Source organism: Helianthus annuus, chromosome 12 (genome assembly GCF_002127325.2).
Source record: "Helianthus annuus cultivar XRQ/B chromosome 12, HanXRQr2.0-SUNRISE, whole genome shotgun sequence".
Classification (NCBI taxonomy): Eukaryota; Viridiplantae; Streptophyta; class Magnoliopsida; order Asterales; family Asteraceae; genus Helianthus; species Helianthus annuus.
Genome location: NC_035444.2, coordinates 120,037,034 through 120,109,122, shown reverse-complemented (window position 1 = coordinate 120,109,122; position 72,089 = coordinate 120,037,034). Strand labels below are relative to the sequence as shown.

General features: G+C 37.9%; 1 protein-coding gene across 1 annotated transcript; it reads right to left on the bottom strand.

Moving 5' to 3' along the window:
* Nucleotides 1–35,317: 35,317 nt before the first annotated feature.
* LOC110895790 (protein CHROMATIN REMODELING 19) lies at nucleotides 35,318–45,157 on the bottom strand. The gene is made up of 11 exons (XM_022143144.2): nucleotides 44,539–45,157; nucleotides 44,340–44,457; nucleotides 43,013–43,053; nucleotides 42,682–42,932; nucleotides 41,667–41,847; nucleotides 41,398–41,583; nucleotides 40,211–40,357; nucleotides 39,969–40,127; nucleotides 36,519–36,593; nucleotides 36,083–36,438; nucleotides 35,318–35,660 (listed from the first exon to the last, which is right to left on the bottom strand). The coding sequence occupies exons 1-11, from the start codon at nucleotides 45,019–45,021 to the stop codon at nucleotides 35,498–35,500; spliced, it is 2,160 nt and encodes a 719-aa protein (XP_021998836.1). The 5' UTR covers nucleotides 45,022–45,157; the 3' UTR covers nucleotides 35,318–35,497.
* Nucleotides 45,158–72,089: the final 26,932 nt, after the last annotated feature.

Sequence of the window (72,089 nt, the reverse complement as noted above, 5' to 3'; positions counted from 1 at the left end):
ATTGACGTTGATCGACAGACTCTCCTTCTTCATCTTCAGTCAATAGTGGTCTCTCTGCCATAGGTGTTTCAGCAGGCTTTGCGTCCGTGAATTTGAATTTTGCCAGCACATCATCCACATACTTCCCTTGATGAATAAGAATTCCTTGCGAACTCTGCTTGACTTGTAGACCCAAAAACAGTGTCATCTCCCCCAGAGCACTCATTTCAAACTTTTTCTTCATAACTCTCTCGAACTCCTTGCAAAGATCCTCGCTTGTAGATCCGAAAATGATATCATCAACGTAGATTTGAACCAAGATTTGATCACGTCCTACTTTCTTGATGAAAAGAGTCTGGTCTATGGTGCCACGCGTATACCCATGAGCCAACAGATGCTCTGTGAGTGTGGCATACCAAGCTCGAGGAGCCTGGTGTAACCCGTACAGCGCCTTGTCTAGCTTGTAAGCGTACTCAGGATGGTCTGGATGCACAAACCCTGGCGGCTGCTCAACAAAAATTTCTTCCTTCACATCTCCATAGAGAAACGCGGTCTTGACATCCATCTGATAAACAGTGAATCCCATGTATGACGCGTAAGCCAAAAAGATCCGGATGGATTCAAGTCGTGCAACCGGAGCATATACTTCATCATAATCCAGTCCTTCAATTTGTCTAAATCCCTGAACCACCAGCCTTGCTTTGTTTCGAACGATGACTCCTGCAGAATCCTGCTTGTTTCGAAATACCCATCTAGTTCCAAGCTTACGTTTTCCTGCTGGCAACTTGACGAGCTTCCATACTCCAAGTTTTTCAAACTGGTTCAGCTCTTCGTGCATAGCATCTACCCAGCCAGGTTCCTGCAAAGCTATATCAATGGTTTTAGGTTCGATTTGAGAAAGATAACAAGAATATAAGCAAGTGTTAATGGTTCCTGATTGACTCCTGGTCAAAATTCCTGCATTTACAGGACCAATCACATTCTCGATTGGGTGATTGCGTTGAACGCTCGTAGGTATGGCCAAATCAGGTACAATCTCCTCTTCAGTGGTGGTGTTGCTAGACTCCCCCTCATTAGGTGCTGTAGTAGTGTGAACTACAGGAGAAGTGACAACACAATCCTCAGGAATTGGTTCAGGAAACAATGCAGAGTCACTCGTTGATGCACCCTCAGGGGATCGATTGACCGACGGAGTTGGTGTAGGATGTTGCGTAAACACCATTCCCGGTGGATCAATGGTATGATGCCTCACGTTGTCTTGCATCTGTTCTTCGTCTTCCGTATCTTCAAACGACAATGGTTGTTTGGGAATAGACACACCTGCAACTGAAACATCACTTGACAAAATGTTAAATGATTTAAACAGAGCAGAATAATCGTATAACCAATCTGGACCAACTCTAGCGTCCGTAGCATTCTCTTCAAGCCATTCAATGTTGCACGACTCGACAATCTTTTTAGTTACTTTGTTGTATACCCTATAAGCAGAGCCTTTAGCATATCCAACAAAGTAACATTCGTCACCTTTGACTTCAAACTTTCCATTGGAGTCCATTAGTAATAATACACATGGACAACCAAAGATAAGAAAGTGTGAAACCGAAGGTTTATATCCTTCCAGAATCTCATAAGGGGTTTTCATGTGACGTTTGTTTACTAAAGCATGATTCTGGATATAACAAGCCGTGCTAACAGCCTCGGCCCAAAAGAAGCTAGGAAGCTTTGAATCAGCCAGCATAGTACGTGCGGCCTCAATGAGAGTACGATTTCTTCTTTCAGCCACTCCATTTTGTTGTGGAGTTCGAGGTGCACTGAACTGACGATCGATTCCCTTATCCATGCAGAAAGTATCCAAAGTAACATTCTTGAATTCTGTCCCATTGTCTGATCGAATAACCTTCACTTTAGTACTCGCTTGATTTTCAGCCAAAGTAATGAATTGTTTTACCAAGACAGCAGTTTCATTTTTGTGGCTGAGAAAATACACCCAAGTATAGCGAGAGTAATCATCGACGATTACTAGACAGTAAGCTTTCTTCCCAATACTCAGCACATTTACTGGACCAAAAAGATCCATGTGAAGTAGTTCAAGCACAGCTTTCGTCGAGGGTACTGGTTTAGTCTTATGAGGTTTTCGATGAGCTTTCCCTTTCGCACAAGCAACACATTTTTCCACCAACATGAAATCCTTGATTGGAAGATCACGTACCAGTTGACCTTTAGCCAGACGGTTCAGATTTTTCATGTTCACATGCCCAAGTCGACGATGCCACAACAGACCATCATGCTCTGAAATCTTTGAAAATAGACAAGTGATCTCTTCACACGGTTGTTCATATCAATGACGTAAGCATTTCCCTTTCTTTCAGCTGTCATCAAGAACCAGTCTTCTGGAATAACAATCCCAGGCTTAAGAACATGACATCCCTTCTTTGTGAAATGAACTGAATTCCCTCGATCACAAATCTGCGAAATACTTAACAGATTGTGTTTCAGTTCTGGAACATAATTAACATTTTCAAAGCTGAGAACACCGTTTCGAACAGTTCCTTTCAATGTGATTCTGCCAGATTCACCTCCCGCAAATGAGACATATCCTCCATTAAATTCTTTGACGTTCACAAGTTGGGATAAGTCTCCTGTCATGTGCCTAGAACAGCCACTATCCATGTACCAGAGGCGCACGGTAGTCCTCCACAGCTGTTCCTGCACGAGTAGCGGGATTAGTTAGATTTAGGTACCCAGCCCATAGTGGATCTGGGTTTTCCATTTGCATCAATGTACGTTACTTTTTGCCAGATCAGATTATCTTTATTCAAAAATTTTGATTTATCTCTGTTGACAAAAGAGTTTGCATTCACGTTTGACTGGGCAGCCTTGACTTTTGGTCTCCAATGTTGATATGACCATCTAGAGCAATAATTATCAAAAACATTTTGTTGGTGTCTTTCAAAAAATTTTTGACTTTGTTGGTTTCTTCGTTTGGCTGCATTCCAGTCAAAATCAGAGGGCTTGGTCCTTCGACTGTTATTCTTCATTGCCTCAGTCTTTGTGACTTTCATGGGCTTTGAATAACTAGTTCGATTGGATTTATCCTTCTGATTTTTGAAGCCTTTGTGCTCAGATGACTTCCTTGGGAGATGGACACAATTTCGTGCAATGTGTCCCGCAATTCCACAATTGAAACAAGTTTGTCGTTTCAATGTGTGGAGAATCGAGGTTTTCTGAAAATTGTTCCTGTTTTGCTTTTCAGGTTTTGCGATTTTTGCTGGCTTTCGTTTAGAGCGATCTGGGTTCGGCTGATTTGACGTTTCACAAGCATGTGATGTATGTTGAGATTCAGTCGCAACTTTCTTACTGTGATTACCTTTTTCTTGAAAATCTGATGACTTGAGATCAGTTTTATTAGGTAAAACGTTTGTTGAAGATTTTACGTTCATGTTAACATTTAATTCTTTGTCGATGATTTTTGATTCAGTTTCAATTTCAGAAGCATTTGAAATTTCACAAACACATGCTTCTTCAACATGTGTATCAACAATTTCCAATGGGGTCCCACTAGATTCAACATTAGGGACTCCCACTGAGACCGATTCCAAAGAAGAATCAGGACATTCTTGATTTTCTTGAGAAGAAGTATCAGTGGTTTCACTGAATGTATCCTGAGGGACCTCACCTGCAACACTATCATCTGACATATTAGAACCATCACATTCACAATTATTAACCGAAGAAAATTCATCACCAGAATTAATGTTCACAGTTTCAACACAACCATCATCAGTCTTGCCCAAAACATCAGGCCCATTAGCAGCTAAAGAAAGAAACATGCTAAAAATATTTTGTCCCAAAATAACATCAGGATGATTTTCATCAAAACAAGGTTTTTGTGAATCAGAATTTAAAACGTGTTCCCCCCCAAGAGTATCTTCACATTTCAAATCAACTTTTTCTGCACATGCAAACGACTGGTTAGGATCAACATTTCCTTTTGAGACGAAATTCATTGAAGGAGCTGGTTGTTTGTTATCAACAGATTTGCTGTTGATTGATGACTTATCGGTTTTTGGACCGTAAGTCATCTTGCCCTCATTAATTAACTCCTCTTCCGTGAAAGGCATATAAGTGTAGTTATGATTGTATGGAGGAGGAGTTTTTGTGTATCCCAGACCATTTATACTCTAGTTGTATATCACAAATGTTCTTGACCAAATTACTAGAGGTGTCAAATTTTTTAATATTGATTTCATTTATCTGATATTTGACTTTCAAGTCCTCTAATTCTTTGGTCAGGTCACTAATTGTGGCTAGAGCATCTAAGAAATTACAGTTTTTAGCACTGAGGTCTTCTTTTAGCTGAACTATATCCTTTCTTTGGGCCTCAATTTTTTCTTTGTAAAGTTTTTCATTTTTGGCCAAAGTAAAGTTTTTATTCTTAAGATCTTGATAATCTTGAATAAGTTCAGCATTATGTATCCTATAAGCCTCAACTCTTTCTCTGCATTCAGTAGTACAGAAAATAGAACGTACCTCCTCAGCAGTGAGTCCATGAACAGGAGCTGACAGGATTTTGGTCATGAACGCAATGTTCTCAGCTTGAGGCTCAGCATCTGGCGAAGAATCCTTTTCATCAGAAGTCATGAAAGCTATGTTTTCAGCAGCACTCTGGATTTCTGGTTGAGAGATGTTCAGGCGTTGAATTTCATCATCCCAATTGAACTCTGCACTTGGTTGAACAACAAGGGCTGAACTCTGAGTTCCTTCACCAGCAGCAGTTGAATCGTTTGTCGTTACAAGAGCCCTTTCAGGATTTGGAGGGGCAGGATGTGCAGGTGTATAGTCTTTGTTGTTGTTGGACTTAGGACAATTTCGTGCCAAATGACCTGGTTCGTGACAGTTGTAGCAGCGTAACTTCAGTGGAACATTTGCAGAGTTTGAAAAAGAAGATCCCCATCTATTTTTGCCAGTTTTATTTGCGAATTTTTGTGCTCTGAATGCTGCCATTGCCATTTGCCAGGTGATGTCCATCTCCTCCACATCGTCAGGATGATACTGATATAGATCATTCAACGACCAGCTAGGAGGTTGTATTTTACCTGCGACAAAAGCATTTAAACAATTTATAACAGAAGCTGCGACCTCCAGATTCTCTTTAGATTGCTGAGTAAAGAAAGCAATGAGCTCGGATTTTGCTGAATGAGTTGTGGCAATCTTTGCTGCAGACGATGAGGGGCTTGAGCTAGAGTAATGCACAGTAGTGGTCGACCGAGAAGTAGCCTTTTTCGATCCATTCTGTGAAATCAGTGCAGCGTTGTCATTGCTTGAATTGGTAGAAGAAACAGAAATGCCTGCTGCTAACAAACTGGACTTGTGATTATTCTCCCGTTGCTTGTCATCAAGCTCACAAGCTTTGATATGAGAAATCATTTCAGTCAAGGTGCATCTTGCGAGATCTTTCGTCCGCTTGATCATAGCAACGTGGTTATCCCAACTCTTTGGCAAGGCATTCAGAAGTTGTCGATTCTGAGCAGCCTTTGAAGGAAGGATTTCTTCTAGGTCCATTTGAGTAATGATTTTTGAGAAACGCTGAATCTGATTCTCAATGGTTTCCCCATAGATGTAGTTGAAATTATTGAAATTTTGCCTTAACAGGTTCCTTCTGCTTTCCCTCATGTCTTCATTCCCTTCGTACACATCAATCAAAGCTTCCCACATTTCTTTAGCCGATTTGCAAGTGCGAAATCCCATAGCGATGTCTGACCCCAGTCCCATAGTCAAGTAAGACGTTGCTCGATTATCTTCTTCTTCAATAGCATAATCTTCATCAGTATACTCGGCACGAGGTTTCTTGACCTTGACTCCAGGGTTCGTTTCCTTCTCATACATGATTTCTCTAGGACCTCTTTCAATAACCCTCCAAAGTTTAGGCTCCTTAAACTTGATATGTTGCTCAAAACGCCACTTCCATTCAGGAAAATCATTTGCATCCAAAAGCCTTGGAATACGAGAGCTAGTTCCAATTTTGGAGTCCAACTCTTGCTGAGCATTTGTGACAGCTAGGTCATTAGCAGTTGACATGTTTTCTTAAATATAATTAATTAAATCAATTATTTAAAGTCCAACAGTCCAACAGTCCAAAGGTCCAAAAGTCCAACAGTCCGTAAATCAATGTCGTTGCGAGTCGTAACAGAGGTTGCGAGTCAAATCTACTGTGATTGCGAGTCGTAACTGCAGAGGTTGCGAGTCGTAACTAAAACAGAATGAGCCGAAACCAGTGAGGATTGCGAGTCGCAATTGACACAGAATGAACCGAAACCAGTGATGGTTGCGAGTCGTAACTGGAACGTGATGAGCCGCAACTGGATGGTTGCGAGTCGAAACGAGAGCAGAACAAGTCGAGACCACTAACGAGTCGAGACCTGCAAAACAGATAAGAGATAAGAACTGTTGACTCGTAATCCCGGATTTCCAGCACTTCCAAAATTCAAAGATTTGAGATCTTTGAATTTTCTTCAATCAGCTCCGAACAATCAGCAAACAGATTTTTGAAAATTATACGATCCAAATCAGTAACAATTTTTAACAAAATCACCAAGAACAGATCCAAAACAGATCGGTAAAACTAGTTCCTTTCACTGCAAAACAATCACCACAAACGAGATTAGTAATAACGGTTTAATCTTGAATCTGATTGATATCAAAACCGAACCAAGAATGGTTTCTTGGCTCTGATACCAATTGTAAAACCCTTGCAGGATCAATCAATGATATCAACAATATCTTGAGAAAGCGCGGAATTCAATCACAAGACGATTCAAGATTAAACAATGATAATAAAGAACAATAGTTGAGAGTAATAGAAATCACAAACCAATAGATTCTTGCATTCAACGATAAACGTAGACTGATACAAGATCTAGCAAAGGAACTCGCAACCTTCTATCCAACCAACAACCTCAACCCTAAGGTTGAGGTTTGTTTAAATACTAACTATCTAGACCGAAACCTAAGCCCACAAAACAACCCGGTTGCGACATAACCCAATCCACCTAATCGGCCCATACATAAATTAGAGAAATACACAAAACAACCCCTATACTATGCAAACCTACATGTATAAACCTTCAGGTTCCAACATTTATCGTGTAACATTGCCATCCTATTACATTAACTATATATTACATTAACAAGTTAACTCATGATATGAAAAAGTGTTGCATGAACAAAATATATTTTATCGTGTAACATTGTTTGATATTTAAAAAATGAGATATGAGATATTTTATGGTGTAACATTGTTTACATAAACCTTATGGGACTTTTTACTTGTACGTTGTTGTTTGTATGCTTTGGGGGATGTGTTTGATAGTTGAACAATAAATAAACATAGATGGTTGTGTCCTATTATAATGGGACCCACTAAGTACAACCATATCTTTTGAGGCCATACTTTGAGACATAAAATACATCGGGTAAAAGGAGGATGTCAACTATCTAAATATTTCACTGCACCCAACTTTTAATTTCCCTGATAGAAAAAGTTGATTTGACAATAGATTAACTTTTGGCATAATAACACTAATACATGATTATACATACTCTAAACACACAATCAACACATTGTGGATATAAATTAAAAAACACTAGACAAATGGATGGTGTAATTAATATATATAGTAAGAACTAAATTTCACTCATTAGTTTTATATGAACAAATATTATATAAGCTGTGTGTACTTGAACAAAGGTAAAAAGTACAACACTTTTTAATCTAAAAAGTCAACCCACCTATGGAGCTAAATAGTAAAACATGCACCTCACTTGGGAACATGTAACCTACAACAAATCCATCAAATCCATTCTCTTTCTTCATTTTCTCTCTCATCTTTCATCATTTTGGATATTAAAAATACTTTTATTTGATCGTGTAACATTGACTGTATGTTACATCTTTTTAGGTATTAAAAAAAACTGTAACAGTCTCTTTCTTGCAACTCCATCAAAAAACGTAAACATAAAAACTTGTAAATGTTACATAAATATGAAAATGTAACATAGAAATGTTATACACAAAAATGTAACATGGAAAACGTTACATAAGTATAAAAACATACCATGTGTAACAATAACAAAAACCACTTTATGTAACACATTGTTTCTGTAAACATCTGTAACAAATAACACTTTGTTTCTGTAACATGATAGGTAGATGTGTAACAACAAAGTGGTGTAACATGTATTCATTTGAGAAAAAAACATTGTAACAACTCTCCTTTTTTTAGCACAAGACTTGTTACAAAAAAATGAAGATATATTATGTTACAAATACACATTTTCTTTGACATTTTATCTAACTCCCATTTAATGAATGCACCGTTTCCCAATGTTCGATGCCTTAATAAGGAATTTTTTTTATATTTTTAATGACTGTATGAAAAAATCATTTTACATATTTTGTGTAAAAAACAAAAAGAAATGAATTAACACTTGTTTTTATAGTTTAAATAGTTGCAGAAATTTTGTTACTTATTATTGATAATGAATATAAAAATCTAATAGTTTTAATGTAACTGCAAAAATGTTACATTTTACTAGTAAAAAAAGTTACATTTTACTGATAAAAAGTGTAACTACCAAAATATGATACGTCTAACTAATAAAAAACTATACATGTAATTGTAAAAAGATGTGGGTCATCCGAATCACAACTACAAATCTCTACACGTTGAGCTAGCATTATCAAAAAAAAACGCATATAACATAAGAGTAAAAAATGTACGATTTCTAATACATCCTTCGATGTTTCGTATACACAACCAACAACAGGCCTTAAAACAGGAGGAACATTAGGACACCACATTCTAGTGCCATTAGGTGTGTGGTGAACATAAAATTCCTCGTCCGCCTGAATACCTACATAAAAAAAATAGTTTCAACGAGGCTAGGCTTGCATATGTATATCATAAAAGTGAAACTTTTAAAAGGTCACAAGTCTTTTACAAAACATTGCATTGTTACTAAATTTTGACAGGTATTAGTTAAAAAAAATATTTATAACATGAAACCTAACATACTGGTGCATTTTTTAAATGTGGCCAAAAGTGAAACCTCAAATATTTTAACCTTCCAAAAAAATATAAAAACTTATCTCATAAAAAAACTTTTTGGGACAGAATAAAAAAAAATTGTATTGTCAATACAAGTTTAACACGTTTTGCTCCGATGAAAACAAGCATGGTGGTGCATTTTTTTAGTGTGACCAAAAAGTGTATATGCTAGTGCAATTTTTTAATGTGACCCAAAAGTGTAACCTCAAATATTTTTACCTTCCAAACAATATAAAAACTTATTTTATAAAAAAAAAAAATTTAGGACAAACTAAAATAAATGACATTGTTAACCACATATGGTGGTACATTTTTTTGATGTCACCAAAAAGTGTAGATGCTGGTGCATTTTTTTTATGTGATCCAAAAGTGTAACCTCGAATGTTTTTCCCTTCCAAAAAATATAAAAACTTAGTACAAGTGTAACCACACATGTTTTTACCTTCTACAAAATATAAAAGCTTGTTTCATACAAAATAAAAAATAAAAATGGTATTGTTAATACAAGTTTAACACATTTTCAACCAAACTAACCACTACATCATCAGTTTTTTTTCCTCCTCTACCACAAAAAAAGTACTGTAGGATCGATTTCGACCTGAATGAGTCGTTCGGAAGAGCTCTAGTTCGTTTCAGAGGTGGAAACTAAGAAACGAATGTGAAAAACAGCTGGAATTACACTTTAAACCTCTTGTATATTGAAATGACAGTGTTTACAATAAGAGGAAATACCGGCAGCACCTCGGTATCACTTTGCCCGTCCGTTACAAATGATGACCGTTTGAGATCTATATATAGTACACGACCTATCCGTTTGAACATGCTCAAACGGTTAACAATTTCAAACGGTGTGACTTCAAACGGTCTTGTTCAAACGATCATTTCTTTCAAACGGTTGGGCCTTTAAACGGAAACATTGATTGGGCCTTCAAACGGAAATCTCTCATTGGACCATCACCATTTTGTCTTATATGAACATGCAATTCTGTTTCGTAAATTACTTTGACATTTTGTGATGTGATGCAGTGATGATGTCATTTCTATGATGTCATCATTGTATAAGATGACATCATGTTTGATCAAATCCGCAACGCGAGCTCAAGACTCGACATAAGACGAAGACGACAGATGACCGCACCAACAGACTCCCCCTCAGATGTTGACGAGTCTTAAGTGTCGAGTCTTCATAATCTTCAGTCTTGATCTTTCTCTAGGCTTCACTCTCAGTCTGTCTTCAGACTCCCCCTCTCGATTTGCTGGGGTTTCTTTGTTCTTCAGCAACATCTTTAGGATCGTTGTCTGGCATTCACATGATCAAGCTTGATGCCTGGCTTTAGCTATGTCCACTGAATCTGAAATCTGTTTACACCTACACATTCTTAACCCAGAAGTAAATTTTCTAATTTTAACAATTTGCATGCACCAACACTAACTCTCTCTCAGATCATATACACACGATGAACCAATTGTTGATTAAAAACATATATTGACAATTAAAAGCACTCCCCCTCACAACAATGTCATCATGTTTAGCACTCGGAATTTTGATAATCAGCTTTCCAACATCAGTTTATCGAAAATCTTTTTGAATTTTTCAAAATTTATGCTAAAACACACAAAATCTTTTTGGATTTTTCAATGTAAAGAAATGAAATGCAGACTATGAAATATTTACAAACATATTTTTGTGAATTCGTGTAAGAGGATCATATCAGTTTATGAGACATGTCACTAACACCGTTAAGCTGATTTCATTTTCAGTTCTAAACAATTTACCTAGATTGTCAGTATATCGGTCCACTGAAATTTTCACACAAAGTTCAACTGATCCGAGATACGATATTAATGTTTTAAGAACTTAAACTTATCCGTGTGTCCCATTACTTGAATATACTCCCGTATCCAGATCCCAATATTCAGTCTTACAGGTGAATATACCACAGATGATATCTGTATAGGGGTTAGATGCGAGGGCCGTGAGAGCTCAGGTCGATACTTCCGTATACGCAGAGAGATGACGGCTTCGACTTTTGGTGTGTCCCCTTTAGAGAATCTTTTAATTTCAACAGCAGCGACTATCAATTTTATTGTTTCATCAGCATGCTGAGGGTGAAGCTATGTTTCAAGCTTTTTGCAGAAAGCATTATCCGGGGACTAGGTCAGTACTTCCATACAGAAGAAGTCCCGGGATAATACCCCAGATATCACTGAGCATAAAGACCTAGTATCTCAGAATAAGGGACCTTTCAAACAAGATTTCAGGGGTTACCTATATATCCAAGTTTGTGTTAACCCACAGAACAAGCAAGTTTGAACTTTTAGATTTCTATCTCGTCACAGTTTACTAAATGTGTAAAAACCTACTGACATATCCACAGTAAGACTGTTTATCACCTATTAACGTTTCAAATCTTTAGCATGTTGTGACAGTCCACTGATGTACTATCATTTCCTCTTTTCACAACGAAACTCATTTTTTAAATTTTATCATGTTTTTGACTTTTTCAAATTTTCTAATGTTTTTGGATTTTCTGAAATTTTCTACTCCCCCTAAAATGCAAACACATTTCAAAGGAAATTTGAAAACTACTAGACTCTTGACCCACTTGAAAACATAGAAAAACAACACAAACTGTACAGAAACTTGACAACTGACATCGAATCACATCAAATCTCCATTCACTAGGCATAAACAATCTGAACTCCCCCTTTCAACAAACCATTTTCTCATTTAGATTTCAAAACACTTAAGTTTGTTTTAATCAAAATGATTTTTCCGGAAAATGAGTTTGTTTTTACCACTTTTAAGTTTACCACTTGTGAAGCATGGAGATATGGTTCATCATTTTGTTTATCAATCTCATATGAATAGTAAATCAAGTACAACTTAATGCCCTTGATTTACTAATTGCAGTTCAGAAACCTCTGCATCACTTGTAAACATAATCTCTTCAAAGTATAACTAACAACTACCACTTGTAAGTAAACCCAAAGAATATCACTTGTAGGTTTTCCTGTAGGAATGAGACATCTACAGAAACCTCTTTACCACTTGTAAGATTAGTCAGAAAGATGCCGATTCCTGCTTCTCAATTACCAATCTGGAAGCTCCGGCGTAATCCTTCAACCTGTAAAATTCAAACACTATTCAACATCTTTCAAACAAGCTTTTCAAACACTAGAATGATGCCGATTCCTGATCCACGATATAAACTTGGGATCTTCGGCGTAGTCCTAAGACTATCATGGAAAACAGACTTCCATCCAAGTCTTTTCAGACTTGATGGATTTCAACTCTTGTGCAGTGGGGTTGTATGTTGCCTTTTTAGTTGCATAAAAATCTTTAACCCCCTTTGCTCTCCCACTTAACATTTTCCCAAATATCTTTTTAACATTCCCGTTTAATGTTTTCTCGACATCAAAATCTTCTTTCTCATTGTAAAACTGATTTGAAATCTCAGTTTTTCCAACTTTCTTTTTAACTTCCTCAAACTTCAGTGATGGAAACTCTTCATCATTCACTGAAATTTTCTCCTCAACCTGTGGCTCTTCTGGCTTTGTGGAACCAGATTCATCGCCGACATTCACATCAACCTTCTTAACAACCCACATTTGGTTGTCCTTTTCTTTCTTTTTATAAAAATTCTTTTTAGAACATTCACCAACCTCATACGTTGAATTTTCAAAAACCTTAAATTTTTCTGTTGGTGGTTCAACAACAACAACTTTTTCTTTTAGTTTTTGAGAAACTCCCTGTTTTGTTTTTGCATTTGTCGAACAATTCCATGCAATGTGACCAGCTTCATTACACTTGTAACAGGTTTGAGTCTCTCTTTGATAAAACACTTCAGTTCCATTCTTCTTTCTTTCAGCAAGAAACTCTTGATTTGACCGTCTCCAGAATGGTTTCTTCTGTTCATCTTCCGAGCTTCCACCTGACACAAATTCTGTTTTTGTTTTAGAATTTTTATCATTTTTATAATTTTCTGGTGGAACAAAGTCTAATCCTTTCTTTTTGTAGCTACGATTTTGGTTAGGTTTCTTTTGAAAACCAGAACCAGAATTGTAACCCTTTTTCTTGTTTAGACGTTGTTGAACTCTTGAAGTGTACTTTTTAGGTTTTTCAGTAAGATTTAAATCGTTTATTTCATAAATATTGATTTCTATCATTTTGAAAACCTTTTTTATCATATCAAAACGAACACTTCTTATTGGAAATTCTTTGTTATAGTATAATTTGTCCGAATCATTTAAAGTGTATGCAACATCAAATGTTTCATCATCCAAATTTGCTTTCGATAACAAAAATTCTATACTGTAAGACCGTTTAACCGACGAATTTTGACTGTTGACTGATGAATTTGACCCTCCTGACTCAGATTTTGACTCAGACTCCTCATCAGTATCCAACACCTGATCGACCACCTTTTTAATTAACTCAGATTCATGATCGGTATCGGACGAGGTAAACGTGACATCAATGTTATCTGGTAAAACGTCAGTTGTGTCGGTTTTTAACTTTATATTGACTGCTTTCTCAAGTTGCTCCTCGTTTGGTTTCCTAGGAGAATACCCATCCCAAATTGGAGGCGGACACTTGTTATAGCTAACAGTCGATTTCTTACCACAATCTTTCTTCTTCTTTTGCTTCTCGTCTTGAAAAGCTTCCATTCCTGCAACAGTTGGGTAAATACGATCAATGAGATAATCAGAACTAGAATAGCTAAGCAATAAACGTCTAATCCTCTCATTTTCGATCTTCTCGGTCTCCAACTCTTGCTTCCACTTAGCACTCTCTTCTATGTAGAAGTTTATCGCCTTTTGCTTTGACATCATGACTGCATTCATCATCGTCAGTGCTTGTTCTCTTTCTGAGTTTGTCTTTTGGAGACCAGTTACTGTTTTGTTCAAGACATCGTACGATTCTTTCACATAATTGAGGTTGAACAGTAACTGCTCCTTCTTCTTCTCGTACTCAGCTATAATGTCTTCTTTTGCTGCACATTCCTTGCATGCTTCCAAACACTTCTCGCAAGGCTTTACAACCTCAACAATCTTCTCGAATTCAATTGTTTTCACAACTTCAATCACCTTTTCTTCATCTTTCACAATTTCGGTAATCTTTTCAGCAACGCTTTTGTCACACCCCCAAAATCCACCTGCGGATAGCACCCGCTTCGGGGGCGTGACTGACCAGGATCCAGCCACCAATTATACCGAATACTTAAGTTGATAACAAAAGTAATACTTACTATTCATAAGCCTAGCAAGTATTAAGTTCAGAGTTTAAAGTTTTAAGTTTCAAAACAGTCATAAGTAGCGGAAGCATAAGTACGGTAGTTTAAAACAAAGTTCATGATTCAAAGTAAGGTAACACCCAACACAAGGGTGAACAGACACTACACGTTCCCAAGCTGCAAGCTCCTTCGTCACTGGTTACCTGCAAAGCATGCAGTAAGGGGTCAACAATAATGCTGAGTGAGTTCACTAGTTGTCCAGTTTTAATTACCAAAAACTTTGTTTCACCGGTTAATTTATCCGTTTATACATGCCTTGGGGAGCTACCCCAAAAGTTAGCGACTAAACTGATTTTTCCAATACCGAACACTAGGTAACCGTTGCGTATCCGCAGGATGCCCCGATGTCAATGTTCTATCATCATTGACGGATTATCTGAGTACATTAGTTCACGACCGTCCCAAACCAGGGCACGGTGTGAGGCTGGTAAACACCTAAATAGCGCTATCAACTAATAACCCGCTCGCCTAACCCGGCGACTAATCGGTATTTGTAGTAGGGACTTGAGTGATAGAGTTCCGTTTAGTGCCGTTAGTTGCAATCCGTATAAACAGTAATTAACCAAAAGGTTTCCCAATACCCGGGAAGGAAAAGTAAGTTTTGTTCCCAATAACTAGGGAAGGTATGTAAATGGTATCCCCTTTTACCAGGGGATAGGATTGTTTTAGTCTCGTGTCCCAAACCACCGGGACGCATGCTTTTAAGTTGTGAACTCACCTTGGGTTGCTCGGTAGGTTTAGGTTACTTGTCAATCACGTTGGTCACCACGTCCTAACATGGTTACCGGTATAGGTCAGGTTCGGTGTACAAGCATTCACGTAAAACACATACAGGTACGTAACATGCATGCAAGTAAATAGTCATGGGTTATTGGGCCGGCCCTAACAGTAACGCAGTCAAACAGAACACAGCAACACGTAGTCCACTTAACAGATAGCCCAAGTTAACACAGAATGGCCCAATAACCAAAATGGACAGCCCACTCGCAACCAGCTGGTCTCGAGTCGCAACCAGGTGGTCTCGGCTTGTCACGCGGTGGTTGCGAGTCGCAACCGTGGTCTCGAGTTGTCACGTTTTGGTTGCGAGTCGCAACGGCGTGGTCTCGAGTCGCAATCTCGTGGTTTCGACTTGTCATGCTTTGGTTGCGAGTCGCAACGGTGCGGTTTCGAGTCGGAATGCTGTCGTTGCGAGTCGTAATCTGTCACTTTCATATACACGTGATGATGCAGATATGACAGTCCAAAATGTACCAAGAATTCAGGCCCATTTTAGGAAACAACCAATAATATTTCACTAACACTTTGCCTAATCTGAATGCTAGTAAAGATAGATCAAACTTTGCCATTTTTAAAACCTTCAAACCATATTCAAACAAGTTCTTCTTATGTTCATAGTTTTCTAGGGTTTTCATGCCAACATAAACACATATTTATGAACCGCAAATCACATATTTTGACAAGATCATGATGCTAAACAAGAAAACATACATTATATAGCCGAAAATCTTATGTTAAACATCAACATTTTGCAAGAAACAAAGAAGTATAGTTTGGTTGGCCATAATCATTCTTAATCTACCATTTCTAGTTACTTTAAGCATGTTTAGCAATTTTTCATACACAAGGTTTAACACACATAATCCAACTTCACAATCATCCAAAAATCATGTGTAACAATTTTTAACTAACCATCTTCTAGTTCATACAATATACATAAATCTTATGCACATAGTAACAACACTAACCGGTTGTGAAGAAGGAGGATGAGCCGAAAGAAAGGAAGAAAATGAGAGAAGATGAAGTGTCCGAGTGATGGTCTTGACCGAGTGTCTTGTCCGATATCCTTGCTTGAACCGAGATCAAGGAGAAGGAAAGTGGTGTTTGTAGAGGGTTTCTAGTGAGAGAGATTAGAAGAAGTGTTGGTGTGTAAAATGAAGCAAGTGGGGAAAAGGGTGGGATTTATACAAGGGGTCACGAGTTGGGCTTGGGGGTTTCGGCCCAACCGGTTTCGGCTCACTAGGCCCACTCGAGACCGAGTGGCCCACTCGCAACCGCCCGGTTGCGAGTCATGGTCTCGGGTCGTGGTCTCGACTCTTATATATACATATAATACATACATACATCACATGTCATGCAAAAATCACGTTTCCATTTAATAATATTTATATACACACAAAATATTACAAGGTGATCGTTCGGAAAAACCTCGAGTGTCACATTATCCCCAAGTTTTAAGAACTTTCGTCCCGAAAGTTGAAGCAGCCACTGCCAAGCTAGCGTGTTTTAACGGGGTGTCACATCATCCCCCCGTTAGTTTGGAATTTCGTCCCGAAATTCGGTTGTAGCTTCAGTGCTGGGGTTTTCGTTTGGGAATAACTGGGGATGCTTGGACTTCATCTGGTCCTCCCGCTCCCAGGTAAACTCTGGGCCGCGCCGTGAGTTCCAACGAACTCGCACAAGGGGTATCTGGCTACGTTTGAGGGTTTTGATCTCTCGATCCGTGATCTCAATCGGTTCCTCAGTAAAGTGTAGCTGTTCATCAATCGTCAGTTCCTTAAAAGGAATTACAAGTGTTTCATCCGACAAACACTTCTTCAGGTTAGATACGTGAAAAACGTTGTGCACTGCACTCAGCTCTGCAGGCAGGTTTAATCTATAAGCAACCTTACCGATTTTCTCGGTAATTTCGAATGGTCCAACATACCGTGGATTCAGCTTGCCCCGTTTACCGAAACGGACCACACCCTTCCAGGGTGAGACTTTTAGTAGAACCCGGTCCCCGACCTGGAATTCTAATGGTCTCTTACGCTTGTCAGCGTAGCTTTTCTGACGGTCACGAGCTGCCGCCATGCGTTGCCTGATCTGGGAAATCTTTTCTGTTGTGTCTACCACTAGTTCTGGGCCTGTGAGTTGACTATCACCGACTTCCGCCCAGCAAAGAGGTGATCGGCATTTACGACCGTACAATGCCTCAAAAGGTGCCGCCTGAATGCTAGTGTGGTAACTGTTATTGTAGGAGAATTCCACCAACGGTAGATGCTTCTCCCAGTTCTTGCCAAAATCGATCACACATGCTCTAAGCATGTCTTCCAGGGTTTGGATGGTGCGTTCAGACTGCCCATCCGTTTGCGGGTGATAAGCGGTGCTCATGTCCAAACGTGAGCCAAAGGATTTGTGCATAGCTTGCCACAATTCGGAAGTAAAACGAGTGTCTCGGTCGGAAATAATAGAAGTTGGCACCCCGTGCCTGGAGACTACTTCCTTTAAATAGATTTCTGCCAAGGTAGAAAACTTGTCTGTTTCCTTAATGGCCAGAAAGTGTGCAGACTTAGTCAATCGATCTACTATCACCCAAATAGTATCATTTCCGCGTTGAGATCTAGGTAGCCCTGTAACAAAATCCATGGAAATCTGTTCCCATTTCCATTTCGGGATTTCGGGTTGCTGTAGTAGGCCTGCTGGTTTCTGATATTCGATCTTGACTCTTGCGCAGGTCAAACATTTGCCAACATAGGCTGCTATGTGGGCTTTCATGCCAGGCCACCAGTATGTGGTTTTCAAGTCGTGGTACATCTTATCTGCACCAGGATGTACCGAATAACGGGACTTATGGGCTTCGTCCATCACAAGCTCTCGTAGATCTCCGTAAAGTGGGACCCAAATGCGCCCTGCCACATAGTAGGCGCCGTCCTCTTTCTGTTCTAGTTGCTGTCTCGATCCTCGCAGGGACTCAGCCCTGATGTTTTCCGGTTTCAGAGCTTCAATCTGAGCATTTCGGATCTGGGTAGGGAGACTAGACTGGATGGTAAGTTGCAATGCTCGCACGCGCTTTGGTACAGTGTCTTTCCGGCTGAGGGCGTCCGCCACAACATTGGCCTTGCCCGGATGATACTTGATGGCGCATTCATAATCATTCAGGAGTTCGACCCATCTACGTTGACGCATGTTTAATTCCTTCTGCTTGAAGATATGCTCGAGACTCCTGTGATCGGTGTAAATGGTGCACTTGGTACCGTACAGGTAATGTCTCCATATCTTAAGCGCAAATATCACTGCTCCCAGTTCCAAGTCGTGTGTTGTGTAGTTCCTTTCATGTGTCTTAAGTTGTCGAGAGGCGTAAGCAATAACTTTCTCGCGTTGCATCAACACGCAACCGAGCCCATGAATAGACGCATCGCAGTAAACCACAAAGTCGTCCGTTCCTTCAGGTAACGAGAGAATAGGAGCACTGCAGAGGTTATCTTTTAGTTTCTGAAAGGCAGATTCCTGTGCTTCATTCCACTTGTAGGTGACGCCTTTCTGAGTGAGTGTAGTGAGGGGTTGTGCAATCTTTGAGAATCCTTGAATGAATCTGCGGTAGTAACCTGCCAATCCCAAGAATTGGCGAACTTCAGTCGGAGTCTTAGGGGTAGGCCAATTCTTTATAGAGTCGATCTTAGCTGGGTCGACGTGGATTCCATCCTTGTTAACCACGTGCCCAAGGAAATGGACTTCTCGAAGCCAGAAGTCGCATTTCGAGAACTTGGCATACAGTTGCTCGTTGCGAAGGAGTTCGAGGATAAGGCGTAGGTGCTGTTCATGCTCTTCCTGACTTTTCGAGTAGATCAAGATGTCATCTATAAACACAATCACGAACTTGTCGAGGTAGGGTTTGCATACTCGGTTCATAAGATCCATGAACACTGCAGGGGCGTTGGTCATTCCGAAGGGCATAACGAGGAATTCATAATGACCATAACGAGTTCTGAATGCAGTTTTGGAAATATCTTCATTACGAACCCTTAACTGATGGTAGCCTGATCGCAGGTCAATCTTAGAGTAGTAGCTCGATCCTTGCAGTTGGTCAAACAAATCGTCGATTCGCGGGAGAGGGTAACGATTCTTGATGGTAACCTTGTTCAACTCACGGTAGTCAATGCACATTCGGAACGTGCCATCCTTCTTCTTAACAAAGAGTACCGGTGCTCCCCAGGGTGACGAACTAGGACGGATAAACCCTTTATCCAATAGTTCCTGTAGTTGAGTAGAGAGTTCCTTCAATTCTGCGGGGGCTAGTCGATAAGGTGCACGAGCTATAGGCGCTGCTCCGGGAGCTAGCTCGATTTGGAATTCGACCTGACGATGGGGAGGGAGTCCAGGTAATTCCTCAGGAAATACCTCGGGGTAGTCACGCACTACTGGAAAATCTTCAATCCTCTTTTCCTTTTCCTGCGTGTTGGTGACGAGTGCTAAGATAGCGGTGTGCCCTTTTCGTAGACACTTCTGGGCTTTCAAGAACGAGATAACGCCGGAGATTTCTCCACTTTTGCCACCTTGTACAATGAGGGGTTTGCCAGAACGGCGAGGAATACGAACCACTTTCTCTTGACAAAGGATCTCAGCACGATGCTTGGATAACCAATCCATACCAATAACGACGTCGAAGCTTCCAAGAGGAACAGGGAAAAGATCAATACTAAAGGTCTGACCAGACAACTCTAGTTTGCAGCCTTTGACAACATGTGAGGCCTCGATGTTTCTACCATTAGCTAACTCGACGATATGAGGAGAACTTAGTAACGAAAGCGGACGCTTAAGCTTCTTACTAATACGTAGGGATACATAACTAGCATCGGCACCAGAATCAAATAACACAGAAACATAACGATCATCGAGTAGGAACTTACCCGCCACGACATTGGGGTCATTCCTTGCTTCACCAGCTCCAATCACGAAAGCTCTTCCTCTAGCACCATTCCCAGCATTGTTGTTCTGATTGTTGTTCCCAGCTCCCTGATTATTGTTGCGGTTCTGATTCAGTTCAGGGCAATCCTTCTTAAAGTGCCCCTCAGCTCCACACTTAAAACATGCCCGGTTGTTTCCCTGCTGCTGTTGCTGTTGGGGTTGTTGCTGATTCTGTCTTGTTGGGAACTGGCTTCTACAATCCTTGGCTTCGTGCCCCATCTTGTGGCATCGCTGACACTGGCCCTTGTTACATGCCCCATTGTGGTGCTTGTTACACTTGTTGCACTTAGGGTAGCTTCCCCGGTAGCCACCCTGCTGCTGGGTGCCTTTGTTGTTTTCAGTTTTCCTTTGCTGTGCTGGGGCCTGAGTGGGGTTAGCATCCTTGCTTTGACTTCCTTCCCACTTACGCTTGCTGTCACTAGAAGTTCCGACAGTAGCACTGATCCTTTTGGGCAACCTGCCCTCTTCCACAGCCTGATCAGTGAGTTTGTGAGCAAGTCGAACAATCGGCTGAATGGTAGTGTGGTTGGCTGAAGTTACATGGCTTCGAATTTCCGGAGCTAGACCCTTGATGTACAGTTCGATTCTTCGGTACATTGGTCGAGACATGTTTGGGCAAAGAGCAGCATAGTCATTAGACAGCTTGGTGTAGGTTTCAATTTCCGACCCAACCATCTTGAGCTCATAGTACTCGTTTTCAAGCTTGTGGATGTCATCCCGATGACAGTATTCATCCTTAATCATATCCTTGAAATCCTCCCATGCCGTAGCATTTGCAGTCTCCAACCCAAACATCTGAATCTGCGCCTTCCACCAAGAAAGCGCGCTTCCTTCAAGCGTAGCAGTAGCAAATTTCACCCAATTTGCAGGGGGACACTCACAGACAGCAAAAACAGCTTCAATTTTCTCAATCCAATGCAGAAGACCTATGGCACCCTCAGTGCCGTCGAAAGGGAGAGGTTTGCAATCCATGAAAGTTTTGAAAGTACACACTGGTGGTTGCGCAGGTGCATGCTGACCTGTTCGTGAGAAGCGAAGCGTATAGGTTTAGAGGCGAAAAGTCGATGTGGCGGTAGGATCTATACATCCTAAAACAACGAGCTTACCTATAGGGTGAGCTGCAAAAGCCGCAGCCACTGTATTGAGCAGGTTGGTGAACTGAGCCTGCGTCATGTTAATGTTTCCTCTTCCGCGTCCACTCATTGTCTTCATAACCAGAAAACACAGTATGAGTGTGATGTCGTAGTGTAGCGAGAATGAGATAGAAGAGAGAGGTGTATCTATCTAGTTTAGGCACACTAGTCCGTATATCATAACAGGAAACATAAAGCAAACAAGTAATCACTGGTCCGAGCTATGAGGTCAAAAGTGTCGAGCCTTGCACTTGGAGTGTAGTGTCGTTACGAGTCACGGGTTATAGTCTGGTTTTCTCCAAAAAGATTTTCCCCTTTTTAAAACCAAGTTCACTATAACCAATGGCTCTGATACCAATCTGTCACACCCCCAAAATCCACCTGCGGATAGCACCCGCTTCGGGGGCGTGACTGACCAGGATCCAGCCACCAATTATACCGAATACTTAAGTTGATAACAAAAGTAATACTTACTATTCATAAGCCTAGCAAGTATTAAGTTCAGAGTTTAAAGTTTTAAGTTTCAAAACAGTCATAAGTAGCGGAAGCATAAGTACGGTAGTTTAAAACAAAGTTCATGATTCAAAGTAAGGTAACACCCAACACAAGGGTGAACAGACACTACACGTTCCCAAGCTGCAAGCTCCTTCGTCACTGGTTACCTGCAAAGCATGCAGTAAGGGGTCAACAATAATGCTGAGTGAGTTCACTAGTTGTCCAGTTTTAATTACCAAAAACTTTGTTTCACCGGTTAATTTATCCGTTTATACATGCCTTGGGGAGCTACCCCAAAAGTTAGCGACTAAACTGATTTTTCCAATACCGAACACTAGGTAACCGTTGCGTATCCGCAGGATGCCCCGATGTCAATGTTCTATCATCATTGACGGATTATCTGAGTACATTAGTTCACGACCGTCCCAAACCAGGGCACGGTGTGAGGCTGGTAAACACCTAAATAGCGCTATCAACTAATAACCCGCTCGCCTAACCCGGCGACTAATCGGTATTTGTAGTAGGGACTTGAGTGATAGAGTTCCGTTTAGTGCCGTTAGTTGCAATCCGTATAAACAGTAATTAACCAAAAGGTTTCCCAATACCCGGGAAGGAAAAGTAAGTTTTGTTCCCAATAACTAGGGAAGGTATGTAAATGGTATCCCCTTTTACCAGGGGATAGGATTGTTTTAGTCTCGTGTCCCAAACCACCGGGACGCATGCTTTTAAGTTGTGAACTCACCTTGGGTTGCTCGGTAGGTTTAGGTTACTTGTCAATCACGTTGGTCACCACGTCCTAACATGGTTACCGGTATAGGTCAGGTTCGGTGTACAAGCATTCACGTAAAACACATACAGGTACGTAACATGCATGCAAGTAAATAGTCATGGGTTATTGGGCCGGCCCTAACAGTAACGCAGTCAAACAGAACACAGCAACACGTAGTCCACTTAACAGATAGCCCAAGTTAACACAGAATGGCCCAATAACCAAAATGGACAGCCCACTCGCAACCAGCTGGTCTCGAGTCGCAACCAGGTGGTCTCGGCTTGTCACGCGGTGGTTGCGAGTCGCAACCGTGGTCTCGAGTTGTCACGTTTTGGTTGCGAGTCGCAACGGCGTGGTCTCGAGTCGCAATCTCGTGGTTTCGACTTGTCATGCTTTGGTTGCGAGTCGCAACGGTGCGGTTTCGAGTCGGAATGCTGTCGTTGCGAGTCGTAATCTGTCACTTTCATATACACGTGATGATGCAGATATGACAGTCCAAAATGTACCAAGAATTCAGGCCCATTTTAGGAAACAACCAATAATATTTCACTAACACTTTGCCTAATCTGAATGCTAGTAAAGATAGATCAAACTTTGCCATTTTTAAAACCTTCAAACCATATTCAAACAAGTTCTTCTTATGTTCATAGTTTTCTAGGGTTTTCATGCCAACATAAACACATATTTATGAACCGCAAATCACATATTTTGACAAGATCATGATGCTAAACAAGAAAACATACATTATATAGCCGAAAATCTTATGTTAAACATCAACATTTTGCAAGAAACAAAGAAGTATAGTTTGGTTGGCCATAATCATTCTTAATCTACCATTTCTAGTTACTTTAAGCATGTTTAGCAATTTTTCATACACAAGGTTTAACACACATAATCCAACTTCACAATCATCCAAAAATCATGTGTAACAATTTTTAACTAACCATCTTCTAGTTCATACAATATACATAAATCTTATGCACATAGTAACAACACTAACCGGTTGTGAAGAAGGAGGATGAGCCGAAAGAAAGGAAGAAAATGAGAGAAGATGAAGTGTCCGAGTGATGGTCTTGACCGAGTGTCTTGTCCGATATCCTTGCTTGAACCGAGATCAAGGAGAAGGAAAGTGGTGTTTGTAGAGGGTTTCTAGTGAGAGAGATTAGAAGAAGTGTTGGTGTGTAAAATGAAGCAAGTGGGGAAAAGGGTGGGATTTATACAAGGGGTCACGAGTTGGGCTTGGGGGTTTCGGCCCAACCGGTTTCGGCTCACTAGGCCCACTCGAGACCGAGTGGCCCACTCGCAACCGCCCGGTTGCGAGTCATGGTCTCGGGTCGTGGTCTCGACTCTTATATATACATATAATACATACATACATCACATGTCATGCAAAAATCACGTTTCCATTTAATAATATTTATATACACACAAAATATTACAAGGTGATCGTTCGGAAAAACCTCGAGTGTCACAGCTTTCAACATTTTGAACATCACCATCAGATTTCTTTTGTTGTTCTTTAGCAGCTCTTTTCTCCTTCAGTTTTTCCATGCGATCTGCAAAATAGAAATGAAAACTTTCAGGAGAAAGATGAGATTTAGCAACATTTATATGTTTCTCCTCCTCATCATCACTGCTACTGTGATCTGGTGATTGGTCAAATTGAACCGATTTTTCAGAATCAGCATCTGATACACCAGAGTCAGACGGTGTTTTATCAAAAACAACTTCTTTTTCTGAAACAATCTCATTCTGAACACTTTCATCTGAACTCCGTAAACTTTCATCTGAACCCTCTGAAATTTCTCCAGATCTTTCTGAAAGTTCATCAGTACTTTCTGAAATTTCATCAGATGTAACAGACTTTTCATCCTCACTTGCCACATTCACTCCGATAGACTTCATCCATGTAGCAAACAAATCTGGCTCTCTGACAATCTTGGCAATGAATGCTTTGAACTCTCCCTTCTCATCAACAAACATATCCTAACTAAAACCTTCAGCTAGTTTCTCATCATCTTAATCGATTATGCGTGCTGCTTTGCCATCAGATGATATGTAATCACTCCAGCTGAAATCTACCAAACATGCTCTCTTGGGGTCTTCAATCTTCCTACCATGAGCCGTCTGTGGTTCTTGAGATTGACCAACTTGCTGATAGATAGCTTTCCGGTAGTAGTCGTCTTTTCCGAATGGATTCTGAGCACCGCTAGCTTCTCTACCTTTGCACTCCCGTTTGAAATGGCCTTTCTCCCTGCATCGAAAACAAGTAACTTTAGATTTATCAAAACCTAAAGTAGATACATGAGCATCAAGAAAGTCATTTCTCCTGGTAATTGTTTTGAACTTCTCAGCACGTCGAAGAACACTTGCAAGACACCATTTGATATCCATGAGTTCCATCTCTTCGGCGTCTATCTGATCGTAATCCTCCTTTGTAAGCATAGGATTTCCGATCCGACCAGCAACAAGACCTTCATAGGATAACAATACAGAACCCAGAAGTACCATGTGATCTTTAGCAGTGTCTTCTGAAAATCTTTGACCTTCTGGAAGGTTGAGAGCTATGTTGCATTGAATCACGTATCCATTTCCTGTCTTGGTACTCTGAGACTGAAAGCTTGTATTTGTCTCTTAGGATTGACACTCGGAAATGATGAAAACCCGCTGCTACTCTTGTTTGAACCCTGATCAGCTTTATCTGATGAATCCCCAGCACTGAATGCAGTTTGGATTTTCGGACTTCTCTCAGACTCAATAACTGGAATACTACCCCTGTAATACATCTTTACATCCTGTTGACCACTCGGACTATTCATCCTCGCGATCTTTTGCTGTTCCAGATCCTGACTCTCGATTTTCTCAATAAACTGTGAAATTGTCAGCCCGTCATAAACACCCATATTCTTCAATATCATCAAATACGTTCCCCACTCCTTCTGAGGTAACGCATCAGCCAGCTTATCCACCCACTCTTCACGATCTTTATCAACACCCAACATCGACAATGATCGCACTAAGTGACAGTATCTCTCAATCAGCTTCTTAGTATCCTCTCCTGGTAAGCTGCTGAACAGATCAAATTCTTTCTTTAGCAACGCCTTCTTGCTCTTTATCATGTTCTCGCTTCCCTCAAATTTAACTTTAAGAGCATCCCATATCGACTTTGCAGTTTTGTCGTGCTGTAGCAGAATGAATATATCTTCTTTGATCGCTTGCTGCAACAAACTGATCATCATCTTCTCGGCTTTGTACATCACCCGTTCCTGATCCGTGAATTCGGATAACTGTTTGATAACTTGCAATTCTGTTCGAGGCAACACATACTTCTTCAATACACACTCCCATGATCTAAGATGATTTGCCTGAACCCAGTTCTCGAATCGATCTTTCCACCCATAATATTCTTCGATACTCATCAATCTTGGGGGCTTTTGGGTGGTTCCCGTCTCGTTCTCTAAATTCATGGCCTGAGCAATCGCAGCTGGACTAGACGGTGTTGCAAATGCGTTGTAAAACTCGGTATCCATGTTTGGGAATTGAAGAATTTCTCAAACAAACTTTCAAACGAACTGGTTCACCTCGTAAAATATAATACTTGAAACAGACAAACAAACAATCAGTTTAAAAACTTATTGATTAACAGAATAAAACTGACACTTGAATTGACGATAATTCTTTGCGGACTGAAGGTTGACACACTCTGCGGACTGAAATGACCCGGAGCAAATTCAATCGACCTAATTCACAAAGACACAGCCTGACCTTATTTCCACATGAACCGAACTCGTATCAAATGACCTGAAGACCTTGAATAGAATGGTGATTTGTTCTGCCCACCACTTGATTAAAGATACAACACAACAGAATTTAATGAATTTTAACTATCAATTCATTATTTCATGCAAATAGACACTTTTATCTATTATCACATGCAAACAATCATATCACATCCACACTTCATACTTAATCAGCACATGCAATCTAATATCATTGACTTTCTAAATAACTGACAACAATTAATGCTCACAACTTGAAATCACATGCTTTCACATATAAAGTCCGACAATCTTTATCAATTAATGCAATTTTTTTAAAAAAAAAATGCTGACACTCCTTAATATCTATTGGGCCGCAAACTGATTAATACACATGGACTGGTGATTTATGCTCTCATTGATTGGACCAACGTTCTACCACATGCTTACAACATTAAACCATTTATATTCTCATTTGACCGAAATTCAGCACTTAATCAGTTCACATGCAATCTGACACACAACTAGATAAGTTCACATGATGATGCTTGACCGACAACTTTAATAATCACGTTCAATTCTTTAACAAAAGCAACTGACACACTTCTATTAAAGTATCACACAATTCAATGAAATTTTCAAGCGGTGAACTTTTCAAACGGTCAGGATCAGATTTCAAATGATGCTTCAAACGGATGTCATGTTTTCAAACGATAGGACACATTTTCAAACGATAGAATCAATATTTCAAACGGAACGGTCTATGACGTCAGCAAATCACGAACAATTTCAAACGGACTGCAATTTTCTGTCAGTTTTAATATGAATCTCAGTCTGAAACTTTTAAGGCTTTGTTAGATATCAGTTCCGAATACAGTGTGAAGATTTGAGCCAATTTTAACCGTAAAAAGTATCGGTTTTGAACAGAAGGTGTAGAAAATCAGATTTCCAAGCTGAATATGGCAAGAACTCCTCGTCCTGAGCTCTGATACCACTTGTAGGATCGATTTCGACCTGAATGAGTCGTTCGGAAGAGCTCTAGTTCGTTTCAGAGGCGGAAACTAAGAAACAAATGTGAAAATCAGCTGGAATTACACTTTAAACCTCTTGTATATTGAAATGACAGTGTTTACAATAAGAGGAAATACCGGCAGCACCTCGGTATCACTTTGCCCGTCCATTACAAATGATGACTGTTTGAGATCTATATATAGTACACGACCTATCCGTTTGAACATGCTCAAACGGTTAACAATTTCAAACGGTGTGACTTCAAACGGTCTTGTTCAAACGATCATTTCTTTCAAACGGTTGGGCCTTTAAACGGAAACATTGATTGGGCCTTCAAACGGAAATCTCTCATTGGACCATCACCATTTTGTCTTATATGAACATGCAATTCTGTTTCGTAAATTACTTTGACATTTTGTGATGTGATGCAGTGATGATGTCATTTCTATGATGTCATCATTGTATAAGATGACATCATGTTTGATCAGATCCGCAACGCGAGCTCAAGACTCGACATAAGACGAAGACGACAGATGACTGCACCAACAAGTACTAATAACAAACTACAAACATTTTAACTAGGGGTTTACAATAACCCTAAAGAAAAAAATTCATGCTTTCAGATAAAAACTGGCCTGTGGATAGCAGCTCTGTAAAGGTACAATTCTGAATACCATCCTCATCATCATTGGTGCCGTTTTGATGCAGATCTAAGGCTACACATAAAAAAAACAAAAACCAAACAAAAAATCAAGAAGAATCCAATGAAAATCTAAACAAGAAAACCTTAATTTGCATAACTACTCATATGCATCTGGACTCACCAGAATCATCCACGTTCTCACTGCAAACTGAAAAGGTGTGCATTTAATAAAACTGAAAAAAAAAAAGTATGATTCACCTGGAAACTCTGAAGAAATAGGCTCAGGATCTTTAACAACTCTACTCTCGCCAAATGCATCTTCATCTTCATTAAATGCAAAATCAGGTAAAAGATTATGTGGGACAACATTTAAGGGTGAACCCGGATGATCATTGAATGTCGTCGTACCACCGGCAACACTCTGAGGTTGTTGGTTGTTCAACTCAGCCATGTTAAATGCAAAGCTCTTCAATGGTGAGTCTGGTTTTTTTCTTTCACTCCACTTTCTGGTTGGGAGAAATGAGATGTGAGACATACATTTATGATACATCAAACAAAAGAGAAGTAAAGATATGTGAGAGATGTGAAAGATACAACAAGTACAAATGTAATAAATGAACCAGATGAAGGGAAGAAGCAAAGTCTGCGTGCAGACTTACACATTTCATTCACTCAAAAAGGTTAAAAGAAAATGACGAAAATGCCCTTGTCTCCTCTCAAACTAACATGTAACGTGGATCAATCCTAGCCACATGTGAGAGTTTCCTGAGTTTTCTTAACTGGAATGGGTAGCCTACATATATATATATATATATATATATATATATATATATATATATATATATATATATATATAAGTGTTTAAAATGTGAGAAGGGTAAGAAGTCTTTTAAACCATTGGATATTTGATCTAATGGTTGAGATCAATAGGGTATAAAAATGTAAATTGTGTTTTAATTAGAGGGACCTTATGTAAAATTGAAGGGCAATAGTGTCTTTTTCAATGTTTGAAATATGGTACCGTAACCTACACAACCAAAAACACCTGCATTCACTCCTTTTTCCTTAAATATCGGAATTAATGATTCACCTTAATTGTAGGGAGGTCTTTGGTTGCATATTCTTCATACGTTATCATAAAGAGATCTATAATCAGATTCATGGCGTGGTGTTCTTAAACAATAGGATAAATTGACTATGATTCAAGTCATGGTGTTTTATTTAGAGACATTGTTCATGACGTGGTGTTTTAAATATCTATGATTCAAGTCATGGTGTTTTATCTGGAGACATTGTTCATGGCGTGGTGTTTTATCAATACAAAACATTCCCAGATTTTAAAACACCATGACTATGATTCAAGTCATGGTGTTTTATCTGGAGACATTGTTCATGGTGTGGTGTTTTAAACATCTATGATTCAAGTCATGGTGTTTTATATGGAGACATTGTATAATCAGATTCATGGCGTGGTGTTTTAAAACAACTGGATAAATTGACTATGATTCAAGTCATGGTGTTTTATCTAGAGACATTGTTCATGGCGTGGTGTTTTAAAAATCTGAAGACATTGACTATGATTCAAGTCATGGTGTTTTATCTGGAATCCAGAAAACATTGTATTGTGATTACATCCATGGTGTTTTAACATCTGGACAATCAATACGAAACATTCCCAGATTTTAAAACACCATGACTATGATTCAAGTCATGGTGTTTTATCTGGAATCTAAAAAACATTAAAACACCAATTCAAGATCGAAGCTGTATGTATATAACCCTTTAAAACACCAGAATCGAAGAAGGGCGCAGAAGTTAAACAACTGTATTGTCTCTAGCGATTTCATAAGACTTCTTGTATTTATAATTGATGAAGAATGATACGTAGATAACAATCGTATTGGATCTTGCAAAAAAAATACAAAATTCGAATCAACCCCTAAACATTCTCATCGCCAGTTATTTTTTTTTTCAATTATATTGGAAATCAATTAATTGACAAGAATGTACAATTACTAATATACCCTTTTAAATTAATTAAGATGAGGGACACTTGTCATTCCCAAATTATTTCTTACACTTCTTACAAAAGATGGACTTTGTACAGGATCCTCTACCTATATATATATATATATATATATATATATATAGTGGAAGGATGTATAGAAAACCCACTTTAATTTAGAAAACCCGGGAAACTCAAAGCTCCCGATGTTTTTTTTCTTGAAAAAATTTACACATGTTATATACATGTTTTTAAGGGTTTTGGGCAAAAAAAAATCAAAAAAGCGCCGAGTAGATATTTTAAAAAAAAAATAAACAAGTTTTGGTGTAACACATGTTACATTCATCTGACATATTTGTAACATGTGTTACACCAAAACTTGTTTATTTTTTTTAAAAATATCTACTCGGCGCTTTTTTGATTTTTTTTGCCCAAAACCCTTAAAAACATGTATATAACATGTGTAAATTTTTTCAAGAAAAATAAACATCGGGAGCTTTGAGTTTCCCGGGTTTTCTAAATTAAAGTGGGTTTTCTATAGATAATTACATTATATATATATATATATATATATATATATATATATATATATATAGAGAGAGAGAGAGAGAGAGTAGGAGTTGGGTGGAAAGTGTGTTTTTCCTAGAAAGTCTAGGAAGCAATAAGAACGCGACATGTGGCATTGAAGGATTTTATCTAAAAGGGCATTTATGTACTTTCACAATCTATTTTTATTTTAGGAATTATCTTCAATAACTAACTATACATAAATTTCGGAATTTTTTGTTTTCGATTTCTGATCTCACGTAATATCAATCATTCCTTCGTTTTCTTGCTGGAATCTATCAGCATGTTCTTGGTACTGTGTTTTAACAGTTTGTTCTTGGTGATGTGTTTTAACAGCAAGCAGATTCATACAGCTGTGTTTTATTATTCAGATTCATACAGTTGTGTTTTAACAGCAAGCAGATTCATACAGTTGTGTTTTAGCATTCAGATTCATACAGCTGTGTTTTAACAGCAAGCAGATTCATACAGTTGTGTTTTAGCATTCAGATTCAAACAGTTGTGTTTTAACAGCAAGCAGATGCATACAGTTGTGTTTTAGCATTCAGATTCATACAGTTGTGTTTTAACAACAAGCAGATTCATACAGTTGTGTTTTAGCATTCAGATTCATACAGATGTGTTTTAACAGCAAGCAGATTCATACAGTTGTGTTTTAACAACAATCAGATTCATACAGTTGGGTTTAGCATTCAGATTCATACAACTGTGTTTTAACAGGAAGCATATTCATACAAATGTGTTTTATCATTCAGATTCATACAGCTGTGTTTTATCATTCAGATTCATACAGCTGTGTTTTAACAGCAATTCAGATTCATACAGCTGTGTTCTAACAGCAAGCAGATTCATACAAATGTGTTTTACATCAGCAGATTTCGCCCCAGCTTTCGATCGGCTTCCGGTAACTGTTCCGCTGCTATCTATCCTTTCCAAAGTTTCCTGCTTTTTGAATCTCTTCCCTGCAACCAGCAAAATACCGTCAATTACAAACTAGAATCACCCGTAGTCGCTTTGTAAAACACGCAGTACAATGAAAGCTTGATCTTACGTATATGGAACAAGGAAAATCTCCTATCTTCATCCATAATTTTAGGTATTTTTGGTATGATTTTGGGGGTTTCCGAATTTGGGTTTAGAGAGAGAAAGAGAGAGAGAGAGGGGGAAATTGGCGTGTATTAAGAAAGAGAGATGTGATATCTCTGACGGTTATTTTTTATTGGTTTAAAACACACATAAGGACGAAATTGTCCATACTCATTTAAAACAATCTATTAAATATAGTTAATTATTTCAAGATTGCCATTGATTTAATCTCAACCCTTAAACACACCAATCGGATGGACAAGATCGCTTCCTAGACTTTCTAGGAAAAACACACTTTCCGTAGGAACCCTACTATATATATATATATATATATATATAGGATTAGCATCATGAGTGAACAACTTTTTGAGAGTGAACTGAGTGAACTAATCTTGGCCCTTGATCATTTTTTAGATTAAAAAGGTAAGATTGACATTAGCCAAGTACTTTTAATTAAAATCCCTTAATTTTCTCCTCTATTAACTCTCTCTCTCTCTCTCTCTCTCTCTCTCTCTCTCATTTTTAATTATTTCTCTATTATTTTAATTATAAGAGATTGAAGTGCTAATGTTTTTTTAAATAAACTGTTATGTTCCTTTTAAAATTAAATATTAAACCTAATTAAATTATGATTTTTAACATATGTGTATACAGGTCAGTATATACAAGACTTATACACTTGTGTATTATTACATCTTGTTTTCACGAGTTAGTATAAATCAGATTTATACACTTGTGTATTATTCAAGTACATATGTGTATACGGGTCGGTATATACCAGACGTATACACCTGCGTATTATTCAAGTACATAGTGTATACATGTCGATATATATCAGACTTATACACTTGTGTATTACTACATATTGTTTCCACTATACATCTTTTCATCAGACATTGATCTAATACATATATGTATAGAGAATGTAATTAAATATTTTTAATTGTGTTCTAGCTGGAACAATATTTGATAATGTTTGTATTTTTGTAAAATTATGAAATATTAAGTTGGACAATATGTGAGAGAAAAAAATATAGAGAATGTAATTAAATATTCTTTTAATTGGAAAGAGAAATTAGGAGAGAGAAAAAATTAATTAATTAAATGAAGATAGAAATATACAATTATATCCTTTTGTCTATTAAAATATGTAAGTTACAAAAGATAATTACAATCTTGCCATTAAAGAAAAAATCTAGATCTACAAAATTAATGGTCAGGATAAGTTCATTTTGTTCATAAATAAAGATTAAAAGCCCAAAAAAATTAAAAGCCCAAAATATATACTAGCCCAACTTAATAGTTAATATCAAAATCTAACCCTAAATCCTTAATTCCTAAAATAATACTCATAAACTGATTGTTCAAACTTCGAAGATCTGCATTTCGATTGAAAGAAAATCTGAACTCTCTTTCAAAGGATATGGTGGAACTTCTTGTTTGTGGAAGTGATTGGTTAAAGGCCAGCTCAAAAACAACCTTAAAAACATTGAAAGTAAGCTTTTATTACATTTATAATCTACTTATACTTTTGTAGTTTATACATTAACATTTGTATTTTGTTTTTTTAATGTGTAGAAAGCTGCAAGAGATGAAGAAAAATTGGAAATTGATGTATTGACTCTAGACGGGTCTGATAATAAATGAAAGATATTTTTATAATTAACAACCCATAAAAGTTGTTATGTAATGTGTAGAACTTAATGGTTTTGTTTAATGCTTGTGTTTATAGGTTATATGTTGATTTGAAGTGGAATTTTGTGGATGGAGATGATCAAGCTTAAAGAAGAAGTTTATGGCTTTTGAACTAAATGACAATTTGTATTTCGAACTTTATTTTGTGCTTCTTGACAATTTGTATTTCGAACATTTTTAGAATCATGATTTTAGTTATGTATTACTTTTGTTAGTAAAGTGTTGGACATGTTTTAATTAAGTTAGGATTTGTTTTTGTTGAACGCAGCCTTATAAGTCAATCGAGCGAAACTGAGCGAAAATGATCCACTCGATATTTTTTAGGATTTGATAAAAACCGAGTGAAACCGAGCGAAAACGATCCGATCGATTCAAATTCAATCCAAGCATGAGCATCACTTTTATGCTCGGTTTTGCAAATTCGATCTGATCGGTTGTAATTCAATCCGAGCATGAGCAGACCCTCGATCGGATCGGATCGATTCATGAACACCCCTAAATTACATATTTCCCCTTAAAAAAGACTTTTAATTTCATATTTACCCAAACTCAAATTATAATTGCATATTTCCCCTTCTTTAATAAAATAACTAATTTATCCCTTTCAAAAATAGAAGATCCATTTAAAACCTTATCAGTTATTACCTTAAAACCTTATCAGTTATTACCTGGGAGTTCGAGCTTCAAAATACCGGCGATATCTTTAGTCGGGTGCGATTCCTTTAAGTTAGCGGCCGACGATACCTGTATTGATTCTTTTTGTTCAGATCTGTTTGATGAAGCGATCAGATGAGTTTTTAATACAGTTGAGTTGGTTGTTTGAATTTTTATATGTTGTTAAATTCACTTGATTTTGATTTAATAATTGTTTTTAATTTGTCTGTTTAAGCAGATTTGATAGATATATAAGCTGATGAGTTCATGGTTTTAATTTGTTAATTGTTCTAAATGATGATTGTGTCTTATTCTCTATAACTGATAAAGAGTGTAATAGTGTCATGCTTGTAGTAGATGTATGCTTTGTTCTTGCAGATAAAGAGTGTAATAGTGTCATGGTTTTTAATCTTTAAATTTTGGTCCATTATATATGTATTTATATCTTTATATATGTGTGCATATGTATGTATGTATATATAGAGTAAGGATAGTGTAAAAAGGGCCTAAAGTGTGAGAAGTGTATTATAACACTATATATAATACTATATAACACCATATAAACACCGTATAACAATATGTAACACCATATAATACCATATAACACTATGTAACACTATATAACATTATATAACAAATATAACACTATACATCTATCATAGACATGCTATCAAACAACCTATAGTGTTATATTTGTTATATAATGATATATAGTGTTACATAGTGTTATATGATATTATATAGTGTTACATATTGTTATACGGTGTTTATATGGTGTTATATAGTATTATATATAGTGTTATAATACACTTCTCACACTTTGAGCACTTTTTACAGGATCCTCTACCTGTATGTATATATATATATATATATATATATATATATATATATATATATATATATATATATATATATATATATATATATATACACACATTTTGGTTAGTTCACTGATGTTTTTTATAGGTTTGTTGCTAGATATCTTCGAATGAATAAACGAACAATAATGAAAAACGAAAAATAAATAACTTAGTAAAGACGAAGAAAATGGAAAAAAGAATAACTAGTGAAACGAAAATAAAATTAGAAAAAAAATGTCGAAAATACAAAATCTAGTAAAAATGGATAAAAATGCAAATTTTTAAGTTTTTAGTAAAGTTGCAATTTTATTAGTTAAGTGATGGAAGATTTGCAATTTTAATTTTGAATTGGGTAAATATGCAAGAAATATGCAATTGACCCTAAACTTTTTTTATCTTTTATTGTGTGAGAAGAATTAAGGTATCCAACTTCAACTCCCTGATCAAATTTTATGTTGATTTTTATCTATATAAAAGCAAAACTAAAAACCAAAAGAAAGTAAAAAAAAATATCAAGTAACAAATAGCAAATTATAAAATCAAACCCGATCTAAATAGCAAAAACAATGTTAGACTGATCAATATAAATCAAACTCGACCCTAAATAATCATTTAATCAGTGAAGCGTGGGTTCAACTCTGAGAATATAGTTTAACATGCTCAGTTTGATGTGATTAAGGTATCATTGCAAAAAAAAGAAACAGCAGTATTTTCTCATCCCAACAACAAAGCTGAAAGTATCTCTCCCATGGTCTTGTCCGAAGATTCGCCTTCGTTTTCGACTTCGACCCCCGACTCCAGCACAGCTGCATCAAGTACTAGTTTCCTTTTTGCAATCTCGTACACATTCTCATCAACGGTGTCTTTTGTTACCAACCTTTAAGAAAAAGATATCATCACATATGAGCAAATATAGTTAGCAATTCGGTTGGGATGTTCTATCTTTATCAAGTCAAATGGTTAAACGTGTCCATGAGCTGAATCCGAACATGAGTTTTCGTGAGTTTTCGACTTAAACACAACCTGTTTAGCTAAAGGTTCGTCCCAAAACTGATCAGAACCTGTTTAGACTAACCCAAATCCACGAATTTCATGTAAGGTCTGTGTCATGTCAAAAATTCACGTCCCTAAGATTTGATTGCAAGTCTTTTGTAAATGTTTCGCAGTTTTTATTAATTAATAGAACTATAGAAAAAAAACCCCTAGATACAGAATCTGTTTGTGGCCGGTCCAACCCATTTTGGCATACCGACCCACCAGTTTTTGGCACATATAGAAAAGGAAGCAAGAGAAATGAACCTGTAAATAGTAACAGGTTTGGTTTGACCAATGCGATGACAACGATCTTCGGCTTGACGGTCAATTTGAGGGTTAAAATCCATGTCATGTATGATGACGGTATCAGCTCCAGTCAAATTCAGACCCTGCCCTCCAGCTCTTGTGGAGAGCAAGCATGCATTTATAGAGGTATCATTATTGAATGTGTCCACAATTGTTTGCCTTTCTGTTACCTGGGTACTGCCATCAAGACGTCTGTAGGTAACCCCAATTACATCTAGAGCCCACTCTAAGATGTCAAGCATTGAGGTCCATTGACTAAAAATAAGAACCCGATGCCCACCATCAACAAGTGTAGGCAGAAATCCAGCCAAAGCCTGCAAGCATTGTAATTAATTAATTAATATTCTGCTCTGCTTTTTTTTAAGAGGAAATAAATTAGATTTCATGAATATACCCGGCACTTTCCAGAATCCAGAACATGCTCATCTGAAAGATTTTCCGAATTACCATCACCATGATAAAGCAAAAGCTGTAACGTACGTAACAAATGAAAACTATCAGTTAGGGCTCCCATAACAAAATAACCATCTTACAACCGTCGTTCAAGAGTAATGTTAGGGAGTTGAAGCTTTTAGAGTGTTTGTCAAATTCTGATAATTTAGTAACAGTTTGTGAAAAAAAAGGGTGAGGGAAATAGATTTTACTTGAATATGAGAGCAAAAGTCTCTTATTAGGTTATAATAAAATGAGTAGGGACGTAGTGAGCCAAGCTACTAGAGAACGCCTAGCTGAAAGCGAGAATCAAGATGAGATCAAGCCTATATTGGAGCGTGTACAATAAACGAGCTCTAGCCTGAGCTTCGTCGAGAGCTTGATTAGACTTGCGAGCCTAAACAAGTTTATTATTTTTATAATATAAAAATATATAATTCCAAAATAAATAATATTAAATATCTAACGATAATAAAATAATAAATTATACACATCATGTTCTATAAACATATTTCAACTCTAGATAAACAGAAAATATTAACTACACATACAAACAACGAAAAAACAGTTAAACCATAGTTATTAAAGGCGTTAGGTGCACTCAAGGCGCATAGGTCTCGCCCATAGTTATCGATAGCGAATAGCGACAAATAGCGACGAGATACCTATATGCTACGTAGCGATAGCGACGAATTAGCGCCCGCTATTTTGTGTTTAGCGATAAGGTAGTTAAAAATTTAAGAAATAAAAAATAGCTAATTGTAATTTTTTTTTATATATATATAATGTTAATTTTATACTTTTTATGTATAGATTTTGAAGTTTAAGGATCAAATGTAAATTAGTGATGATAGAGGGGGTTAAATGTTAAAATACACAAACTATACACTTTTATGTAATTTTTTATAAGTTTTAGGGACTATATGTTAACTAGTGAAAAGATAGAGGGGTTAAAGGTTAAAATCCAAAAGATCATTTAACCCTAAAAAGCGCCGCTCTTATTCTTCTTCTCTTCTTCTTCCTGACTTGAGACTGCAGCCGCTCTTTTTCTTCTTCTCTTCTTCTTCCTGACTTCCGGTAGGTTTCCGGCAGAAATTACAGCACCGGAGCCGGAATTCGTGGTCGGAATCCTGCTACAATGACGCTATTTTCCCGCTTTTCAGGCGCTACAGCAACTTAGCGCTCATCTACCTATTTGCATCGCTATTCGCTATTGCGCCCGCAATGGTCGCAATTGATAACTATGGTCTCGCCTGTGGCCTAGGCGCAAGGCGCAAAAAGAGCGCGGGCCTGAGAAAAAAAAAGCGCACAACAAAAAAAACTTAAAATATTTTTATATAATAGAAAATCAATACTATTCTTCAAATAAAACAAAACTAAAAGCTATTATATGACATTTTCTATCGTCTATTTAGTACCAAAAGTTATAAATGCTTGTTTATAAGTGTAGAAAAATAGTTTTCGTTAGATAAAAGTAGAAAATCTAGTTGGAATCTTGCCAGAATTTTACGAATTTGGCCGGAAACTCTCCAGAATCTAGGAATCTCACTGGAATATGCGCATGAACCATCACCTAAAGAATTAAAGCGCAATTGCCTCGCCTTGCTAGGAAATTGGGCCTAGGCACAAGAGGCGATGGCTTTTAACAACTATGAGTTAAACAATAAATGAGACAACCGAGCTCGAGCTTTAGACATTAGACAATGATCTCGAAACGAGCTGAACTTGGGCTCAAGCTCAAATATGTTGAGTGAGGTGAGTTCAAGCTTAATTGGGGGTTGGCTCATTTACACACCCTTATTAGGAATTAGTAAAAAATGATATTTTAGTTTCTCTTCAAATAACTAGTTTTGTCGTAGTTGATATGAAACTGACAATTTGACACCGAAGTAACCAAATAATTAAAAGCAGATTATGCAACCATCTAAACATTAAAATCCGATAACTGCTAATTATAGTCGCAAAAACTAGCTACAAAAGAAGATCCAAACACCCTGCCAAACGGTATAACTTTTCACTTTAGCACACGTATTTGTCGGTCTTTTTTATGACAATACAAGTGTGGTACTGTATATGCATTTCTGCAAGGTGCATACCAATTTCTACATCCATCTTTAATGGAACGGGAAAAAAATAATAATAAAACCTTTTACAAGAAACAAACAATGAACTCTTAAAAGACTCAAAAGAAAGTTATACAATTAGTTGTAGAAAAGGTGCATACCAATTTCTACATCCATCTTTAAGGCTGTCTACATCTACCCTCCTCAGACCCTACCTTAGCTTTGCTCTATGTTGTCAAAAGCGCGCGCCTAGGCGCCCGGGCGCAGCGAGGCGCACCTATAGCGCCTGGTAGTAGCCTAGGCGCAAAAATGGGCTCTTTTTGAAAAAACGCTGCAGAGGCGCCAAAAAGCACGTGCCCAGGCGCAAAAACTGTGTGCTGAGGCGCAGCATAAGCAGAAAAAAAAACAAAAGGTAATGCACAAAAAAAAGAAACCAAGCGCGTGCAAAAACCGCCTCATGCGGGGCCCGGGTTTTCGGAACTGCATTCGTGTCCGCAGGACGTGCGGGCACGCACGAGTTCAACCAAATTCCAGCTCAGAAAACTCATTTTTGCACCCCTCCCCCCCCCCCCCTGCGCGCGGGTAGGACTTGTGGTAAAACATGTCATAAGGCTACAATGAAGTAGTAAAGGCTTTACCTTATAAACAACCACTCACTTTGTTCCCACACCAATGTGAGACAAAGTATTTACCACCTTTTAAGACTTTTTTATTCACACCCCCAAAACTTACAACATATAAGTCCTAAACTTTTGCTACTAACTATTAGCTACATGATCTTAAATGGCATAAATAATAGTTTTTTTAATTTTATATGTGGAATCTTATTTATTTTCAAAGCATAACATATTTTTTATATTTTTTTTCTCTATGTGCGCTTTACTTAAAAAACCCACGCTTTTTTTGCGCCTTGCGCCTAGGCTCCCGGCGAGGCCGATGCGCCTCGCCTGCGCCTTGCGTCTTTGACAACATAGGCTTTGCTATTGGTGGGATTTACTGAGTATGATGATGATGATGAATATAATTTGAAAAATATGAACTCATGAATGACAAATATAATATAATATAACATTCTTTAATCAACGTGCAATTAATGTGGCATGATTCATCTAGAGCTTTTTTTGGGTAAAATTGAACAAAACTTGGATGTTTACTTGAAGAATACAACCCCATAACAATTAATGGGATATGACTTGTATAGAAACAAAACTCTGGTAGGCTATGAGGGTGGGTGATGAATGGGCTAAAAATAAATAAAGAAATAAAAATGAAGGGCCATAACTGAAATACCAGACAGTGAGTGAACAAAATTGACAAAAGAAACCATTTTAAGCAGGTGAAATAGTTACCCTGTGAATAGAAAAGTCGTTGTAACTCTTAAGCTCTTCAATTACTCTGTCCAAGGTACATTCATCACCAAATACACCTCTGGGATGTAACATTTTAGCAAATCGAACAACATCCTTATCTGTGTATATGCGCCTCACCAGTAATGGATGATTTGCAATCTGGCAGGAAAAAAAACGTAGTTCTATGAAAAAGCATCCTTAATGTTAACTATTTTATAAAAAAAGGTTACAAATGTAAAAACCTTTCTGAACTGAACAAAATAATTTGAAATCTGCCGGCGAGGAAGATGAGCAGACTTGGCCATACGAGCATGTGCAGCTGCACGATAATCCTGAATGGCTTCTTGATAAGCGTTTCCCTGTTCCTTTTCCATGTGAACATATTCAACCTAGCATAAAACATGTCATACATACGAATATATATAAAAGACGCATTTAAAATTTTTATATTAAATAATCATCATCATCATCATCACCATACTCAGTAAATCCCACCAATAGCAAAGCAAAGGTAGGGTCTGAGGAGGGTAAGATATAGACAGCCTTACCTCTACCCCGTAGGAATAGAGAGGTTGCTTCCAGTGAGACCCCTGGCTCGATAGTAGTTTTGCATCAAGCCTTGGACATAAGGCACATAACACTCAGCAATCGGGACAAAGACCGATTAGTGCATGTATCCTTTTGTCTTTCAGCTATCAACGCCACCACATGATGCATGATTAACCATCCTCAGCTTTTAACGTTATTTTTCACGAAATTAGTAAAATAACGTTAAAATTAGTGCCCTTTCACTTTTGTCCCCCGATGGCCCACATATATATACATTATATTCGCATACCGCAAGCGGGTCGTAATACAAAATACACTGAAGCATTTTGCACACTAGATGATATAAGTTTAATTTGAGCTGCTATCAGTTAAGAAACGCTGAGAGTTTAAGATATAAAGAGATATTTATGAATGGGACAATTTGTGTTATGTTTTATCTTGAACAGGTAAAATAGTAAAATAAAATAAAATATAACGTAACTTAACAGAAACAGATTAAAAATAGCACAAAGTCCCAGGTCAATTTTATTTAAATACAAAAATCATTATTCAAATAATATAACTTTTATGACCATATTTCACACACTAATAGCATAAAATCAAGGGCGTAGCTTTGTGGGGGCGGGAGGGGGCGACCGACCCCCCGAACTTTTCACTCAGTAGTGGAGAGTATGTAGTTTTTGTATAGAAATTTTTGGGTATATACGTTTTTGACCCCCCCGGTTTTATAGAAATTTTTGGTATATACGTGTTCGACCCCTCGGTCGGAAATCTCAAAAAACTAACTATGTTGTCCATGATAGAAAACTATCTTCTAGTGGATGGAGAATAACATACTTAATCTTCTTATTAGATAGAGAATAGTAAATAATTAGCATACCCTTTGAACCTTTGGAACTAACTGCTGCATAACGTCTGATTTCAAGCGTCTTAGAATAAACGGGCCCAATATTGACTTCATCCGAGCAATCAATTCTGTGTCTTCCGCGTTTAACAGCTTTTTCAAGTCAACATCTTCTGTTTCAAATAAATCAGGCATCATGAACTCCAACAACGACCATAGCTCCTGCAATCAAAACAATATATCAACAAACCAAAAAACTAAACTTTATTATTATCTTAAGAAAAAACTGTAGAAATAAAGCATACATGCAAATCATTCTGCAAAGGAGTCCCTGTAAGCATTAAACGCTGATTAGCATTTCTTGCAACAGACATCAAGTTTTTCCATCTGTAGCTGTTCTTATCCTTTAAAGCATGAGCCTCATCCATCAAAACACAACTCCATTTCCAACGTTTCAGGACTTTGCGGTCATCTTTCTGTTGTGCACTGTAAACAGAATCTTAGAAACCAGAACAAAAAGTTTAAACCAAAATGGGTTGTCCATTGACCTGACATACTTTAATACTGTTTCCAAAATTTAATAATTAGAAAATATAACTAACTAGTATTTTGACCCGACTCGTTTTCGAACAAAATTTACGCCAAAACGTAGACCAACTGAAAACACACATGAAAATAAGCAAGAAAACGTGTTATATTTGACCTAACTCGTCACCGAGAAAATTTACGTCAAAACGCAAACCAACTTGGATTTATAAGGAAACTTACTTTAAAAAAAGTGCGTAAAAAAATAGAGTTTTTAACGTTAAAGAATGGTACCACGCGCTGCGGTGGAGTCGAAACATAAAGTAACTCGAATCTATACCATCTAGTGAAAACATTTTATATTTGACCCGACTCGTTTCCAAACAAAACGCAGACCAACCAAATACGTACATAAAGGTAAGCACGAAAACATATTATAGTTGACCCGTGTACATAAATATAAGCACCTAAAACTCAAGGGGGGTCAAAATGAAATTTTATAAAGTTTTTAGAAAGCTGAGGGGTTGTAAGTGGCAATGCTAGAAGTTGAAGGGTTAAACACGCAAAAAGAAAAAAAATACCCTGGGTTGGATGGCATTGCTGTAAATTTGGCAAAGAAAAACAATAAAAAATAGAGGTTGTGTCTTAGGTGCTATTCCTAAATCCTAAGACACCCTCTTTTGTTATATTAATACAGATGAGTGCAAAGGTGAAATTATTTCAATAACAGCCGATAGAACATGATAACTTGTATAAGTAGATGGAGAAAAATTGCTTTAATGAGGAACCACTAACCTGTGTCGTTCAAAAAGGGAGTAACATACGAGAATGACATTGAACGGGGGTGGCATTCGACTTTTGGATAGAGAGTTCAAGAGTTTAGAATGAGCTGATCTTCCAGCTCCATGGTATTGAAGAACGGTAAATGAAGGACACCATTTTTTAAGTTCTCGTTCCCAGTTTTCCAAAACAGAAGCAGGACATACGATCAAATGAGGTCCCGGGTCATCTTCCAAGTGGTTCAACAGAGTAAGATATGTTATCGCCTAATTACAGATCAAAACAACAGTAAATGAAAAACATATCATTTCGCTATCTGCACAAACATAAATTCAAACAATCATACCTGAATAGTCTTACCAAGTCCCATCTCATCTGCCAATATTGCTGAACAATAAAATAAAAAAATATCACAGACAACATTAGACAAATGAAATGGATGCCATCTTATATGACTCTCATACAGTAAAGGTGTAAATATCTAAAATAAAAGCAAGAGCATATCATCATCATCACTCAGTAAATCCCACCAATAGCAAAGCTAAGGTAAGGTCTGGAGGGTAAGAAGTAGACAGCCTTACCTCTACCCCGTAGGAATAGAGAGGCTGCTTCCAGTGAGAACCCCCGGCTCCAATTTCCATAGTAGTTTTGCATCAAGCCTTGGACCTAAGGCACATATCACTCAGCAATCGGGACAGACCAATTGGTGCATGTACCTCCGTCTCTTTCGGCTATCAACGCCACCACATGATGCATGATTAACCGTCCCCCGTTTTTAACGTTATTTTCATGATAGTAGTATAATAAAGTTGAAATTAGTGCAATTTCACTTTTCCCCCTAAGCGTCCACGCATATATATACATTATATGCGCACACCGCAAGCGGGGCAATAATAAAAAAAACAAGAGCATACGCAACGTATAAACTTCTTCACTCATTATATGCCAACATAAAAAAAGGACTTGGGATCCAGAACAACAGACAACTACTGGTCGATCAACTAGACTAATGTCGAACTCATTTAAGAGTAGACTCATTGTACTGCACCTAACTAAGCCAATAGAAACTTTATAAACTGACATATCCCTTTCTTAGGAAAGAATTTCAAGTACACTAACGTATATAATTCAAGTGGGCATACGGGATCATGACAACTTTCAATGACATAACAAGCAAATTCTGCGATGAAGTGGCACACCAAGAGATAAGTCCACTTAGATGTATGGAATCTTTATAACTATATACTTAAAAAGCATTTTCATGCTCCTCGTCCTACTCGACTAACACGATACACATGAAAGATGTTGGGATTAATTATCACCCAGCAAAAGTTTATGAACAATAAACTTAAAAGTTAAAACTTACCAAAATCTTAACGTACAAGGTTAAGAGACAGCTTACAGAAACACAAAGAAAATACAATATCTCGCTTGAAATTTATGTCTTATCTGAATGTTTTCAACAATGATATGTGGCGATCTTAGAAAGCAATACCAACTACTGATTTTGATGGCCCGAAATTCAGACTTAGCTACTTGTTGCGTGGGTCAAAATCATGGGTAACATATGCATATGACTTTGAACACATGATAATCCAATTGTGTACATTAACATACTAAAAAAAGGTGAAGCTTATGCTGAAAAACTTGTGTAAATAAAGTAAGAAAGCTACCTCCTGCAACTTTCTTCCTGTACAAAAGCATGAGGAAATTGACACCAACAAGCTGGTAGGGTTTAAGAAGAGGTTGAAATCCAGAATCCCCAGCTCCACATGCTTCACATATATCATCCTATATAAGATTGAATAGATATATATATTACTTGTGTGGAGTAAAGTGAATGAGAGAGAGAGTAGTGGTAAGGTAACTGACATGAGTGACGATTCTGAGAGAGGAAGCGTCAACTTCAGCATACGCATGAGCAGAAGAAGATGATGATGATGACCCGTAGAGGTCACTCCGTAGTTGAGCAGATATCTGGGCGCACTTGTGCAACGCTTTTCCAACAACATCATCATTCTCTCCTCCGTCATATTCATCTTCATCGTCATCGTCGTCGTCGTCATCAATTACAAACCTCCGGCCGCGGCTGGCAATGGTGGTGGAGGGAGGCTGTTCAAAGTCATCGTCCTCCAAAACCTCCTCGTGCTGCGGCTGGTGGTTGATGATTTCAACACAGTCAGAGGAGTCGGAGGAAGTAGAGGTTCGGGCTCTGAAAGCGAAAGACTCGATTCGCGGTGGTGCTTTAGAAGCAGAGGAGGAGGGTGGTGGTTTGGTGAGGATTCGGGAGGAATCGAAGTCGTGATTGGACCACTCCTCGTCTGATATTTCGATTGACTCTAACCCTCGCTTCATTGGATTGGAACGGAGGAAGACGAAGAAGAAGATGAAATGGCGTCGCCTTGGATTTCTCTCTCTCCCTACTTCTAGCCCCCTTTTTTCCAACAAGGGGTGTTTTCATCCATGCCTCATAAATTCTTAAATTTGTGAAATCTTTCTCAATTTAAAGAATTAGAATTTATAGAATTAGGTTATCACTCGGAATTGGCCATTAAAAAAACGTCATCTCTCGAAATTACTTACCGGGTTAGAGAAAGTTGTTTGTATTAAAAAGTTTGTCGAGTTAGAGAAAGTTGCTTGTATTAAAGCGTTAAGCCATGAGGTGTATTCTAACATCTAGGGTCTGTTTGGTATGGGGTAATGGAATAGGCGAAGGAATGGGATGGACGAGGTAATGGAATGAACGAGGGAATGCAATTGATCATTACCATTCCATGTCTTGTTTGGTTACCACCATGTGTAAATGAAATGAATTATTACTGTGTATGGTTTAGTGGTAAGAAAAACGAAGGAATAAAATTAGCGGTGAGTGGTGGTGGCGGTGGTCGATGGTAGTGATTGTGGGTGGTTATAGGTGGCAGTGGTGGCGATGGGTGGTGGTGGTGGCGGGGGGTGGCGATGCGGCGGCGACGGCGGCCGTTGGTGGTGGGTGGCAGTGGAGGAGGTGGTGGGTGGCGACGGTGAGTGGCGTTGGCGGTTGGTCGTGGCGGTGGGTGGTAACGGTGGCGGGTGGGTGGGTGGGTGGCGGCGGCAGCGGCGGCTGTCGGGGTGGCGGGTTGCGAGTGGCGGCGATGGCATCGGTGATGGGTGGTGGGTGGTGGTGGTGGTGGGTTGTGGCGAAGGTGGTGGGTTGTGGTTGTAACACTCAACTTTTATAAACACAAAGTCTTATCGACTAGATAAGACTAATCATTACTTAGTTTAACCAAAACATTTACATTATCCTTGACTTAGTACTTACGAGTTTATCAATCTTTCAAAAACTACATTAGGATACATAAGTATCCCTTCTATTACAAAAGTTTTACTTATGACTAAACAAGACAAAAGTTGCGGAACTAGATCTTGAATGTATTTGGTTCGGGAGCCTTGACTCGATCATCATCCGCGTGCTTGACATACCTAAAGCTGGAAAATTTGAAAAATATTAGTGTTAGAATCCTTAGGAAATACGCATAATCGAAACTATGCTTAAAAACGGATTCGATTTACTATGATATACAAAATTTAACAAAATTGACTGGGCTCCACCGTAACTTACGGTGGACACCGTAAGTTACGGTAGCCACTGGGCAACAATGGTCTGCCGTAACACAGTAGAGAACTGTCGTAACAATTCACCCTCTACCGTAAGTTACGGTAGCTACCATAACTTACGGTAGCTTCTGCACATTCTTCTTGTTTTGCTGTTTTGACCCGTTTGTTCCAGTTTTGCACTTTTAAGACATCAAAGCACAATACGGAACATTACTTCGTAACAAAAGTGACCCATCTTTGGGTTCTTTATGTTCAACACCCACGCTCCCATTACCGGTTTGCGTGTTTAATACTATGCTACCCATTACCCGGCACCCGGGCTTATAGTCTACGGATAAGGTACTCCCGTTACCCGGTTTGTACCCACCCTTGATAACCCGTTTGGTTTACCATCATGAAGTCCATCATTCAAGCAACCAAACCATTACAACCTCATATTCTATATTGCCAACAAACATTAATAATGAAGACTAATTAATGATAATGTCGAAGCGTTAGCCACGTACCTTAAAGCTTCCCTTTCAAGCGAGTGTCTGCACCGGCTTGACTTCCCGACGCCTCACTCGTGTTGCCTAAAATACACAAGCCAATTATCATTAGAACCTTTCGGCTCATGACTTAAGCTTGTTAACTTAGCCAAACACCACAATTAGTGTCGATCAACTTCTTTTAGGCGTTTTATCAAGCATCTTGTGTGCATACTTTACAATTAGTCATATTATTCTTGTCATTGAAGTTTTGTAACCACAAAACCCCGTAATTAACAAGTAGAATGTTTACTATGTCCTTTTTACATCTAATTTCTGATTGTAACTTGTTTTAACATCATTATTTACCCTCAGATTTCATGAGTTCCGATTATACATCAAAAACCCAATTGTTTCTACTTGTACATTCAACCGATTACCTAGTCATAGCAAATGTTCTACTCATATTTATCAAAACCTTACTTGAAATCATGTAGATTATACTATTTTTAACATAATTTCAGCAGATTATTACTCAATTATGCATCATAAACTTCATCAAGAATTCAATACACAAGTATGCATCAATTCCCAACATACCTTATGAAGAGAAAGTGTTAGGCACTCTAATTCAGCAACATGCAAATCAGAATCATGTGATTTAAAGGTTGAATTTGATGGCAAGATCAAGAACTAGGGTTTTAGTCCCTGTTTTCTTCCTCTGGTCGCACACACCCACGCACGTATGTGTGTGTGTGTGTGATTTTCTTGATTTTTATTTATTTTCTAAAAAACCAAGTTTCCCACTTTTGCTGAATTAGTCCCTCTAGTTTTCTTTAGTTGACTAATGTTAAACTATCATTTTCTTTCATACTTTTATTATATGGTATTTTAGCTATTAATTATTTTTGGGGTGTTACAATCTACCCTCCTTAAAGAGGGTTTCGTCCCCGAAACCACTTTACGTATATAAACTTATAATGCATACACGTACCGAAAAGTGAAGGGTAGAGTCGTCTCATTTCCTCTTCAGACTCCCAATATGACACCTGTGTCACCGCAACCATCAAACAAATACCAAGCCGATGAAATATTGTATTTCATACTTGGGATCTTGTATAAATATGTGTATCTTTTGCACATATCAATTCTTGTTCAAATTCAAACTTTATATCGCTTTCTGGAGGATTATACGCAAACTGGTGCGTAAACGTACTAACTTTAAATGCGACAAATACTCCGGAACATCAACATATACTTAACATACCTTAAATAACCTTTACATAACTTAGAAATAAGTTTTGAAGGCTTTGGTATGGCAAAAACAAGTTAATTCGCTTACAGGGACTAAACTTGACAAACTGCGAAAGTATGCCGATTCGTACTAAAACAGACATTCCGGAACATGCCCATAAGTTAAACATGCCATAAATATCCTCTCCATAGCTTAGAAATAGGCTTTGAGGTGTTCGGTGTGCTAAAATAAACTTTTGGATCATTCAGGGACTAAGAGTGTCAAAAAGTGTATAAGTTTGCACTTTCGCGCATAACTTACGTTCTGAATACATCCGGACATCCAAAAATTTATGTAAACATCATAATATGATGCCTTAGTGTTTGGCATGAGAGAAATCCATTCGTCGCGCAATTTGGATCGTTTTTCGCGCTTATGCGCATTCCGTCGTAATTAAGCGAACATCGCGATCATACGGCCAAACAAACCAACATCCGGCATATTTTTGAGCATGTTTCATGTCCTCAATGTTTAGGCATCATTTTAGGGCCTTAAAGATGGCTTAACGGGCCTTGAACGTGTCGGAAATGGCCTTAAACCATAATAGGGACCTAAACTGTCATTTTTGAAACTTGGTTTTTGATCAGAACCTTCAGGCGGGGCGTGTAAGACCATGTCTAAATCTTACACGGGCCGCGTCAGACCTGCAGATGCATAAACTCGTTTTTTTGCTGTTTTTGGCCTTACAATCACTCCAAAGGGCAATGCCCCTTCACAATCTCTGGAGTTAGGGTCATAATTTGATACCACGACATCTTGACAAGTGTACGAATGAGATCATGGCACGATATTCAAGAAACGATCCTAACGGTTTTGCTTTTCCTATAAATACCCCCCCCCCCATTTGGTGTAAAACCCACAAAACTGATCAAAGAGCTCTAAGTTGATGCCATTGCTTCATACCTGAGCTCCTGGATCAAGTTTAGCTTTCGGGGACCCTTCGTAAGTGTTCTTTCGTTCTTTTAATCGCTTTCTAGTCCTAAAGTCAAACTATGTTTGACTTTCTGCGTTGACCAGCCTATGGTCAACACGAAGTTCGTTTGAACTTCATAACGTGAGCGTGATCATGATGGTTATAGTCCGTAGTGACTATACCTACTGATTACCACGTTATCTAGGCTCAGTGACGAGCCGTAGTTTCGGCCAAAATGCGCATTCTTGCGTATTTTGTAACCAAACTACTCATGGGTATCAAAACCGTTTGTTTTGATACCAAACCTGTTTTCTAAACTTAGTTAAGCATGTTCTAACATGCTTAGCTCGTCACTTTTAGTTTAGTGCTTGTATAGGGTCGTAAGGTAAGCGATCTAAACAATCGCTTATACTTTCGGACCCGACCCATTTGGTCGATCATCAGGATCCGACCAAACACATTAGGTGACCATAGCTGTATAGGGAATAACCTTCCGAGGTTATACCTTATGGTCACGATGTTAGGCGTTCCGAACGCGTTTTACGCGAACGACGCGTTAAGGTAGCGTAAGCCACCTAAACGGGTCGTAACGGGTCGTAAGCACCTAGGTTAGGTTTCATTTTAGTATAAAGGCTTTGTTAGACCATATTACACGAGTCTCCTAACTCGTTTGGTTTACGAACCCGCATACTATCCGATCCTCCGATTTAGGTCCGGTATATTAACATAGTTACCTATATTAGGTGCCGTTTGATTTCCGTGATCTCTAGCATTATTTGATTGTTATACAAGAACTTCAAAGCAATCTCAGGTGAGTACATAGACCCCTCTTTTACTGTTTTCCAAACTGTTTTGGGGTGGAACACATGTGCCTACTTGTTACTTTCATGCTTTCTTGTTTTCACATCATATACTTGCTATGTTCATTAGTACATTTATAGTACATGATTCCAATACATTTCATGCTACGTACGCCCATTGTGTGCATACTTAGTACATCACTTTACAATACATTTCGTGCTACGTACGCCCATTGTGTGCATACTTAGTACATCACTTTACAATACATTTCATGCTACGTACGCCCATTGTGTGCATACTTAGTACATCACTTTACAATACATTTCATGCTACGTACGCCCATTGTGTGCATACTTAGTACATAACTTTACAATACATTTCATGCTACGTACGCCCATTATGTGCATACTTAGTACATTGTTTTACATTGCATTTCTGTTGCATACGCTCATCCAGCATATGAACACATTACACTACATTTTGAACCGTTGTAACCAATTGACTATGTGAATCGTCTTGACCCTTCGATTATTTGAACCGTTGTAACTAATTGACTATGTGAACCGTCTTAACCCTTCGATTATACGAACCATTTGTAACTATTGAACCGTGTGAACCGGTTGTATCTGTTGACATGATTTACATTTGACAATAGACATTTGACTATACATAACCATTTCTACGATTATTAAACATTTCATCTTGATGAGTTGGTTTGAGTAAGTGATTTAAGTAACGAGGCGTATGCAATATGATACAAGCACGGTGGATACGCTGCTGGTACTTCCTATATATAAGTGTTTGTATAGTATTACATATCGTAGCGTTATTTGAATCATTTCAATTTGAGATATATAACACTTTATACAAATAACATACTTTTCACTAGACATTGATTTACAAACAACTTATCTTATACAAACTCATTTTACATGGTTATTCATTTAACCTTACGTTTAATTATACATATCATCTGATCTTATCGTTTTTCAAATGATTTACAAGATAAAGCAAATTACAAGGTTCATGACTAAACATTCTCTCGAACATAAGTCATGAATTCTGTTTTCACAAAACCTATGTATCTCACAGGCATTTTTATGCTGACGTACCTATTTTCACATGTGTTTTCAGGAGATGATGCATAAGACCTATCAAGACATACTTAAGCGGACCTGTGCCTTAGTGACTTAAAACAAGACAAGAACTAGTTAATTTATGTTATGTACTCTTTGGTTCTTGTTTAAGACAATGTAAACTTTCATGTTTGATTTATAAAATGAAACTTCAATTGCCATGGATTTGAAACAATTAATTCTGTTACAACACTCTCCGACGTTTCCGCCGCGGTTGTATGATTATACGCGGTCGGGGTGTGACAGAAAAGATGGTATCAGAGCCAATGGTTATAGGGAATTAGGTTATTAGTAATGCTTTGACCTAGTCTATAACCTTCCTAGGACCCTAATGCGAGTTTACTTGCATTTAGTCATGAAACAATACCGTCACCTATCCTTAGGCGACGACCGCAACAAGAACATAAATTTCAAAACCGCTTTGAAAACTAATTATCTGTTCTAGGATGATTGATTACTAGGTTTTGAACCCTCTGTTATAAGGTTTTGAACCCCTTTGAGTTTTCAAAATCTCGTCAAGGTTTTGGGTCCTAAATAGTGTGAACACGTGCAAACTGGAAGAGTGAATGCCTGTACCCTGGGTTTTCTGTCTAAGGCTAGAGTGTTCGTACAAATCCACATAATCGGACCAGTCACTCTCACCTGGGAACTCTTGGGGTGAGTGTCCACTTATAGGCGAGCATGTCTTCTCAATACACTATGAGGATCTATTTGCTTTGATTCAGCCTAGGTGTTGTTTGTTTGCTTCGTGGTTCAAACAAGTGACCATCAACCATGATTATGGTCGGTAATTGTAACATCCTATTCTTACCCAACGCCATTTCATTTGTTTTCTTTCTTGTTTCTCTTTTAGAATGCCTCCTCGACGCGAAAACCAGATAGCGACTGCCGAACTGGCAGAAATCATTGCGCAGCAAATGGCTGCTCAATTCCCAAACCTCTTTGCTCAATGGAACCAAGCCAACAACAACAATAATGCCCCCTGCAACTTCAAGACGTTCGACTCGGCTAAGCCATCGAAGTTTTCTGGGTCTCAAGGAGCGACTGCACTTCTGCAATGGTTCGAGAGTTTAGAGAGAACCTTCGAACATGTTCAATGTCCAAACGAGCGAAAGGTAGAATTCGCATCTAGCGTCTTTGAGAAACAAGCTTTGACATGGTGGAATGGTGTGATGAGAGATAGGGGTGCCGATGTGGCACTGGCTCAAACATGGCAAGATCTTCGAGCTCTGATGATGAAGGAATTCTGTCCTCGTCACGAGATCAGGGCCTTGGAAACGGAGTTCGACGATCTTAAGCAAGTTAGCGGTGAGCATCGAGCCTACACGGATCGTTATGAGGAATTAAGTCTGTTATGCCCAAACATGGTCACGCCTTTGGATAAGGCAATCGAAAAGTACATTGATGGCCTCCCTGACTCAATACAAGACATTGTGACTGGTAGCAACCCTACTATAGTTAGACAGGCCATTGAGCTATCTGCAACCTTGACTGAATCAAAGATCAGGAAAGGTAAACTTTTCTGAAAAGGTGACAAGAAACCGGTCGGGGAATCGAACCCAATCGAGGAATCAAAGACCATGGATGAACAGACTGAATCCCCTAAGAAGTTAAAGAAGCGAAAGGCTTCTCAGAACTTCGCCGTGGTCGCTCACAATGGTCAAGCCGTCCCCAACCAACCAGCTCAACCCCCTGCTAGAAAACCATACAATGGAACTGCACCCTTGTGCAACCAATGTAGCCTCCATCATCACGCCAATGTACAGTGCCGCAAATGCCAAACTTGTGGACTTATAGGCCATACAGCAAGAGTCTGCCCAGCTGCAGCTGCACCAAACCAAGCTGGCAACAATCCTGCTCAAGGTCATTTTCTACCAGGCTCTTGTTTCAACTGTGGCGAGACGGGTCATTTCCGAAGAAATTGCCCAAAGCTTGCTAATGCAAATCCAGCACAGGGATGAGCATCTGACTGACTAGAAGACAACATCGTTTAGAAATAATCACGTCTTATGTATTATTTTCTTTTGTTGTCAAGGCCCAAGAAACAGTTGTTATCGTTGTTTATAAATAAATCTTTTATTTACATTGCAATGTATTTCTGTGGTTGCATGTATAAACAACATATCCCTTACAATACCGACAATCAAGGAACCGTATTCCTTGAAGAACAAACTACCCCCAAAATTCTCCCATTCTATGATCTCTTGCGTCTTCCACGAAATTCCTAAGTACCCGTTTCTTCTAAGGAAAACGAAGTACAAGGCGCAAGTTACAACACGTGACGAATACCCAAAGTACCACTATAAATCCTTAATAGGGTACCTAAGGATTTCTAGTAAGTCCTTAATTGTTGTATACCTTAATTCGAATGTGGTGATTCCTTGTAATCAAAAATCGAATTTTAGGAGATCTTCCTATCTTCTCAGATAGACCCCAGTGGGCATTGAAGCCCATCGACTGGTTTCCATATCCGTATTCAATCAATAACAAGTTAATAACAAATTTATAATCAAGTTAAACAATTATGTGACTTTGTGCTTATGTGTTCCCTTATGTGTTGCTGTGTGATCCAAATTATGTTATCCAAATCCTCGTAGAATCTTACATATCCTTGTACAAGAGATTCATAGTAGGATACCCAAAGTACGTAAAAAAATCCTCAATGGACTTCTACGTTATAGTTAAGTCCCTTGGATTATAAAGTACTACTTCATAATTAGACCCCTTGAGTGGTCTAGTTAAACAGATTGATCCAAAAATCTGGTTAGGGATATCATGTGTGATGATATAGCTGAAAGGACTCCTTGGTGGCCTAACTAAGAAGATCCCCTGTCGATCTAATTAAAAGGACCCGATGGAAGTCTAGTCACCCTCATCACAAGTTTAATATCTTTCCCCAAAACATTACAAAACAAACTGTGCGGACTGTGCAAGGGATTACGTAATTATGGATGCATACATAATTATGGAATTTAGTGCACAGAAATCACAGCAAGTTCTGTCATGTGTCTAGAGTTAACCCTATTCATTTCCAACTCTGATGAAGCAACCGTTGAAAATGACTCCGTTAGTTCATTTTCGTTTCTAAAGATTTATCCGTTGAGGAAATGAATATCCGTTGTGTAACCCTATTCATTTCCAACTCTGATGAAGCAACCGTTGAAAATGACTCCGTTAGTTCAATTTTCATTTCTGAAAATTTATCCGTTGAGGAAATGAATATCCTTTGTGTAATCCTTCATTTCCAACTCTGAGGAAGCAACCGTTGAAAATGACTCCGTTAGTTCATTTTCGTTTCTGAAGATTTATCCGTTGAGGAAATAAATATCCGTTGTGTAATCCTTCATTTCCAACTCTAAGGAAGTAACCGTTGAAAATGACTCCGTTAGTTCATTTTCATTTCTGAAGATTTACCCGTTGAGGAAATGGATATCCGTTGTGTAATCCTTCATTTCCAACTCTGATGAAGCAACCATTGAAAATGACTCCTTTAGTTCATTTTCGTTTCTGAAGATTTGTCCGTGGAGGAAATGAACATTCGTTTGCTTATTCCATCATTCCCATTTCTGAAGAATACTCGTTGAGGAAAATGACTCCGTCTGTTCATTTTCGTTTATGAAGAATGACCGTTAAGGAAATGACAGGATATTGCCTTGCATATCGCTGATGGTTATTTGGCAGAGTCGCAAATAGACTCCTACGAATAAATTTCGGGACGAAATTTCCTAAAGTAGGGGAGACTGTGACACCTGTGTCACCGCAACCATCAAACAAATACCAAGCCGATGAAATATTGTATTTCATACTTGGGATCTTGTATAAATATGTGTATCTTTTGCACATATCAATTCTTGTTCAAATTCAAACTTTATATCGCTTTCTGGAGGATTATACGCAAACTGGTGCGTAAACGTACTAACTTTAAATGCGACAAATACTCCGGAACATCAACATATACTTAACATACCTTAAATAACCTTTACATAACTTAGAAATAAGTTTTGAAGGCTTTGGTATGGCAAAAACAAGTTAATTCGCTTACAGGGACTAAACTTGACAAACTGCGAAAGTATGCCGATTCGTACTAAAACAGACATTCCGGAACATGCCCATAAGTTAAACATGCCATAAATATCCTCTCCATAGCTTAGAAATAGGCTTTGAGGTGTTCGGTGTGCTAAAATAAACTTTTGGATCATTCAGGGACTAAGAGTGTCAAAAAGTGTATAAGTTTGCACTTTCGCGCATAACTTACGTTCTGAATACATCCGGACATCCAAAAATTTATGTAAACATCATAATATGATGCCTTAGTGTTTGGCATGAGAGAAATCCATTCGTCGCGCAATTTAGATCGTTTTTCGCGCTTATGCGCATTCCGTCGTAATTAAGCGAACATCGCGATTATACGGCCAAACAAACCAACATCCGGCATATTTTTGAGCATGTTTCGTGTCCTCAATGTTTAGGCATCATTTTAGGGCCTTAAAGATGGCTTAACGGGCCTTGAACGTGTCGGAAACGGCCTTAAACCATAATAGGGACTTAAACTGTCATTTTTGAAACTTGTTTTTGATCAGAACCTTCAGGCGGGGCGCGTAAGACCATGTCTAAATCTTACACGGGCCGCGTCAGACCTGCAGTGTAACGCCCTGCGTTTTCAAACTTCCTACATTTAGAAACCTTACGTGAAATTCTAACTTTGGAAATCTTGTGTTCTTATAACCATTCTTTCATTGTAATCGTTGTAAAATACGGAACTTGCTTCGTAAATAAAACTTGTACATTACACTTTTTACCTAGTTAAATCATGTTTTATTTCATATTTCACCTTGTTACAAGTTAGGGGAAACATTGTTGCATATTATTACACAACTTAATTAACAAAATTACTCATTATAATGTTTTAAAAAAATAAAAAAAATAAAGAAATATGGTAGCCCAATTCAGCAAAATTCAGCCCCATATAGTTGGGTTTTGTGGGCTAGTTTCAAGGTGTAACCCCTTCTAAACACTTCCAAAGCCCAACCCATTGAAACCCTAATCCTTCCCCCTATAAATACCACTTATAACCAGCCTCCCTACCACTTTTGCAACCCTAAAAAGTCACAAAACATCCACCAAACCGTAGCTGAAAGCAAGGGTTCGAGTAGATTGACACCCCTTCACGAAAATGAGCATAACTCACTCAATTCTTATCCGATTCACTCGATTCTTTTTCCTACTTGCTTGTATAATCATGGGGTTCGATTCCTAGACTTCTCCTTGGAGAAATCAGACCTGGAAATGCCCCGAAATAGTCCATAAACTTTCTGTTTGTTTTTATGTTCATCAAAAACTTGTTTAAACCTATGCAACTTGTGTCTAACACATCTCATACCTATGTCCTAATGCTTACAACTTATCCCATGGTTGGTTAAGCTTAAAAACAAGTTTGAGACATTTAAAATCAGAGGATTAAACCTCATAAACTTGGTGTTTTGTTTAGGGTTTTTAACCCACAAGTCATGTCAAACTTTGTCTTTGATACATGAGTGATTATGGAACAACTTGGGTTGTCCAAACATACAATCCTCACATGATTTGATGATTTCTCTTAGTTAGTGTGTATATTTCTTATTCTTTATTGTATGTTCATGACCCTCCTTGGTTGTTTTTTTTACATCAAGTGTAGTGGTGAACACATAGAGGTGCCTAAATGGAAGACTTGATCTTCCTACCTCCTACATGACTTCTATGACATTTAGAGGTACCAAAATGAAGATTTTAATCTTCTACCTCATGCTTGAACTATTGGACATATATTATATAACCTAAATATATTATTCGAATAATCGAATCTTTGATGATGAACTAGTGTTCATATGTCGGGGGTACTAGATTACATCATCCTAGACTATGATAACTTGTCACGATTCTAATGGAACCTTGTTCCATGAAAACATCTAAACTCCGTCGAGTTTCCTAGTGTCAAGAACAAGCATCATATGTACTAAATGATTATTTTCCATGTTATTCTCATATCTTATTTTTATGTTGTTTTAAACACCGAATCTCGACTCTAAACATACTTGAACTTTAACCCTTATACATTCGGACTCTAAATCTCTACTCATCAACAATTGGATAATCGGAAAACATATGCAAACTTTGTGAGTATACTCGTACTTTCCCCCTTTTTACTTTTACCACTTTTGGGGTGTAACATGTTTACCTATTGAAACTTACACATGAACTTTTGTCTAAACACATGAACATTCCTATAACATGCTTGTATATGTGATGACTTGATACTTTAAATTTGGGTGATTCTTATGTGTTGAACTTATCATTAACTTCGTACGAGCCAAACCTTGACATATGTAGCACTATAGGATTGATGACCCGCCTCTACTGAAACTTTGGTCATGTCATGAGCAAGTTGCGTTTTCTTGGTTTGATATGTTAGACACATGCCATATTTAATGTTTATCTCGAATCGCATGCTTGCTATGAGGAATTGTTCACACTTTTATCTTATGCTATGAATGTACCAAACTTGTATACTCGCCTTTGCTTTTGCATTGAATTATTTTAAACATGTTACAGGTTGATGAGGACGATGCTAAGAAAAGAAGTAGCGTTGATGCCTAGATACACATATAGACGTTAGGGTTTAATATGTTGTATCAAATTTTGTTATGTTATCATGTTGTTATGTTAAACTTGTTGTATTTGAATTTCTTGTAATGTCGACTATTTGAAGTTATGAAATGAAATGAAATTTGGAATTTCTAAATATTGTCACAAATAGCGTTATGATGTCTCTAGCAATCTTCACACTTCGTCTCATCCCGATGTTTCCGCCATTGGTTGGGGTGTGACAGATTGGTATCAGAGCCATAACTATAGGGAATTAGGAAAAGTAGGAATGCTTTAGCCTAGTCTATAGTTTTAGAACCTTATTCGTATGCTTTGCTTGGACTACTACATGATACTTTATTTGTTACTTATTTATGCTCTTTTAAACATGTATGTTACTCATGTGTAATATTCGACATGTTATTCTTACGCATTAATGCTTGTTTTATTATGTGTTAACACTTGTTTCGTTGTTCGATTCTTTATGTGTTATTCTTGACATATTTCTCTATGTGTTAATACTTGTTTTATTTCATTATTTAAGTATCATCCTTGATATGCTTTCTTATGTGTTTATACTTGTTTGTGTATCTCCTTCGACATACACTTCCCTCATGCATTTTACTCGATTATTCTAAATCCGACAACACTCATATTGTACAAATGAGACGAATTCACCAAAATAGGCGTGAAACCCACAATTTGGTGAACGACTCTCAATCTACCTATTCTTTTTTTTACACGAGATATCGCGATTAAGCTAGGAGTGAAATCCACATCTTAATGGTAAATCTCAAATTTCAAGTTCTAGTGGACCCTCGTCAACACGTCGAAATTAAATTTTGACCCGACGAGTACCAACCACACTTAGGATACGAAATCGTCAAGTTAGGGGTGAAACCCGCACCTTGTCGACTAGTTCCACTCCTTGGCATTTTTTTCATAAATCCCGCCAAGTCTCGAAATTTCGATTGATTTGGGACATGTAGTAACCGGAAGGGTAAATACCGTTAACCGACTTGTCGGCGAGAGTATTTTACCTATTAGGCCAAAACATGCTCCTCAAATTCAAAAGACTTTTCGACCACTTTGGTTAGTCAAAGTTCCGTTTTGGAACACTCCAAACTTTGGTCAAACATGTGTTTCTATTGTTCATTTTATACGATGCAATCTTTCAACCTCGAGTTTACCTTTGATTTCTCTTTTCACACGCACAACATATCGAACCTTTTCGATACACTTATATACGCATGATTTTCATATAATTTAAATTCATATTCCTTGTAACAACTAGTGGAGATGTATCATCGAGATTGGAGTGACTTCCTTACCTTGACGATTGACTCCACCCCTCTTCCCTTAAAACGACTTCACCAACGAGTTAGGGGTGATTCCCTTACTTAGGTGACCGTTACCCAAAACTTATCTTTCAAAATATTTTATTATGCAAACCCGATCATGTTTTATACCTAAATCATTTATCATTATTCAAAATACCTACTTATACCGATTTCAAAATACATTGTTTATCAAACGTACTTCTTATTCTACCATCCATTTTCACTCAAATCATATACACGAGATTCTTAATCATGTCTTTACCGTTTTACTACACGAATTTCCAAACCTTACGAAATGCTACCTATCAATTTAATCGGTCTAATGAATCTCTTGCCCATGAACTTCACATCTGATTTATTAACTGAAACACGTTCACATTATATCATCATACTAGAGACTTCCACTCTTAATCGAAATCAAACTAACCTTTCTCAATTACTTATAAGACCTCATAGATGTTATATGACCGTTTACCAAATACTCTTTCCAACATCAATAAATCCTTTGTTAAAATTATTTTTAAACAATCACTAAGTTCTTTTACTAAATTTCTTTTCTAAGGGTCGACGTTTTCACAAGAACTTTCAAAGTCCAAAATTTTCATGTTTTGATGCAAATGAAACAAACCCGTTATTTAAAAAAAAAAAAAACCTTCTCTACAACGCTTAACTCGTCATCCAAATTTCAAAACACGTGGGCTAGAAGACTTCATGGGGACCGACAATTTTCAACATACGTGAACTCCTTTTTTTTTAAACAAAAGTAGCATTTCAATCATTACAAAATACGTTAAGCATGACCAATGAGTACTTTATGTTCCTTTACATATACAAACTATATTCTACCTTTCAAACCAAGCTCAATCTAATTTTGATTCGACAAAGTCAACGTTTTGTTTAAACAACTATACATGCACATCATCATACACATTTTAGTCGATATCTCACGATAACATCATTTATATCGTTCGTATCTACATACTTAACCTTTTTTTTTCTCTACAATGTCTCAACGTACACCATATACGCAATATTTATTTTTCATACCTACACCTATGTTCATACGTTTTATGCTTGTACTCATACACATACTACTTACACGTTTTACGCTTCTGCTTGTACACATACTACTTACACGTTTTATGTTTATGCTCATACATACACGCGTATTCATACTTAAACTTATGCTCATACTTTCATCCTTACTCATGATTCGTACATTCGTACCTATACGCGAGCGTAATCCGAGGGATTCGCTTACATGGGTCCCATACATGCTTAAACATAAACATGCTTACATACGACATTCTTCTACGTACACATTCTTATTTTCAAATTCATGTATACCTTGATTCATACATAACTAGTACAAGCTATGTGGATCATGCGACAATCAGTATAATCGCGGGTGCACACGGGATTATAGTGATAGGCGTATGAGAACCATAGAGTGTACTACTGTGTATGGTAAGACACGGAACGTAACATGACCCCAAGTAACGAAACGGACGTAATGTGGTTAAAACATGGTGGATACGCCGCTGGTACTTCCTATATATAAGTGTTTTCACCATGTTACCAAACTTTCGTAAAACGTGCCATGAGAAATTCAGTGTGTTGCAGACCTTTTGGACCTAATACAACTTCACGCAACTCACAAACGCATTATATCCGATTATTCATGACGAGACTTCATCCTTAACACACTACGTTCATCTATCCAACACTTATGCTATTCACATACTTGTACTCTTTAAGAGTCATTCGTTCATTCTATACTCGTATTATTTTATACAAAACTCGTTCGCAATCCAGCTTGTTTAAACATTTGAGTCCTAACTTACCTCGTTACCTATAAAATAGCCTCCCTATTCTTGATTCTTGTGAAACTATACTTAGTATACCTCTATTGCTTTATTTAAAGTAACAAACCTTTTCGTTCCTCTCAATAAACAGGTTTTACAAAAGTATGATTTTTTTATACTATCCTTAAAAACTTCCCCTTGCAAATCTACCTTGACGTTCTCCAAAATTTGGTACTTTTCAAAACTTTCAAACTTCCCAAGTTTCAATTCTTAATGATCACCTTTATGCCAAAAACTCTTTCAAGCCTTCCTCTTGAATAAATTTCGGGACGAAATTTCCTAAAGGAGGGGAGACTGTAACGCCCTGCGTTTTCAAACTTCCTATATTTAGAAACCTTACGTGAAATTCTAACTTTGGAAATCTTGTGTTCTTATAACCATTCTTTCATTGTAATCGTTGTAAAATACGGAACTTGCTTCGTAAATAAAACTTGTACATTACACTTTTTACCTAGTTAAATCATGTTTTATTTCATATTTCACCTTGTTACAAGTTAGGGGAAACATTGTTGCATATTATTACACAACTTAATTAATAAATTACTCATTATAATGTTTTAAAAAAATAAAAAAAATAAAGAAATATGGCAGCCCAATTCAGCAAAATTCAGCCCCATATAGTTGGGTTTTGTGGGCTAGTTTCAAGGTGTAACCCCTTCTAAACACTTCCAAAGCCCAACCCATTGAAACCCTAATCCTTCCCCCTATAAATACCACTTATAACCAGCCTCCCTACCACTTTTGCAACCCTAAAAAGTCACAAAACATCCACCAAACCGTAGCTGAAAGCAAGGGTTCGAGTAGATTGACACCCCTTCACGAAAATGAGCATAACTCACTCAATTCTTATCCGATTCACTCGATTCTTTTTCCTACTTGCTTGTATAATCATGGGGTTCGATTCCTAGACTTCTCCTTGGAGAAATCAGACCTGGAAATGCCCCGAAATAGTCCATAAACTTTCTGTTTGTTTTTATGTTCATCAAAAACTTGTTTAAACCTATGCAACTTGTGTCTAACACATCTCATACCTATGTCCTAATGCTTACAACTTATCCCATGGTTGGTTAAGCTTAAAAACAAGTTTGAGACATTTAAAATCAGAGGATTAAACCTCATAAACTTGGTGTTTTGTTTAGGGTTTTTAACCCACAAGTCATGTCAAACTTTGTCTTTGATACATGAGTGATTATGGAACAACTTGGGTTGTCCAAACATACAATCCTCACATGATTTGATGATTTCTCTTAGTTAGTGTGTATATTTCTTATTCTTTATTGTATGTTCATGACCCTCCTTGGTTGTTTTTTTTACATCAAGTGTAGTGGTGAACACATAGAGGTGCCTAAATGGAAGACTTGATCTTCCTACCTCCTACATGACTTCTATGACATTTAGAGGTACCAAAATGAAGATTTTAATCTTCTACCTCATGCTTGAACTATTGGACATATATTATATAACCTAAATATATTATTCGAATAATCGAATCTTTGATGATGAACTAGTGTTCATATGTCGGGGTACTAGATTACATCATCCTAGACTATGATAACTTGTCACGATTCTAATGGAACCTTGTTCCATGAAAACATCTAAACTCCTTCGAGTTTCCTAGTGTCAAGAACAAGCATCATATGTACTAAATGATTATTTTCCATGTTATTCTCATATCTTATTTTTATGTTGTTTTAAACACCGAATCTCGACTCTAAACATACTTGAACTTTAACCCTTATACATTCGGACTCTAAATCTCTACTCGTCAACAATTGGATAATCGGAAAACATATGCAAACTTTGTGAGTATACTCGTACTTTCCCCCTTTTTACTTTTACCACTTTTGGGGTGTAACATGTTTACCTATTGAAACTTACACATGAACTTTTGTCTAAACACATGAACATTCCTATAACATGCTTGTATATGTGATGACTTGATACTTTAAATTTGGGTGATTCTTATGTGTTGAACTTATCATTAACTTCGTACGAGCCAAACCTTGACATATGTAGCGCTGTAGGATTGACGACCCGCCTCTACTGAAACTTTGGTTATGTGATGAGCAAGTTGCGTTTTCTTGGTTTGATATGTTAGACACATGCCATATTTAATGTTTATCTCGAATCGCATGCTTGCCATGAGGAATTGTTCACACTTTTATCTTATGCTATGAATGTACCAAACTTGTATACTCGCCTTTGCTTTTGCATTGAATTATTTTAAACATGTTACAGGTTGATGAGGACGATGCTAAGAAAAGAAGTAGCGTTGATGCCTAGATACACATATAGACGTTAGGGTTTAATATGTTGTATCAAATTTTGTTATGTTATCATGTTGTTATGTTAAACTTGTTGTATTTGAATTTCTTGTAATGTCGACTATTTGAAGTTATGAAATGAAATGAAATTTGGAATTTCTAAATATTGTCACAAATAGCGTTATGATGTCTCTAGCAATCTTCACACTTCGTCTCATCCCGATGTTTCCGCCATTGGTTGGGGTGTGACATGCAGATGCAGAAACTCGTTTTTTTTGCTGTTTTTGGCCTTTCAATCACTCCAAAAGGCAATGCCCCTTCACAATCTTTGGAGTTAGGGTCATAATTTGATACCACAACATCTTGACAAGTGTACGAATGAGATCATGGCACGATATTCAAGAAACGATCCTAACGGTTTTGCTTTTCCTATAAATACTCCCCCCATTTGGTGTAAAACCCACAAAACTGATCAAAGAGCTCTAAGTTGATGCCATTGCTTCATACCTGAGCTCCTGGATCAAGTTTAGCTTTCGGGGACCCTTCGTAAGTGTTCTTTCGTTCTTTTAATCACTTTCTAGTCCTAAAGTCAAACTATGTTTGACTTTCTGTGTTGACCAGCCTATGGTACATGATTCCAATACATTTCATGCTATGTACGCACATTGTGTGCATACTTAGTACATCACTTTACAATACATTTCGTGCTACGTACGCCCATTGTGTGCATACTTAGTACATCACTTTACAATACATTTCATGCTACGTACGCCCATTGTGTGCATACTTAGTACATCACTTTACAATACATTTCATGCTACGTACGCCCATTGTGTGCATACTTAGTACATAACTTTACAATACATTTCATGCTACGTACGCCCATTGTGTGCATACTTAGTACATTGTTTTACATTGCATTTCTGTTGCATAGGCTCATCCAGCATATGAACACATTACACTACATTTTGAACCGTTGTAACCAATTGACTATATGAACCGTCTTGACCCTTCGATTATTTGAACCGTTGTAACTAATTGACTATGTGAACCGTCTTAACCCTTCGATTATACGAACCATTTGTAACTATTGAACCGTGTGAACCGGTTGTATCTGTTGACATGATTTACATTTGACAATAGACATTTGACTATACATAACCATTTCTATGATTATTAAACATTTCATCTTGATGAGTTGGTTTGAGTAAGTGATTTAAGTAACTAGGCGTATGCAATATGATACAAGCACGGTGGATACGCCGCTGGTACTTCCTATATATAAGTGTTTGTATGGTATTACATATCGTAGCGTTATTTGAATCATTTCAATTTGAGACATATAACACTTTATACAAATAACATACTTTTCACTAGACATTGATTTACAAACAACTTATTTTATACAAACTCATTTTACATGGTTATTCATTTAACCTTACGTTTAATTATACATATCATCTGATCTTATCGTTTTTCAAATGATTTACAAGATAAAGCAAATTACAAGGTTCATGACTAAACATTCTCTCGAACATAAGTCATGAATTCTGTTTTCACAAGACCTATGTATCTCACAGGCATTTTTATACTGCCGTACCTATTTTCACATGTGTTTTCAGGAGATGATGCATAGGACCTATCAAGACATACTTAGGCGGACCTGTGCCTTAGTGACTTAAAACAAGACAAGAACTAGTTAATTTATGTTATGTACTCTTTGGTTCTTGTTTAAGACAATGTAAACTTTCATGTTTGATTTATAAAATGAAACTTCCATTGCCATGGATTTGAAACAATTAATTCTGTTACAACACTCTCTAACGTTTCCGCCGCGGTTGTATGATTATACGCGGTCGAGGTGTGACACCCAAGTGGTGTCTGATCCTTTTCGGTGTTCCCATTTGATCTTTACTTGATTAATCACCTTGTTTCTCAAGCTTTTCACCTTACGGTCTAAAATCGCAATTGGTCTCACCGCATAGTTGAGACTATTATCCACCTTGATGTCGTCGTAGTGGATATACGCGGTTTCGTCAGCTAGACATTTCCGGAGATGTGATACGTGGAACGTGCTGTGTATCCCACTCAACTCCTCAGGCAATTCGAGACGGTATGCTACCTTACCGATCCGCTCGATAATTTTAAATGGCCCAACAAACCTTTGGCTTAATTTTCCCCTTTTTCTAAACCGGATTATTCCCTTCCACGGTGATACCTTCATGTCACACCCCGATTTCCACGTGTCTCACCGGTGGGCCCGGTGGGGGATTACCGTGACGTAGTTGGCAACATTATAGTCAAACCACACAATATATATGAATGCACAGCGGAAGCAATATGATAATATATTTCAACATTTAGTGTAATATCAATGTATCACCATTGTTGGAATAATAATCCACAGGGGATCTAATAATAATATCAAAAGTATTGTTCAACAGACTTCAGGCATCTTAACCTTGCGAGACTTCTAATGATGCTAAGGAGAAATCCCAGCCAATTACGCATAGTACCTGCATTTAGTCTTTTTGGGGAAAATACGTCAGTTTACACTGGTAAATACATTCAACTGACTCATTTTGGAAAAATGATTGAAAATTGGTTTGAATGCACATGGCACAAAATATCTTTGATTAAAATGCACAGAGGCAAGATTAACCTTTTTATAACTTGGGAGAATTATTTAATATTATAATCTTGTGAACGAATTACATGTTCCTTTTGCGTTCAGTAGCCCGGATCTAGTCCGGGTTAAAGATTAATAGACACACCACATAGCATATAACACCGTGGTGGGTAACCAACGGCTATGCCTTTATAATTATGGACATAATGCCGGGTGTACGCCTACACCCGGATGTCAAGGTCGTGGCCATTTCGTAAAATGCTGCCAAGGATATCCGGGACATGGTCATTAACCCCCCAAAGGCTTTCAAGTAACAAGACTGTTTAATTGAGCCGATCAAATTATTCAATTAACCACCTAACCGATGGAAGATTTGATGCTCAATCAAGCGGTATTTAATATACCGTAACCCAAGCCCGTATAACGGAAAATAAGTTAAAAGTATTTACCTTTGCAAGTATAATCCTTAATTGAGTAAATCACAGATAGCTTTTACCGGTCTCCTATTCTGGAACGAAGGTTTTAAATTAACCTATTAGAATCCTAACGGGTCTTTATATTAGCCGTAGCTTAGACCGGTCAGTTTCAAAGGATAGTTACGGTTTAATCGCGTGAAAGGCGAAGACCGTGAATGGAGTGTGATTTTGACCCAACAAGGTTGAAGACTTGCTTTATATGGGTATAATAATCATACTCTGGATTTTGGGGTCCAAGCAATATAGTTTGACCCGTTTCGGCTAAATTATGTAAACTAGTTACATAAGCCGAACCGTGCGCGCAAAAGGCGTAACGGTTATCCGATAGAGTCCTACACCGTTTTCCTAAGTTAAAATACTTTAAAGAGGTTGTGGTATCAGTAGGATACCTTCCATAATGCCCGTAACGAGTTTAAGTTAATAATATGCCCCATAGGGGTATTTCGGTCTTTTTAAAGATTATAAAAGATGTTTCTGAGTTCTACAGGAAATCCGAGTTTCCTGATCAGTTTATAAAGTTCAAAATACTTTATTTATTATTTAAAATCAGTAGCAACTGGAATCGGGTCAAAAGACCTTGTAGAACTCAAGTTATGGCCGAGAAGGGCATATTCGGTATTTACCGAACCGTAGCCATAACCGTAGGTTATGAGTAGGCTAAAAATAATTAAAAATCCTTAAAAATCCCGAAATATTATTTTACATCAGTGTGTAAAAGATTTGGTGTCGAAATCTGGGTTTAGATAGGCGTTATGCTAATTGCGCTATTAAATTACTAAAGTTTCGTAATTTGCGCTATTTAGCATAACTCATATTCTGGACCTCGGATTGACGTGAAATTTTAGGGACATGCCTAGAAATCAGTACCCAAGGTCATGATCCTTTCACATGTCCGAAATTCTCGTTTTAAATTAAAAAGGGCGTTACGGTCAACTCTTAAGCAATTAACGGAAATGCGTAAAAGACTCGGACGAACAACGAACCGGTCACAGAGGGTTATACCATCATGTAACCTGGTCCTAAGAGAGTCCTAAGGCATATCTAAATCAAACTTTAACGGGTCAGAACTGGAGTCAATGCAAAAGTCAAACTTTTGCGACTTTCGATTCCGATCCGGGTCAAGACAATAAATGGTCGGATCAAACGAGCTTAGACTAGTTTATATACTTATTATCATGTTTTATGAACATCAAAACAGGTTACACATCACCTACATTACAGATTATGTATAAAATCGCAAAATAGCTTTCTGTTGACTTTTTAGGTGCACGTTTGACTCGACATTTGAACTAGTTAGAGTGGTAATCAGGGGGAACCTTTTTAAGGGTTTATTACCCACATAAATACCAACACATAACTACTTTTGATTCGACAATTCACTGGACCATTCGTGATTTATCGCAAAGTCAATCGTTAGTTACGACGGATTGACTTTTAGGCTAAACTAAGCAAAAACTAAACCACAAAAGGGTTACACAACTTACAGAAGCTTGTGCACGACTTAGGATGATAGAAGAACACTTGAGAGCTCCAGGAATGATTAGAAGATGTGTTTCATTTGTGAACTAAGAATGGCCTTTTATAGTGAAAATTTCACCACAACTCCTTGACACACAAGTCTACCAACTGACCACAACCTTCCAACATGTGTTCCTAATGCTTAGGGGTTGTTTAGGGGTCAATTGGAAGGATTTAAATGCATCTCATGGCGTTTAGACGGCTGAACAGCCAAGTTAAGCATTTTTCTGCACCTGGGACCTTCACGCGGCCCGCATGAAAGATCAGGCAGGCTTGTACGCGGGCCGCCTGGATCTTCATGTCAGAACGTATATTTGCAGAAGGCTCGCGGCCCGCATTAACTTACTCTAAACGTTTACGCGGCCCGCATTAGGTCTATTTTTCAAGATTTCTAAATCTTTTGTAATGATTAACGAAATCTTCGGTAATTAATAACCTGACCTTTCGGGTTTGAAGGGGTAACTTTGCGATATGGCCCTCGGTTAATTACAATTAAGGGCCTCGTGCCATTTACCCACATTGTTAAGTCCCCGGTTAGTTTGTTAATTATCCGGAAAGCCTTAACTCTCATTGTTGACGCTTTTAACCCCTCTCGTGCGAATTTGATCATAACTTTCTCGTTTTAAAACGGAACTTCGCGAAATTTATATAGTACATTCTAGTGAGCGTATTTTACTGTTACAAAACCTCGGGTTCGTCAAAGGGTCACTCAGAGGTATAATTAAAAATGTTGACACAGTTAACCCCTGCAACTTGTAATCTCTCACTTTCTTCCGCGTTTCGCTTCTGTACGATCCATGATTTATTCGTTTGAAGGTACGAGCATCGCTTAGGGTTACTATACAGTATATTTACCCTTTGTTGACATTTATAACCCTCGAATTTACTTACTTTCAAGGTTTGCCAACTTTAGTCCTTTATTTAATATCTAATGCCACGTGTAAGCCCATGACACGTGTTAACACATTATTGGACACAAAATTTCGAGGTGTTACATCCTCACCCCCTTAAAATAAATCTCGACCCGAGATTTACTCAAACAAATAAGGGTATTTTTCTTTCATCGTGGCTTCAACCTCCCACGTGAATTCGGGACCTCTACGGGCATCCCATTTGACCTTTACTATCGGTACATGCTTCCTTCGAAGGTTCTTCACCCGTCGATCTTCAATCGACAAAGGTTTTTCCACAAATTTTAAGCTCTCATCTATATGCACATCTGTGTGTGGGATCACCAATGATTCATGAGCGAAGCACTTCTTTAGATTGCAGATGTGGAACACATTGTGAATTCCATTGAGCTCTTCCGGTAAGTTTAGCTTATAGGCAACTGACCCGACCCGTTCGATAACCTCGAAAGGTCCTAGGTATCTCGGGCTTAGTTTGCCTTTCTTACCGAAACGCATCACCCCCTTCCAGGGTGACACTTTAAGTAATACTTTTTCACTTACTTCGAAGTGAAAATCTTTACGCCTTGGGATCCGCGTAACTCTTCTGCCAATCTCGGGCAGCTTTGAGACGGTCTCGAATCTGGACAATCTTGTCCGTTGTTTTGAAGACTATCTCTGGTCCAGACAATTGGACATCTCCAACTCCCGCCCAACAAACAGGCGTTCTACACTTTCTACCGTATAATGCCTCGAAAGGCGCAACCTTTATGCTGGTATGGTAGCTATTGTTGTAGGAGAATTCGATTAGTGGTAAGTTCTTATCCCAACTACCACCCAAATCGATAGCACATGCACGAAGCATGTCTTCTAACGTTTGAATAGTACGCTCACTCTGACCGTCTGTCTGAGGATGGTAAGCCGTACTACAATTCAAACGTGTGCCGAAAGATTGTTGGAAACTCTTCCAGAAATGTGACGTGTATCTAGTATCCCGATCAGAGATAATAGACACAGGTATGCCATGCAAGGCTACAATCTTATCAATGTATAACTGGGTTAATATGTCGGAGCTATAAGTCTCCTTGATGGGTAAGAAATGAGCTGACTTAGTCAGTCTATCGACTATAACTCATATCGTGTCAATTCCTTTCCTCGTCTTGGGTAACTTGGTAATAAAATCCATAGTTACACATTCTCACTTCCATTCGGGAAGTTCAGGCTGTTGTAGCAAACTTGATGGTTTCTGATGCTCGGCTTTGACTTGCACACATGTCAAGCATTTAGCTACATAGGTGGCTACAGACTTTTGCAAGCCTATCCACCCATAATTTGCCTTTAGATCCTGGGTAGCTGATGGCAATTCTTAATCGTTGCCTAATTAGGGTTGCGGCAATTACTATATAAGCAATATGAACCGTCTTTCTTATAAAATCCTCAGAAGATTGAGTCAGGCTATATGAGCCTATGTCTTAAAACCTACTAAATCAAGGTTTCGATTTTTCCATAATCAACATGGAGTTTTCACAATACTCCAGCCCACAGAAGGATGTTAATATTAATTCTACCTGCCTTCCAGGAGGTAAGCAGGGAAAACTTATGAGAAGATAATCAAGATACAGGGAGACTACATAGATTCTCCATATCTCAGGCTCCAGTTCATTCATTATTGTTTGTGCCAAACAAGTGACACATATAAGTCCACGAATTCCTAATTCGGGAACATTTACTTGGACAATTTCATTCTGGATATCTTCCTTGAATACTACTAGTCAACTTTAGTACAATATGACCATTGGGATATCTCAGGGGTTCCATGTATTAAACCTCCATACTGATCAGGCATGGAAATAATCTATGGGACACACTAGGATACGCCAATCCTCATACGGTACTTTTATCAAACACAGTTTGGCATTCGCAGGCGATAGAAAAACAATGAAAAATAGTTAAAATAACATATGTTGTCGTATTCTATGCGAAGAAAGAGTACTCCTAGATTTTTCGGAAGGGTTTCTTGCCGATACTAGAAGAATCGGTTAGTTTGGTTTCCTTGGTAAGTTATACCTTACGGATAATATAAAATTTTGCTAAGCTTATGGTTTATGAAGATTTATTATTGCCTGCATTAAATCAGGACACTTAGCAGGAAATTATCATTGGTAAACGATAAGGGATGTACTTGATGACATCGTGAACTGCCTTTGGGCATTCATCAGATGAGTTCAGGCATTTCTTCCTTTAGCCTTTCCAGGCTTAGCTGTACTTTCTTTGACAGCTTTATGGAATCTAGTTCTGATGCGGCCTTGCTCACCACAGCCGGATTGATGACCAGTTTTCTTAGCAGATGTCACACTGCTTTGGTCTTTGTTCAAAGCGACACTGTTCCTAGTGTCTATTATAGCAATTCTTACATACAGGCTCTTACTGAACTTTCGTTGCTTTTTATTAAGCCCGTACTTGCTCTCTCTCTTAGATTTTTGGGAGTTATCTTCCTCCTTTGGTTCATCCTTCATATACGAAGTGTGAACCAAACTCTTCTCTCGAGCAATTGAACATGGTTTTAAATGAAATTCAGAGCGAGGAGCATTCGGCCTTTGGATTGCTTCATGAACTTTCTATGGTTCTTACAACTGCTGTGTCAACCACAACCTGGAGATTAACTCCATTAATATTGAGGTTTACGTTTGTAGTTTTTAACTTTCGTCGCATTAACTGTATTGCGACTGTCGTCTACCTCATCCGAGTTTTCCATACTCGAAACTTGGTACCAATCACCAAGGTTTAACAACTATTAGTCATCATTCTGATGACCTGCCTTAGATTAGCCACGGCATTAATAAACCGTATGGGCTATTCTGTTCTGAACATTCTTAAGGAATGCTATCCGAATGTATATCTATTACATTTAGCCTAGGTCACAAAAGGACCATCAATGGCATTTTAAGGTTTGGAGCTAGTCCAATACCTGCTTGACAGGGACCATAATGTCACAACTGTCCTTGTCACAAGGACAATTATGAATAGCTCCAAGGCTAGCCTTACATGACTTTGGTCATATTTATATACATAAATGGCATAGAAGCCTGTCACGAGGGACGTAGAAAGATATGGCAATAAGCCTAGTCATGAAGGACATAAGTAATCATATGGCACGAAGGCCTTGTCGTAATGACATTTAGATGCGGCACAAATGGCCTTGTCTCTAGGACGTCTTATAGGATATGGCACTAACACCTGTCATCAGCGATGTTAACATTTAGTATGTTAACTTGTCACGAACGACGTATTATAGCACGGAGGCTAGTTATAGGTGACTTGTAATATAAATTGTGGGTTTGTCACAAGGACATCAATTCGTAGGTTGTAATCTTATTAGATCAGGAGTTTTTAAGGTTTGAACATAGTTCTTCACCTTTGGACAGGGAGTCATAGACTACAACTGTCATCGTCTTGAAAGGCGATTCTCTTGACCCGAAGGGTAAATCAATCAATATCACGAATGGATGTTTATATATATATATATCCATCGTATCTAATGATATTAGTCATGATCACATCGATCATATTGACTATTAGGTTTGGGTATAATCACACCATTTTGAATAGGGGATC

What these genes read in the sequence shown, in the direction of transcription:
- LOC110895790 (XM_022143144.2), bottom strand. Translation starts at nt 45,021, where the DNA reads ATGAAGCGAGGGTTAGAGTCAATCGAAATATCAGACGAGGAGTGGTCC. An exon ending in GACTTGGTAAGACTATTCAG is followed by an intron (nt 42,933 to 43,012) that starts GTATGATTGTTT and finishes ATCTGTAATTAG; the next exon opens with GCGATAACATATCTTACTCT. An exon ending in TCCCTTTTTGAACGACACAG is followed by an intron (nt 41,848 to 42,681) that starts GTTAGTGGTTCC and finishes TTCTGTTTACAG; the next exon opens with TGCACAACAGAAAGATGACC.